General features: G+C 48.6%; 2 protein-coding genes across 3 annotated transcripts; one reads left to right on the forward strand and one right to left on the reverse strand.

Moving 5' to 3' along the window:
• The first annotated feature begins 2,475 nt into the window (after positions 1–2,475).
• LOC135260504 (phosphatidate phosphatase LPIN2-like) lies at positions 2,476–17,218 on the forward strand. Of its 2 annotated transcripts, XM_064345763.1 has the most exons (19): positions 2,481–2,778; positions 4,185–4,385; positions 5,383–5,478; positions 6,259–6,602; positions 6,947–7,024; positions 7,455–7,578; positions 7,667–7,940; positions 8,532–8,693; positions 9,080–9,173; positions 9,277–9,346; positions 9,448–9,540; positions 10,106–10,182; positions 10,603–10,744; positions 11,636–11,784; positions 12,603–12,689; positions 13,733–13,885; positions 14,573–14,687; positions 16,275–16,378; positions 16,586–17,218. In XM_064345763.1, exons 1-19 carry the CDS (start codon positions 2,527–2,529, stop codon positions 16,728–16,730), a joined length of 2,760 nt encoding a protein of 919 aa, XP_064201833.1. In that variant the 5' UTR covers positions 2,481–2,526; the 3' UTR covers positions 16,731–17,218. The 2 variants fall into 2 exon arrangements, with proteins under 2 accessions (XP_064201834.1, XP_064201833.1); XM_064345764.1 differs by lacking the exons at positions 13,733–13,885; positions 14,573–14,687; positions 16,275–16,378; positions 16,586–17,218 and adding an exon at positions 13,597–13,645 and having other exon boundaries at positions 2,476–2,778.
• A 427-nt stretch (positions 17,219–17,645) lies between these two features.
• LOC135260503 (EMILIN-2-like) lies at positions 17,646–35,118 on the reverse strand. The gene is made up of 9 exons (XM_064345762.1): positions 34,245–35,118; positions 33,578–33,703; positions 31,759–31,952; positions 29,494–31,344; positions 20,792–21,151; positions 20,598–20,645; positions 20,281–20,328; positions 19,600–19,740; positions 17,646–19,329 (listed from the first exon to the last, which is right to left on the reverse strand). Exons 1-9 carry the CDS (start codon positions 34,385–34,387, stop codon positions 19,010–19,012), a joined length of 3,231 nt encoding a protein of 1,076 aa, XP_064201832.1. The 5' UTR covers positions 34,388–35,118; the 3' UTR covers positions 17,646–19,009.
• Between the last annotated feature and the right edge of the window lie 36,144 nt (positions 35,119–71,262).

Below are 71,262 nucleotides of genomic sequence, written 5' to 3' on the forward strand. Positions count from 1 at the left end.
AAAAGCTAGAAAAAGGGAAATTCACTTATACAGTAGACAAATTAACACAATGTCAAATAAGAGTCATGTTTTGTATTTGGTTGCATATCATTCGCATGCCATGACCATCTGTGACCTATCAACATCATCAGAGTCTGGATATCTTATTTTCAGTTTGTCCTACAGGCGAAACTCAAAAAACTCTTTGCATTTGAATGGATCTCTATGGGAATTGGGGGGTGGGACTAGATTCAGCTGTAAATTATGCTGATAAAGTATGGAACACATTTGTTGGCTAAGTGGCTTTAAATCATCAAGGGTCCAAGGTATCAAATGAGCCTCAAACCACCGTGCTGCTGCCAGATATGCAGTAGATACTACACGCATTGTTTCTCCTGATTAATCTTCCTGTTGAACTCAATGGAAAAAATATTCAGGAGAAACAATGCTTGTAGTGTCTACTGCATATCTGGCAGCAGCACGGTGGTTTGAGGCTCATTTGAGTACACTGCTTAGTTTTTGCTTCATAGAACTTTAGTAGCTCTACATATCCACCCTTAGATTTTTTGAACTTGTGGTCAAGACGTTTTTGATCCAGGACATGTGTACGTTAACCTGCTGTATATATGCAATCTCCCAGTATTTCATTGCGAACTAAAAAAGAGCAAATTCATTTTAGATTTTTTGTCTAGACAATTGCATTTGTGGCACTTTACTTTATATTCATAATTTTGGAAGAAATAATCTAAGATAATATTGTAAATGGTACAAATGTCTTGCTTAATTTAAGCCATTTTTCAGGTCTTTGTGGTGTTCACATCTGGAGTTATAAAGCTTTAAATAGGGTACCCCCTAAATGGGTCAGGATTGGCCAGATTTGGCATGTACGCTACAGGTGCAGGGTACATTTTGCTGGCCTTTTATTTATCTGCTGCCTCAGTGCATTGTGGGAAACTGAACAGTTCATATGAGCACGATGATTCCAGGCTGTTTTGAACCCGGGATGTCAGACTCTCAGAATCAGAGGTCGTCTCCCCCCCCCCCCCCGCTGTGAATCCCACAGGCTCAGTCAGTATCACCACTTATCGTTTGATTAATTTAAGTCACTGATTGGCCAGAGTCTGCAGACCACACATCTGAGAGGTGAAAGGAAATTTAAAAAAAACCTTTGGCCACTATGGTCCTCCAGGACTGAGTTTCAGGCCCAGATATCTTTGCGTATTTTGCATTTTTGCTACAAGCCCCGCGCCCTCGCTGTGTATCCTGTGTCTCACAAAGTGCGCTGAAGTGGCCCATGAGCGGGATCTGAGGGATCTTCCGTATCTGAGGGAGGGGACGCGTAGCACCATAACAGTGGTCCGCTGGTTGCCCTTGTGGACTGAAGTTCCCCCCCCACCCCACCCCCGGGTTACTCATTTCTAGAAGTTTTCTGGTAATCTGCAAGATTGCAAAGGTTGTTTCTGCCCCGGGTAGCCTGCCGTAGTGTTAGGTACACACTGTTCTGATAGGGGGGGGTAGGGGGGGTTTGGTCAGCCTACTGTCGCATTGATCCGAACGTTTGGCTGTTTACCGCATCGCAGACACACACCAGCAGCCATTGCCCACCCATCCCTATATGCTATCCACACACACACACCCCACACACACCTGCACGCATGCAGCATGCACACATCACACACCTCGCCACAACGCCGTGCCGCATAGCACCATACACACACACACAACCTCTCTCTGACACACGCACACACACACACGCACGTGTGCACGCATACACGCACACATACACACACACACACACACACATGTAAGGAGCCCCTTGTCTGGAGGACTGTATCTGTTCATCTTTTGCTTCCACCAATTACCCAATTACTCAATTAGCTAATTAGCTGCAAATCACGGTCTCCTGGGGTTTATTTCCACATTAAAATCAGTGGCCGTTTCTGACCCAAAAATCCAGGTGTAAAGCAAATTAATAGTGTGGTATAAATGCTCAGTTCAGTGCTGCGTGACTCTGAAGAATGAACCCTACATTAAAATTTGTTTCAATTATACCATTGCAAATGAAAGCATCCTATTGGCTCTCGTGGTGATGCCACTCGTCCTATTGGCTGTCGCAGTGATGGCACTCGTTCTATTGGCTGTCACGATGATGGCACTCTTCCTATTGGCTGTCGCTGTGAAGCTACTTGCCCTATTGGCTATTGCAGTGATGTCATTCATTCTATTGGCTGTCACGGTGATGGCACTCTTCCTATTGGCTGTCGCTGTGATGCCACTCGTCCTATTGGCTGTCACAGTGCTACCGCAGGGCTGGTTTGTGTCTGAGGCAGAGCGGGGCGGGTGCAGGTCGAGGTTGCGTAAGAGACAACGAGCCGGGACCAAGTCTCACGCTCCGGGTTTGTTTGCGTAACGCGGGGTCAAAGTAACACGGGGAGGCCAGGAGGGGATTGTGCGCCTGGATCTGGAGAGACGCGACGGGAGTGAAGCTGTCCCTCAGTGCGGAGCTCTCCCCAGCGTCGAGCGGAGCGCTCCTGCCACACGACCCAGATGGAGAAAGCGGCGGGATTCAAACCGGCAGCCTCCGGCCCTGCGATGCGGCGGTTGGCTGATCTGAGGTCGGTGCGCTCCGTGCCGGAGATGCAGCGGTCGGCCGGGCTCAGGAAGGTCTCCTCCGTGCCCGAGGTGGGCGCCAGGGCAACCGGACTCAGATCAGCGCCCGCTGGTCGCCCCGGCAACCTCAACGAGGAGGACAGCAGCGGCCCCGACGACTCCTCCTCCGTCAAGTCGTCCTGGAGCCTGGTGAGTCCGGGAGAATTCGGGGAGAGGTCTGGGAGAATTCGGGGAGAGGTCCAGGAGAGGTCTGTGTGAGGTCTGGGAGAGGTCTGTGTGAGGTCTGGGAGAATTTGGGGAGAGGTCCAGGAGAGGTCTGTGTGAGGTCTGGGAGAATTTGGGGAGAGGTGCGGGAGAGGTCTGGGTCTGTGTGAGAGACGGTTCAGAGAAGGTGGGGAAGGTGTGTGTGTGTGTATAAGTGTGGAGCTGCAGTGTGTGTGGAGCAGGTTTTGCTGGTACAGGTGTGTGTGTGTGGTTGTGTAACAGGCGTTTAGCAGGCCTGAAATACATGTGTGGTGGTCTGTAACGACTGTGTAGCAGGTCTGTAACAGGAGAGTGTAGGTGTAGACCAGGTCTGGAATAGATTTGTGTAGGTGTGTAATGACTGTGTGTAGGTGTATAACAGGTGTGCAGCAGGTTTGGAACAGGTGTGTGTACTGTGTAGGTGTGTTACACGTATGTGTAGTTGTATTATGGGTGTGTAGCAGGTTTGGAACAGGTGTGTGTACTGTAGGTGTGTAGCAGGTGTGTGTAGGTGTATAACAGGTGAGTAACAGATGAGTAGCATGTGTATGTCCTCCTTAGACAGTGATGTTTGCTGTTTGTGTGGACTCTGGAAGAGAGACAGCAGGTAGGCTCTAGCTGATTAATGTGAAACTCAAACAGAAATTCAGCCTTTTAAAATCATACTGTGCAAAATCACGAGCAGAAAAATAATTGAGTTCATTGTGTATTACAGTATATTAATAATGGGAAAACAGTTTTAATGATTGTTTTATTATAAGGAGCGTTTAATTGTGAGTAATTTCAGTCTGTACAGGTCCAGTACTGCTTTTAAAAATATTTATACAAAAGTGTGTTGGATCGGTCATTTTATTGAGAAATCACAGGCAATGGGCCATTCAAAAGAGCCATAACACAACAGCTCAAAATGACCTAATCTTACTGGTGAGAAAAACCTCAATGTCTGACTGGGGACAAAATGATCTGAAATAGTACCAGGTGTCGCCACCTGGTGTGAAGATGTTTGAACTGCAGGGAGATTCTCGGCCAGGGTGGGACCCTTGGCCTGTAGGGCAGTTGTGTTGTAAAAAGCATTCAGGCTGGTAATGCCTTCAGTTTTAGAAAGTGCATGAAAAATGGTCAGACATGAAAAGTGCTTTCTCTTTCAAAGCGGGACAGGTTTGTAATGTGATTGTAAAATGGGTTTGTAATGTGGTTGTAAAATGGGTTTGTAATGTGATTGTAAAATGGGTTTGTAATGTAGTTGTTAAATGTGTTTGTAATGTGATTGTTAAATGGGTTTGTAATGTGGTTGTTAAATATGTTTGTGAAACATTTTAGAGTGCTGCTGCTCTCTGTGGCCCCCCCTGCAGGTGGACACCATGACCTACGTGGGCCAGCTGGCGGGCCAGGTCCTGGGGACGGTGCGGGACCTGTATAAGGGCATTAACCAGGCCACGCTCTCGGGGTGCATCGACGTGGTGGTGGTCCGGCAGCCCGATGGAACCTTCCACTGCTCCCCGTTCCACGTGCGCTTCGGCAAGCTGGGCGTGCTGCGCTCCCGAGAGAAAGTGGTGGGTGGGGACAGTGCTGTGATGTCATAATGGGGCGAGGAGGGGACAGTGCTGTGATGTCATAATGGGGCGAGGAGGGGACAGTGCTGTGATGTCATAATGGGGCGAGGAGGGGACCGTGCTGTGATGTCATAATGGGGCGAGGAGGGGACCGTGCTGTGATGTCATAATGGGGCGAGGAGGGGACAGTGCTGTGATGTCATAATGGGGCGAGGAGGGGACAGTGCTGTGATGTCATAATGGGGCGAGGAGGGGACCGTGCTGTGATGTCATAATGGGGCGAGGAGGGGACAGTGCTGTGATGTCATAATGGGGCGAGGAGGGGACCATGCTGTGATGTCATAATGGGGCAAAGTGCGACAGTGCTGTCATGTCACAATGAGACAGAGGGGAGGACTGTGCTGTGGTGTCATAATGGGGCAAAGGGTACAGTGCTGTGACATCATAATGGGGCAGAGCAGGGTGGGGAGAGGTTACAGACAGGTCTCAAAGAGAAAGCAGTGGGTGGGGGACATCAGTAGTGGGAACTCTGACATCATGAGGGGGCGGGACCAAGTGGACCCAGGGGCAGAGACATCCACTGAGTTGTGTGAGGGTCCCTTGAGGTTCTTACCATCTGTTGTTTCGTTAAAAACACACAAAAACAACCCTGCAAAAATGTGCAGGCACTCTGTGTCTTCGGAAACTGAACTTTGGTACAACGCTATGTTTGATGTACTTTTGATGCTGTATATGGTAAAGACTGCTGTCAACAGTCCAGAACAGCATAAGAGAATGTTCTGGTCACAAGCCCTGTTTTCATCCAAAGCACATTCCAATGTCTTGTTAAAGGTCAAAGGTCAGCAGGGATCTCATCTCAGTCAACATTGACAGCTGTCACGTTAAACATGGCACTGTTGACAGTGCACGTGCAGTTGTTCACAGAAAATGCATTTGACTCATGGACTCATTTTGGGGACCCCTGGCCTCGTTAACAGCCCCTCTCTGTGCTCTGCAGGTCGATATCGAGGTGAACGGGACTCCAGTGCACCTGCACATGAAGTTGGGGGACAACGGAGAGGCCTTCTTTGTTCAGGAGACCGAGCAGGAGAATGTGAGTGCTCGCCCGTGTGCTAGCACAGTAAACACCCTGAGCAAGGGCAACAAACAGCCGGGGGCAAATAACCACGGGGGGAAAATAGCCCAGGAGGTAAGAGCGGTAGTCTGGGAGTCGGAGGGTTGCCGGTTCGATCCCCCGCCCTGGGGCGTGTCGAAGTGTCCCTGAGCAAGACACCAATACCCCCTAATTGCTCCCAACGAGTTGACTGGTACCTTGCATGGCAGCCTTTCACCATTGGCGTGTGAGTGTGTGTGTGTGAGAATGGGTGAATGAGAGGTATCAATTGTAAAGCGCTTTGGATAAATGCGCTATATAAATGCAGTCCATTCACCATTTACCATAGTGGCAAACCAGCAATTTAAACTAACAGCTAATGGTAGACCGGAACTTCAAACAAACAGCTAATGGTAGACCAGAACTTCAAACTAACAGCTAATGGTAGACCAGAACTTCAAACAAACAACCAATGGTAAATCAGCATTTTAAACAAACAGCCAATGGCAGACCAGCACTTCAAACAAACAGCCACTGATTAAAACACTAAGGAACATACTTTCAATTTGAACACTAATAATGGGCCATCGGTTTTCCAATCTTCAGCCAGGAGGCAGAACTAATTAGTGAAATCAGCTTGGCTGAGATCATGGGTGGAAGAAACACCTGGCAGGACTTTTCCTTTCTGAACCCTGGAGGTTCCACCTCTGGTCAGCACTAACAGGAGTTATTTGTTACTGCGGCTGACTGTCCGTTTTGTTTTTGTTTTGGTTTATAAAGATTGTCCCAGCATACCTGGCCACCTCGCCCATCCCATCAGAGGATCAGCTGTCCTGGATCCAGGACTGGAAAGACGCAGTGCCTGGACCAGAGTGCATCCAGAACCAGAACCAGGTCGGCGAGGGCACGGAGGAGGACAGCCCCTCCAGCGTTGAGGAGGTGATGACGGTGAGGAAGAGGAGACTGAGGAGGAGGAGGAAGACCAGAGTGGGTGGAGATGGCGATCAGACGCCCCCTACTGATGCGGAGGAAGAGGATGATGAAGATGTGTCCAACGTCGAGGGAGAGGAGATGTTTGAAATGGATCTGAGCTCGGAAGAGGAGTGCGTGGAACACAGCTCCAGGTGACGATGAGGAGATCTTACCTGTGTCTAATATTTCAGTCTGTAAGCAATTAAGATGTACACATACTTTACTAACACCCAAGGGGTCAGGATCACAAACAATCACAGACAAATTTAATGACAATAAATACGTGGCTTAGAATTCAACTGATATTAAAGAAAACCATTTAGCCTGTCAGTGATTTAAATTAAACACTTGAGTACTTACACTGAAAACCAGCGGACACTGTGACCCGCCAGGACTGGAGTTTTAAATCCCTGGGTGAGGAAAAATGTCAGTGGTCTCAGATGCATCTTTTCATTATCAATGGCAGGTGATTAACTACATATCCCATGATCCCTAGGAAAGCTTCAGTTCCTGCAGTGCCGGACACAGAACGCAGACGCTCCCTCCTTTTCCCCGATTGGGCCCCTTCAGACAGGTGAAGCTCTTTCTATTTCTTTGAATAACAGTTACAGAATCATTCTGTCAGTGGACTCGTGAATCAGTTTCTCTGTCTGTGAGAGTTGTGTTACATACAGTATACTGTCATTAGCATTGAGTAGATACACTCTGTGATTATGATCTAAGACATTCCTGACCTCAGAAAGAAATTGGGGCCCTTTATTTTACATATTTTACTATCATCTCACATAAGAAACAACAAGTGTGTATACGCATTTGTGTGACTGTACATTTGTGTAGGCATGCCGATGTTTTTGTTTTAATGCATATGTGTTTTTGCGTGTGTGTGTGTGTCTGTGTGTGTGTGTGTACATGTGCGTGTGCGTGTGCTTGTGTTTGTGTGTGCATGTGCTTGTGTGTGTGTTTGTGTGTGCGTCTGTGTGTGCGTGTGTGTGTTTTCCCCTCAGCCCAACACACTCGCCGGTCTCTGTAAAAGATGATGTGGAGTTGGGGGAAGAGCCTGCTGACAGTGCGTTGTGGGCGGAGTCTTACCTGCAGTGGACATGGGACGAGCTCCCAGAATGCACTGCGGTAAGGGCTGTGGCATGGCTGAACATTCACACACACTCACACACACACACACACACACACGCTCACACACATACTGCTCTCCCCGCAGGCTGCAGTAAAAGACCAGCCCGAGCCCTCAGAGGAAACACACTTCCATGTCATCCTCAGTTCGGACGCCATGGTGACGTGTTCAGAAGGGGAGGAGGAGGAGTCTGCCCCCCCATGTGCCATCGTGAAGCCCAAAGCGCGAGTCCCCCTGGCTCCTCAGGCCCCGCCAGACCCCAGAGTGGCCCCCCCTGCTCCCCCCATGCCAGTCATGGGCCCTGCCCTGGATGAGACAGAGCCCCTCCCTCGAACCCTTTCCTCGTGCAGAGAATCCTCAGGTAGGCCTCTGTCGGGTCTGATTGCCTTTAATGCGTTTATTTATTTTATATGGACTCTGAATGCTGTCGATAGTACTTCACAAGTAACCCTCAGCTCTGTCTTAAATGTCGCTGATTTCTTGATCATTCAAAGGCATTTTATTCAGCTTACTTATATTATTTATATGTTTGAGCTAGCCTGCAGTCTGTGCAGCTTGTGTGGAGCAGCCTGACGAGGCCCTTGCGGCTGGTGAGCCCGCCCTGACGCAGTGATCCTGTGCAGAGCTGTGTGGGTGTGAGCCAGCTCCTGACGCAGTGACCCTGTGCAGAGCTGTGTGGGTGTGAGCCAGCTCCTGACGCAGTGACCCTGTGCAGAGCTGTGTGGGTGTGAGCCAGCTCCTGACGCAGTGACCCTGTGCAGAGCTGTGTGGGTGTGAGCCAGCTCCTGACTCAGTGACTCTGTGCAGAGCTGTGTGGGTGTGAGCCAGCTCCTGATGCAGTGACTCTGTGCAGAGCTGTGTGGGTGTGAGCCAGCTCCTGACGCAGTGACCCTGTGCAGTGCTGTGTGGGTGTGAGCCAGCTCCTGACGCAGTGACTCTGTGGTTCTCTCAGACAGGGATCAGCACCAGAGCCTGCTGACCTGGCTGGACGCGGCTCACTGGAACATCTCCCCCCAGTCTGTGAGCAGCGCTGACAGTGGAGCGGAGTGTGACCTTCCCAACGTCACTCTGTCCCTCTGCGGCGGGCTGGACCAGGACACACACATCTCTAAAGGTGATTACTGCTCTTACAGATAACACAAACATCTTATAGATAACACACATCTCTAAAGGTGAGTACTGCTCTTACAGATAACACACACATCTTACAGATAACACACATCTCTAAAGGTGAGTACTGCTCTTACAGATAACACGCACATCTTACGGATAACACACACACATCTCTAAAGGTGAGTACTGCTCTTACAGATAACACACACACACCTCTAAAGGTGAATGTAGAGTCAGTACACACATTTTTACAGGTCTCATTGGGAACACACACTCACATATCAATGATGATGATTGTGATTGTGATGATGATGATGATAATGATAGTGATGGTGATGATGATTGTGAGGATGGTAATGACAGTGACATTTTGATTCATTTCTACAGAAAGCTTTATGAAGCACATGATCACATACCAAGAATTTTCTGAAAACCCGGCTCTCATCGACGACCCGAATTTAGTGGTGAGGATTGCTGACAGGTGAGCTGAGATGGTTTTAAAGCGCCTCACAAATTCATTTTTATTTATGCTTTAAGACACATAAAACTCTTATCAGTTCCTAAAACACATTTCCGTTTTACAGATACTACAGCTGGGCGTTAGCTGCACCCCAGATACTGAGTTTAGGGGTGTTCCAGCAGACCTTACCCGAGGTACAGTAGAGCTTCCCTCTGAAACTGACCTTTAACAGTGACCTTTGCCCTCTGACCTCGTCGTTCATGGACGGCTGACCCTGTTGCTTCGCCTTCCTCAGAAAACAGAGGAGGCCTGGGTCAAAGAGAAGATGTCAAAGAAGTCCAACGGCTGGTGGTTCTGGCGCAAGACTGCGGACGACGCCACAGAGAAGGTTCGTTCTGTGTGAAACACTCCCTCTGTTATAACTCAGTGTGAAACACTCTCTGTGTTATAACTCAGTGTAGAATAGTGTAGTTATTAGAGCTCAGTGTGGGATAGTGTTGTTATTAGAGCTCAGTGTGGGATAGTGTTGTTATTAGAGCTCAGTGTGGGATAGTGTTGTTATTAGAGCTCAGTGTGGGATAGTGTTGTTATTAGAGCTCAGTGTGGGATAGTGTTGTTATTAGAGCTCAGTGTGGGATAGTGTTGTTATTAGAGCTCAGTGTGGGATAGTGTTGTTATTAGAGCTCAGTGTGGGATAGTGTTGTTATTAGAGCTCAGTGTGGGATAGTGTTGTTATTAGAGCTCAGTGTGGGATAGTGTTGTTATTAGAGCTAGTTGAGAGATATTCTCTGTGGTGAAAGGTAGCACAGGATTGTTTCTGTTCCAGCTGAGTGGTTGATGATCTTGCTAGTACAGCTCATGTTGAAACAGTCTCTGTTGTACACGGGGTAGTTTCTTCATTCCCCAGTCATCCTGTCTCATCTCTTTTTCTCTTTCCTACTCTGTGCGCACAGCCAGCGGCCAAACCAAAGATGCCTGAGCCACAAACTGGAGATAGCCCCGCCCCCTCCCTCCAAAGCCCCGCCCTACAGTGAGTACATAGCCCCGCCCCCTCCCTCAAAAGCCCCCCTACAGTGAGTACATAGCCCCGCCCCTCCCTCAAAAGCCCTGCCCTACAGTGAGTACATAGCCCCGCCCCCTCCCTCAAAAGCCCCCCCTACAGTGGTACATAGCCCCGCCGCCTCCCTCAAAAGCCCCCCTCATGAGTACATAGCCCCCCCCTCTAAAAGCCCCTACAGTGAGTACATAACCCCGCCCACATCTCCCAGCTTTGCTTTAGTTTGTAGAGTCACTGAATATTATATCATTTTTATCATTATGCTGTCCATTGAACCCGGAGAGATGTAGTGGATCTTGGGATCCCATGTCATAACAAGGGGACAGGCGTATCTAAGAACGTGACGTGTCATCAGAAGGGGACCCGATTATTAACTATCCTCTGTCCTTCCAGGATAACGATTGGAGGAGAGTCATCCAGCGATGGGGAATCTGAGATGGGCAGAGCAGCCATTCGATCTGAGCACGTGCAGACGGAGCCCGCTGGCCACACCCACTCATATAAGAAGACCCTGCGCCTCTCCTCAGACCAGATAGTGAGCCCCAAATATCGGCCTCTCTTAACAGCACTGTCCCCTTCCCGCAGAGCAGGGGTTGCCAGCTCCAATCCTGGAGGGCTGTTGTGCGTCTGATGTGTTCCTGCTCTTAAGCGCTTAATTTAAGTCACTGATTGGCTAAGGAGTCTGCGCACCTTGTTTCCGAGCCCCAAACTGGCTGCCGGTCGAAAGGAAATCACAAAAAACTGGCACGGAATACAGCCCTCCTGGACTGGAGTCTGAGGCTCTTCTCAAAACTCTTCTCTACGCTACTCCCGTGGTGGAAAGAGCTCCCCAGGACAGCTAGAACACAACACTGTTTGTCTTCAGCCATAAGCCGAATGAATCCTGTTTGCACAGTGCCTAGGCGCTTGGCTAACCCTGAGCCCTGGCCATTTATAATGGGGTAAACAGCCCCTGCTTATGCTACACCTAACACTCAATGTTAATATAACAACCGCAGACATATCTGCACCGCCTCCTAACTCTCCTAACTATTCCCTGATACATATTCGGTTTATGTAAGCACTCCTCCCATTGGTTTGACCATATGAGCAGGGAGACGTGTCACGCCCCAGTGTTTTCATGTGAACTAATCGCTAGACTCGCTAGTATGCTTGTGAGATGTGAGGTGTCTCTATGCAAGGCTAGATTGGGCCAGCAGTGCGTCTCCCGCCGAAGCAGAAATAGAACCTACGGCCTGTGGTTGTGACAGCGCTGACTCGTCAACTCTGCTTTTTACCTGACCTTTTTTCTCAGCACTTTTTTTAGTCGCACACCGTTTGTCACTCGGAAAAATGTGCTTCTGTGTGTGGGACGCACGCGTTGGTGGAACCTGTCCTCAACGCTTCCCTCCGGACTGCGACCTCACCCCGCTCTCTGTCCTCATAGGCCAGTCTGAACCTGAGGGAGGGGCCTAACAGCGTCATCTACAGCATCACCTCGCAGTACCAGGGCACCTGTCGCTGTGAGGGCACCATCCACCTGTGGAACTGGGACGACAAGGTCATCATCTCCGACATCGACGGCACCATCACCAGGTGGGCTTCAGTTCTGAGAGCAATATGATACTAATGCTAATGCTAAGACTAATGCTAATGCTAATATTAATTATCATGCTAATGCTAATACTAATGCTAATGCTAAAACTAAGACTAATGCTAATATTAATTATCATAGTAATGCTAATACTCATAGTACTAATGCTAATGCTAATGCTAATACTAATACTCATAGTACTAATGCTGATACCAATGCTAATACTAATACTCATAGTAATGCTAATGGTAATTAAAATGCTAATACTAATGCTGCTGCTACCACTACTACTGCTGCTACAAATAATAATAATAATAATAATAATAATATAACAGTACATACACGTGTCTGTGATGTGTTACACAGTGTAGGCTTATTCTTATCTGAGCTTATTTTAATAAATGAGGTCGTTTCAGTTTGAAAACAGTTTGATTTTTCTGTAATGATAAAAATAAAACCACAGCAAACAAGGGAACAATTCTTTGATGTGACCAGGGAGCTAATCAGAGTAATTAAGCAGCAAATGGCCAACCGTTATTTACAGACACGATCTGCACATCAGTAGTAATGGCTGTTGTAACTTTTACTCTCATGGTGTTCCATAGAGGAACCACAAACAAACAGCAGGGGGCAGCATTGGACACATTATCTTACTGCATGAAGTAACAGGCTATTTGGATGCACCCTAAAAATACAGATTTAACATTAGGAATAGATATATTCCAAGTACAGTATACTCAGTAATCTCTCTCTCGTTGTGTGTGTGTGTGTGTGTGTGTGTGCGCACCTGTGTGTGTGTGTGTGTGTGTGTGTGTTTCAGGTCAGACGTCTTTGGGCAGATCCTTCCCCAGCTTGGCAAGGACTGGACCCACAAGGGCATTGCACAGCTCTACCATTCCATAGACCAGTGAGTCATACACACACAAGCACACACACACACACATACACACACGCACACATATGCACACACACACACACACATGCACACACACCACACACACACATACACCACACACACTTAGTCACACACACACGCACACACATACACACACAGCACACCACACACACTTACAAACACACTCACATTACATTGATTTAGCAGAAGCTTTTATCCAAAGCGACGTACAAACACACACACAATGCACACACACACACACTCAACACACAGACACACAGACATACACACACAATTTTGTGTCCCTGTGCGATTCTCTGCTCCCGTTTGAATAGATTGAATAACACCAGAGGAACATGCAGGTCTGTGGTGAAGGTTTCTGCAGGACAGGAAGTAGTCACAGAGACGCCGACAGGGGAGACAGGAAGGAGTCGGGTCTCTGAAGAGCTCTGGCGTGTGCCAGTAGTGATTACTCACATGGGGTGACACACACACAGCCACGCACGCACACACGCACGCACGCACACGCACGCACACACACCTGCACGCACGCACACACACACCATGTCTGATCTCAGCTGCATCTCTGTGTGCATCTGTTTCTGCAGGAATGACACTTCCTGTGTCTGTAGGAACAGATATATGTTCCTGTACTGTAATGTGCACTTCCTGTGTCTGTAGGAACAGGTATAGGTTCTACTTCCTGTGTCTGCAGGAACAGGTATAGGTTCCACTTCCTGTGTCTGTAGGAACAGGTATAGGTTCTACTTCCTGTGTCTGCAGGAACAGGTATAGGTTCTACTTCCTGTGTCTGTAGGAACAGGTATAGGTTCCACTTCCTGTGTCTGCAGGAACAGGTATAGGTTCCACTTCCTGTGTCTGTAGGAACAGGTACAAGTTCTACTTCCTGTGTCTGTAGGAACAGGTACAGGTTCTACTTCCTGTGTCTGTAGGAACAGGTATAGGTTCCACTTCCTGTGTCTGTAGGAACAGGTATAGGTTCCACTTCCTGTGTCTGTAGGAACAGGTATAGGTTCTACTTCCTGTGTCTGTAGGAACAGGTACAGGTTCCTGTACTGCTCGGCTCGAGCCATCGGCATGGCGAACATGACGCGCAGGTACCTGCAGTGGGTGAGGGACGGCGAGGCCATCCTGCCCCAAGGGCCCCTCATCCTGTCTCCCAGCAGCCTCTTCTCCGCCTTCCACAGGTACGCGTGCTGCCTACACTCCCAGAATGCTCTGCTGTAACCCGCTGCTGCCTACACTCCCAGAATGCTCTGCTCTAACCTGCTGCTTTCTGCACTCCCAGAATTCTTTGCTCTAACATGCTGCTGCCTGCACTCCCAGAATGCTCTGCTTTAACCTGCTGCTTGCTGCACTCCCAAAATGCTCTGCTCTAACCTGCTGCTTCCTGTACTCCCAGAATGCTCTGCTTCAACATGCAAACACATCCAGCTATATCGCCTCTCAATTCATCATCATGATAAGTACCAGCGCATGAGTCCATAAAGGTGACTTGGGGAGGGAGGGGGGCACGGGGGGGCAAGACTAGATAGAATTCAGGAGGGTAACAGCTCTGGGAGAGAGACTGTACAGGTATTTAGTCTGTAGGTAATCAGAGCAGGAGGTCCAGTTTAGTTGGTAAAATGGGGAGCGTTGTTGGGCTGAATAGCCTGTTCTCGTCATCAGGTTACGTCATGTTATGATGCTATTTCTAAGCCTTAGATCACTGTCTGGCCGAAGAGGCCACGCGTCGTGTGTCCAAGGCCAGAACCGGCTCCTGACTGACAGGAAACCGCCCAAAAAAAGACAGACACTACGTCCCTCTGGGATTTCCTCCGCATGGAGGGCGAGCGAGTCTGAGTGTCTGTGCCTGTCCGCTCTCTCTCTCTCAGGGAGGTGATCGAGAAGAAGCCGGAGATTTTCAAGATCGAGTGCCTGACGGACATCAGGAACCTGTTCCACCCGAACGCCCGGCCGTTCTACGCTGCTTTCGGAAACCGGCCCAATGTAAGCGCCTGCTACCCTTACACACTTACACCCTTACACCCTTACACCCTTACACCTTTCCACACTTACACCCTTACACCCTTCCAGCCTTACAGCCCTACACCCTTCCAGCCTTACAGCCTCACACCCTTACACCCTTCCAGCCTTACAGCCCTACACCCTTACAGCCTTACAGCCGTACACCCTTACACCCTTACAGCCTTACAGCCTGCTACCCTTACACACTTACACCCTTACACCCTTACACACTTACACACTTACACCCTTACAGCCTTATAGCCTTACACCCTTACAGCCTTCCAGCCTTACAGCCTTACAGCCTTACACCCTTACACCTTTACACACTTACCCCCTTACACCCTTACACACTTACCCCCTTACACCCTTACACACTTACCCCCTTACACCCTTACACCCTTACAGCCTTACAGCCTTACACCCTTACAGCCTTCAGCCTTCCAGCCTTACACCCTTACACCCTTACACACTTACCCCCTTACACCCTTACACCCTTACACACTTACCCCCTGACACCCTTACACACTTACCCCCTTACACCCTTACACCCTTACAGCCTTACACCCTTACAGCCTTCAGCCTTCCAGCATTCCAGCTTTACAGCTCATCTCTCCTCCCAAACAACATAATCCAGCTTCAGTGACTGTACAGCGCGTCATTGATTTTTCTGTACAGTCATTTTCCTGTTTACGCAGAGCCAGCTCGCATCAAATGAGCTCCCCCCTCTGAGTCAGGTTTTGCTCAGGGTAAAAAGTTGCAATAACAATAAATAGAAATAATCAGCATAACATAAGAACAGTAACACAGTAACAGATGTATTTCTGTATTTTCATACGCATGTATGTGTGTGTGCGTGTGTAAATGTTTGTGTATAGGTAAATAGGTGTGGTGTTGTGGTTGTATTCCATCACTCACTGTCCCTCAGACTGTGGCAGGCAGCAAGAAACTGCGCTGCAAGTGTAGAGCACTCCGCTCTCTCTCTCCCTCCCCCACTCTCTTTCTCTCTCTCAGTGCAGTGTTAATGTCTCTCTCTCTCTCTCCCCCTCTCTCTCTCAGTGCAGTGTTAATGTCTCTCTCTCTCTCTGTGCAGTGTTAATGTCTCTCTCCCCCTCTCTCTCAGTGCAGTGTTAATGTCTCTCTCCCTCTCTCTCTCTCAGTGCAGTGTTAATGTCTCTCTCCCCCTCTCTCAGTGCAGTGTTAATGTCTCTCTCCCCTCTCTCAGTGCAGTGTTAATGTCTCTCTCCTCCTCTCTCAGTGCAGTGTTAATGTATCTCTCTCTGCCCTCTCTCTCTCAGTGCAGTGTTAATGTCTCTCTCTCTCTCTCTCTCTCTCTCTGTGCAGTGTTAATGTCTCTCTCCCCCTCTCTCTCAGTGCAGTGTTAATGTCTCTCTCCCCCTCTCTCTCAGTGCAGTGTTAATGTCTCTCTCCCCCTCTCTCTCAGTGCAGTGTTAATGTCTCTCTCCCCCTCTCTCTCAGTGCAGCGTTAATGTCTCTCTCTCGCTCTCCCCCTCTCCCTCCCTCTCTCAGTGCAGTGTTAATGTCTCTCTCTCTCGCTCTTTCTCTGTGCAGGATGCCTTTGCGTACAGGCAGGTGGGAGTGCCGGTGTGTCGCATTTTCACCGTGAACCCGAAGGGGGAGCTCACACAGGAGCAGAGCAGGGGCAACAAGTCATCGTGAGTAGAGCCAGCTTCTTACTAACCTGACCTACGTGTGTGTGTGTGTGCGTGTGAGTACAGCGTGTGTATGTGTGTGTACTGTGTACTGTGTGTGTGTGTGTATTGGTGCGTGTGTGTACAGTGTGTGTGTGTGTACTGTGTACTGTGTGTGTGTGTGTGTGTATTAATAATTATTTGACCCAGTCCTGTGCACCTCTCTCTCAGGTACAGCAGGCTGAGTGAGCTGGTGGAACACGTGTTCCCCTTGGCCAATAAGGAGCAGACCTCAGCCCTCACTTTCCCAGAATTCAGTTCGTTCTGTTTCTGGAGGCAACCAATCCCTGAGCCCTGCCACGAGGACCTGCTATGAGAGGCCACGCCCCTTTTCTTTAGGAGCGAACCAGTCACTTGAGTTCTGGCCCAATCACTCTAAGAGACCAAGCCTATTTGCCCATTAAATACAGTCTATTCAGTAAGTGTTATCAGGCCAAACAAATACATTGAAATGCCAGTATTGTTACCAATGGCTGATAATGTTGGGGTTAAGGTTACAGTCTGTGTAGTGCTTAAGAACTCATAGAAAGGCTAGTTAATGACATGATTGTGATTATATAAACCAGCTTCATCCCTTGTTCAATATTCAATATCATACTGTAATATTGTGTATTTTATAATGTAATATATGTAATTATGTTAATAATAGTGGTCCGGTTTGGAAGGGCCAGTGGGTATCACTCTGGGTACAGTATGCATGAGATTATGTTTTTACACAGTGATTTAGCTTTTTCAGCTTTACGTGTGAGTTTTGCCTTGTATTTAATGTGTATTTCCTGTGACATTAAAGTGTGTAGCGATCAATGTCTAGTGCTGTCATCCTACATAGCTTTGAAGCTATTGGTTATATTCTGTATTAAATATGCAGAACTGAACACATGTTTTCTGCATAATTATATGAAAATGACTTAAAGAAGCCCACACTACTGTGTAGGTGACTGAGAGGTACAAACATCAGCACTTCTCAACAAGGTTTTGAATTAGTTTTTTTGAAAAATAAAATCTTATCAGGAGTAAAGACTTGCAATATAATTTAGGCTAATGAACACTGTCATATTGCTAATGAGCCATTTTTATGAAATTCTAAAGGGGAAAGGGTCCTTCCTTTCCAAATTTAAGCCCTGACATAAACCCTGACTAAAACACAGAAAGTTCCCAGAAAGTTTGGGAACACCATGGTTTGATTCCAGCGTGGATGTGATGTAATGTTATGATATGAATATCCCCCAAACACTCTTAAAAAACTTTATTGAAAACTTCTTGGAAAAAAAGTTCTTGGAAAAAACATTTCATGTAAATAATGGTGCAGGGATACCCAGAAATATGGAAATATTTACATGTTGGGAATGTTGGGAATGTTGACTGCAACTTCACAGGAATTTCGTTTGGGAACCGAAATATGACAGCTGGGACAGTGTCCTTGTGTCTCCGAGGTTTGCACGTGTCAAAGCAAACTACAAAGTCCGCGTCCTCCAACACCAGCGTAGTCTGTTCCTCTGTTTGCCATGGCAATCGACGGGAGTTTCTGCTGCCAACAGAAGCAGAGTCCACTTCCCTAAATTTTGGTCTTTTTTGACCTGAAACGCCCTGGTGGGGGAAGGGGCGTGGGGGGGGGGGGGGTTTGGGGGGGGCTGGGTTTCCTTCCAGCAAATCTCCTGATTTAAGTTCCATAATTTTGAGCTGAAACAGATCTTAACGCTCGTCATTACCATTTGCGTTGTCTTTAGTTTTAATGGCCAGGTGTCGACACCTTCATACACGTTCATCCCCGCTAACACAAACAGTTCTCACAATGTTGCTGCCAAAACCTTCCAGCAACACTGTGAAAACATTTAGCATGGGAGACTAACTGTACTCCAAACTGTACATAATTCAGCTGTAGTTCCATCATTTAATCAACACAAAATTGAACCTCTTTGAAAAGTTGATTTTTGGCTTCACAGACAAAGACCTCGGAGACGATTTTTGAAGTTTAAATTTCATTGACTCAAGAATGGCTGTAAAAGCATCTAAAATTATCAGTATTTATATAGGTTCATAAACACAAAAATATGTAAACATGTCTTTACATTCAAAAAATATAAAATTCCGTTTTTTACATTTGGAAAATAAGTTGTTTTGTTTCTTCAAAAAGTAGACATATGCTGAGAGGAAATATAATGATCATATCTATATCCCAAAAATAGCTTCATTGCCACCTCACACAGTCGATGCTTTTAAAAAAGAGCAAAACAGATCATCGAAGGCAAGTTCTGCTTGGTGCCATAGCTTACACATCCTTTTTTTGAGCTTAAATAAATTAAATGCTGTCCCAAAAAAAGGAAGAAGAAGCAAAAACAACCCTTCAGAATCATTTTCAAGAACCGTTAAACCCTAAACCCCTGTGGGCTTTGACTGCAGTGTCCCCTTGAGCGCGGTTACCAGGCGAGTGGGCGGGGCAGGTGAGTGGGCGGGGGCTATCTGTTGCTGGGCGAGTGGGCGGGGCCAGGTAAGTGGGCGGGGGCTATCTGTTGCTGGGCGAGTGGGCGGGGCCAGGTAAGTGGGCGTGGCTATCTGCCGCCAGGTGAGTGGGTGGGGCCAGGCGAGTGGGCGGGGCTATCTGCTGCCGGGGGCGGAGTACAGGAAGAGGGCGCTGAAGGTGGAGAGGACCTCCTTGGGCTCGGAGACGGCCAGGCTTCCCGCCGTCCTGACGACCGCGACCCGGTCGCCGCGGTGCAGCTGGAGGATGAGGCTGACGGAGGCGGAGCCTCCACACGGGCAGGGGCGGGGCTCGCGGGGGCGGGGCTCGCGGGCGTACCCGCCGCTCGTCAGTCGCTGCACGCTGCGGTCGGACACGGAGAGCGCGCCCTCCACACGCTCACCCTGCAGGACCGCGCTGACCAGGTAACGACCGTCCTGCGGCACGGTGAAGATCCCTGTGGAGACACACACACACACACACACACCACACGCGCACACACACACACACACACACACAGTCACACGCGCACACGCACAAACACATTAACTCTGCACCAAGAGGCATTTACATTACACTGAGAGAGTGCGAGAGAGAGAGAGAGAAGTAGAGAGGGAGGGAGAGATTATGGCTTCTCAAAGTTATTTGGGTTGTAATGTACCTGTTCGGGGGCTGTAATGCACCTGTTTGGGAGTTGTAATGCACCTGTTTGGGGGTTATAACTCACCTGTTCGGGGGCTGTAATGTCCTCCGTCGTTCACCAGCACTTTGTCGAAGCGGATGACCCCCATGTGCCAGGGCAGAGGCACAGTGGTCAGGCCGGCTGAGAAGGAGAAGGGCTCTGAGACAACGCTGCCCCCTGCTGACACTGGGGGGAAATACAGCCCTTTAATTTCCTACAGGGATAATAACGTTATAGCTGCGTAAAGACCAGTCAGCTGTGTAGCAGAATTTGCTGTTGGCTTCAATACCAATTGGTTGTGCACATTAAACTTAGCACATTGATTATAAGTGGGCTTTCTATGCGCTCTTGGTGACATCACACCCCTGTATTTCTGAGTGTTCTCCACTTCGGTAAGACACCCTGGAGCTTTGAAGAGCATCGGCTCAATAACTGTAATGTAACGTAATGTGACCTTGTTACTTCATCCAGAGCCAGTCACTTTAATGCAGGAGTGGGGAGGGCCACGCCCGTTTCTGGATTTCATTACAACTCCTAATCTCGCTTATTTGATTAGCCCAATCATAGTTACAAGCTAAGTTCAGACACAGCACGGTGTTATTTTCACTTCTCATCTGGAACAGCTTGGCAAAAAATGACGTGTCGATTACATAACGGGAAGACAGTAACAGCATTCGCAGTAATTACTCTGTGAGAGTGTGAGGGACGTTTCTGGCTCATTCTTACCTGGCATCACAAGAGGCCTGTCGCCTTGCTTCCGAGGAACAAAGGCAACTGTCCAAGAACAAAGACCACCGTTAACCCTTTGAAGAGCAGGTTTTCACAAAAAAAAATTTTCCCTTTCAAAAATTCTAAGCCAGTGTTCTAGAACTCCGCTGCCTTCGGTTGCCAGTGGTGATTGTGACATCAGCATTGGAATGTTTCATTAAGAACATTCTAATCGCGTTTGTGACATCGCAACTTAAAGGGCTGACGCACTCAGCGCACTCACACGTTTCCAGGTCTTACCGTCCCACTCAGAAAATAACGCGATGGTGATTTACCTGGAATGATGTCGGGCCGAAACGATGCTGAACTAAGAGGTGGATAACCTGCGAACAGGAGAAATACACAAAGCACACGCTCAGGGCTCTATACCTGGTGCGAATCGACAATTCCAATATATAAAAATTATGAACAGCGATGTGTATTGGCTTAGCTTAGCTTTAGCTTAGCCGCCCGCGCCCCTCCACCTCACCTGGGGCTCCAGCGTACCCCTGCATGGGCTCGCTCCGCTCTTCCGGTGTGTAGGACACCCTCCTGACCGCCAGCCTGGGGGCGGTGCCGGGGGGCCCCGCCTCGCCCGTCTCCACAACGGGGCGTTGGGGGGTGGAGGGCTGCATGGGTCTGGAGGGATGGTGGGGGGTGGAGGGCTGCATGGGTCTGGTGGGATGGTGGGGGGCAGGGAGGGGCACATGGGACACCGGGGGGGTCCTGTGGGGGATGATCAGCGGGATTCGAATGTGAGGCATGAGGGGGCTCCCTGGTCTGGGGGCTGCTGGGGGGGGCGGCCTGGTTTCCACTGCTGGGACTGAGGGTTCCTTTACTCCATGGACAACTGGGAAAGGAGGAAAGAGAGGGGAGAGGGGGAGAGAGAGGGTGTGAGGGAAAGAGGAAGAGAGGGAAAAGAGGAGGGGAGGAAGAGTGAAGGAAAGAGGGAGAGAGGAGGAGAGGTGAGGGAGGTAAAGGGAGAGAACGAATGAAAGATAGATAGGATAGAGTAGAAGAGTAACAGAGAGAAAAGGAGAGCATGAGACAGTGTGGTGAGAGCAAAAGAGAAGAAGAGAGAGAGGGAGAGAGAGAGAGAGAGAAAGAAAGAAAGAGGGAGAGAGAGAGAGAGAGAGAGAGGGAGAGAGAGACCGTTAGAACACACTGTACACTGCTGCTCCTGTGTTGGCCCTTTTCTCCTCCAGTGTTGCTCACAGTTAGCAGGCGTGACTCAGTGCTGTGTATTGTGGGATTGTTTGTGCAGTATATTCGGCCATGTCATGTGATCTCTGTTTACCCCTCTGGCTTCCCCTGACTTTAAGAGACATGTGTGGGGCACCACTGCACTGTTCCCCAAATTCAGCGCAGAGCACAACTCCATCTGTCAGTACCCTGCTCCCGCCCAGCCCCATTGCGTTCACAGTGCTGTGGCTCCGCCCACTATCCAGAATCAGCCCCATTGCATTCACAGTGCTGTGACTCCACCCACTATCCAGAATCAGCCCCATTGCGTTCACAGTGCTGTGACTCCGCCCACTATCCAGAATCAGCCCCATTGCGTTCACAGTGCTGTGGCTCCACCCACTATCCAGAATCAGCCCCATTGCGTTCACAGTGCTGTGGCTCCGCCCACTATCCAGAATCAGCCCCATTGCATTCACAGTGCTGTGACTCCACCCACTATCCAGAATCAGACCCATCCCGTGTCCAAGAGCCTTATTTTAGCAGACGCTCTTATCCAGAGTCATTTCATGAATTCATTTAATTTATAATTAGTTCATTAAATTTGTTTATTACGAAATGTTTTGGGCTCACATGTTCCTGAGTAGACTAATGAGCAGCATGTGAGCTCATGACCGTCACGGTTTAGTGCCAGGCAGCATTTTGCAGTGTGCAGATTATTTTTCTCTTTTTTCTATTTCTGAATTAATGTCTTTTTAACTTTGTGATGTGCGTGGGTTTAAAAAAAAATAAAAAATCAATGCACATTAATAACATTCCTGTAAAGGTGCCAGAGTTAGCCAGGGGTGTTCATTTTAATCTGCAGTCCCTGGGCTACACATCTGTGGACTGGGTGACTTAGATAGAGGGACTGACGCAGGAGAGACTTACGTAAAGGGCTTAACCAGCGACCCATCAGCTGACAGGAGCTCTCAGCGTACAAACTCTCAGCGTAACCTTAGTCACGAAGGGGTTTCCGTATCCATAGCGCCATTACGTTTTTATTTTGGCAGGCCGTATAAAATGATGCGTTCTGTTCCGATTCAACATCGCCTGTTATTTTCCACCCAGAGAGAACTGGCTGAGTTCAGCCGCCAGTACATCACAGGCTGGGGAACGGTCCTGCACTCCTACGGGCGTTCAGTGAAACATAAAAAAGGGCGTATGCCGCGGGACAGCGGGAATGTAAGTTTTTACTTTTCTACCTGATGAGGCCGTCCACACATGACTCAGCCTCTCTTAGAGGGGACAACGGCTCACTGTAGCTAGTGCTTATTTTAGCACGGTGTTGACTATATCAGCAAGAATAATCTTCGCCAGTTATAAATATCTTTATATTTGGATCGAGAGTGAAGTGTTTTCCTGCCTCTTTACTGCAAGACAATGGTGGATTTATTTATTTAATTTAACAGGTCTAGCAGCTCTGGATCTATCCTGCTCCAATAATAAGCGAGTGCACAGATGTGCAGATCTATTTGTGCTGGATCTGAGCTGCCAGAGCCTGAGGAAGAAGATGAAGCCTTTCTTCCCGTTTTGCTGTTGTCTTTTTTTTTTAAGGTGGGGTGGGGTGGCCTCTTCTTCATCTTCAGGAAACTGCTGGGAGGTGTGGGGGGGTTGGTTGGGGGTTGGGGGAGGAACTCTTCTTCATCTCCAGGAAGCTGCCAGGAGGTGGTGGTGGGGGGGGGCTTTCTTCATCTTCTGGAAACTGCTGGGGGGTGCGGAGGCTGATAGGAGATGCACGGTGAGGCTATCGCATCGGCAGACGCTCAGGAGGAAAAGCCAGCTGTCAATCACTCACTGCACAGAGCCCTTCATGTATGGTGGAGGCGGAGCCGGCTATGGGAGTTTGGCGGTGAATGGTGGTGGGGGGGCGGGGGGGGGGGGCTGTCGTCACCGATTGCGGACCGAGCAACTGGCGCAAGAACAATAGCATCTGAAAAATTTTGCATCCCGTGAATTCAAATGTGTTTTTTTTTTGTTTTACTTTTAGAACCTGATTTGTGTGGCCCATGGATGGTTGTGGTCCTAAAATAGAGCATAGAGCGTTTGTGCCAGCTCCGTAATAAAGAACACAAGGTCAGTGAGTTGAAAAGAATTGTGGGGAGGGGGGAGGGTTAGAGTATTCTTGTTAAATATTCAGTTGATAGAAATCATAATTCTGTACACTGTGCGCATCTACGGAGCAAGGCCAACATTCAACTCTTCCAAACCGTGTTTGTTTTGTAGCACTTTATTGCACAAGTTTGTACAGCCATCCCCCCGGGCTCCTCCAGAATGGTCTGTGTCTGTTCTTCTTTTTATTTTCTGTCTAATTGATCAACAGTTGCCAAAATAAAAACATTTTCTTTGGCCTTTCAGTCAGGACATGCGTCTTATCCGCTGCCCGATCTCAGACAGGGCCTGATTTCAAACCGAGGTCCTGTCTCGCTGTGGCCTTTTGGACGTCCCGTGGAAACTGCTGCAATAGTGTAGAGGGTTCCCGCTGTCCCGAAAAAACCTCCCATCTGAAGCTGTCCCACACTGGAACCGCCATGGTGTCCCAGTACGGCTGACTAATAAATAAGCTCCTTCTGCACTGTAACTTTGTTGGAAATGAAGATTAAATAAAATATATTGAGAATGTTTATGGGAATGCCCCCTCCCCCTACCCCCCCAATCCCCCCTCTTCTGTGGAACCTCAGCTGGATAAATTGTTTCCAGAACTCGCCCTTCCCACAGAAAGGAGCCAAGCTGATGAATAACATGAGAACAGCTCTGATCAGATCTTTTGCACAGTTACACACCCCCATCTGTTCCCACAGATTTACCCCAGGTTAACCAGAAAGAGTTGCTCTGACTGCAGCTGTGGTCTCTCTCAATTTAGACTCAACCCTAAATGGCTTGCAGAAGGAAGACAAGGGGTGTGACCTTCGGTAAAATTACTGCAATTGGTTTATCAGGTTAACCTTCGTAGGTTTTTTTAAATTCTTTTTTAATTACTTGGATCTGCAGGAAAATGCTGCCGCTGTTGGCCCTTGCGGAAAACTGAAACGATGACATCACTTCAGAGTAACGATGAGGTCGTTTTTTTGGGGTCCGGGGGGGGGGGGGGTGGCTTGAGCGCCCCGATGACATCAGAACGCACATCTGCGACGGGACGATCGTGCTCTGTTTGGCCGAGAGGCGCAGGGTGTGAAAATTCAAAGCCGAAACGAGGCTTCTCATTATTGGTATTACTTGCTCGGGACAAGCACAGAAAGCGCTGAGAGTCGCAGTTGCCCCGTTCGATGTGCTGTGCACGTGTTTCTGGCCAAAGCTAATTCACAGCGCCGGTCCCCTTTGGTGCGGCAGCCCTGACACCCTGAAGGGAGGGGCCGTTCCCTGCTTTTGAACTCGAGGCAGGCTGCCTGCCACGCCCAGACAGAGCCTGGCTGCGGTGAGCACTGAGAATCGAGGCACAGAGGCCCCAGTGAAGCGGTGCCTTCCAGACTGCCGTTGCACAATCGCTACGGGCCCAGCGGACTGGAGCAGGCAGGCTGCAGTACACTAGCGGCAGGCAGAACTGGACTGGAGCAGGCAGGCTGCAGTACACTAGCGGCAGGCAGAGCTGGACTGGAGCAGACAGGCTGCAGTACACTAGCTACGGGCCCAGGGCACTGGAGCAGGCAGGCTGCAGTACACCAGCGGCAGGCAGAGCCGGACTGGAGCAGGCAGGCTGCAGTACACTAGTGGCAGGCAGAGCCGGACTGGAGCAGACAGGCTGCAGTACACTAGCGGCAGGTAGAGCCGGACTGGAGCAGGCAGGCTGCAGTACACTAGCGGCAGGCAGAGCCGGACTGGGAGCTAAGTTTAGTGCCCCCTTCCAACCCCCCAGCCCCCCAGCCCCCCAGCCCTACACACAAAGAGGAGAGTGCGACTGTGAACCAGGGGGACGGGGGGTTGGGGGGGGGCTGCAATTACAGACTCTGGGGGGATGGGGGGGTTGTGATCGCGGACTGTGGTTGGGGGGGGGGGTTGGGGGTTGTAAACGAGGTCCAAAAGAGCAGCTCATCTGGCATCTGCTCGTATTTTCATACGGCCAGGCTGACCACAGTGAGGTAGGACAGGTCACCAGATAACTTCTCTTCTCTTAACTGCTGATCCTCATCTCAACTGGATCGACCCTGACAGCTGCTCCCGCAGCAGGCCGCTAGCAGGTCGCTAACTCTGCTGGTACGCTGGGGAGGCTGTTCTCAAAATTTTAACTCACAACAGATGAAAGCCCATTAAAAGCAGGGTCTGGGCAGATAGCGATATGTCCTCTTAATGGTGCCAAACAAGACGTAAACCAGCACTGCAAACATACAGAGATCTACTTTGGTTCCAGTTTTGCATATCCATATAAGTAACAGTTTGCCTTCACTTGATTTGAAAGTGAAGGAAAAGAGTCCAGCTGTTCTGAGCAGTGATTTTTAGGCCTGAGGCAGAGAGAGAGAGAGAGAGAGAGAGACTGATCCAATGACTCAGCTCATTAATGAAAAACAGACCCTAGTATCAACCTGTTTACTTTCCTTTCAGCGCAAACGTGCGCGTGGAAGCGGGACCAGACGAGGACTCCGAGAGGAGGAAGCACAAGAGGAAGCTAATGTTTACCTTAGGAAAACCGAACACACCGATATATATAAAATAGTAGTCACTTAGCAGACGCTGTTATACAGATGAGCTGACATAGATGAAATTCTTTTACATATATTTATATGGCAGGATATTTCACCGAAAACATTTTGGTAAAGTCAAACCTGCACCGAGTTAGAGTAAAAAGACCAGTTCTCCAGACCCCAGCAGAACAGCTACACTTCCGTCTGTGCAATGTCATCGCGTTTAAAAACGACATTGCCACATTTCACAATATATGGGCAATGGCTAATTCCGCTTTTCAGTATTTATTTTTAAATGTCTTACTGTGAATCATATGTATTGGGATATTTCCCATAAATGATTAGGCCTACGGATTTCGAAAGATGAGGCGTTGACATGGGCGGTGTGTTTACCCTGACCGAGGCCGTTGCTAAGGTCGGAAAGCTCCGTTAGTTACGATTTCTTAAATCCGATAAACAGAAACGTTTTTGTCAGAGAGAAAAGAAGAACACACGACTTTTTTCCTCATCGAAATTATTTTCCGTTTGTCTGCACCTCGTCAAACCGGGAGGATTTATCCTCTCGTGCTGCCCAAGAAAAATACATTTTTGTCAGATTTTTTAAAAAACGTCATATAATATAGTACGACATACCTACACATTTAAATAATTAAGCGGATTCAACAGTCTCTAGAGTATAACGTCACATCAGTGCCTGTTTTCATACGGGGATTACGGAGCCCCTCAGAGCTGATGTAAAATCGCGACGTACTGCTGGCAGTTAGGAATGTGAAACACTGACCCTTTCCCTCCCGGTAACACCCCAAATTTAAGAGCAGTGCAATTATCCCATATCCTGTTACCACGTGACTCAGATCTAGAGTTGGGCAATTCTCATACATTCTCATAGCCAGCATTTCACTGCGAAAGAATTCTGTCTTGCCAAGTGTGTTTTTTCAGTCGCGTAATGAGACTTAAAATCTTACTTTCGCCTCTCAAGTAGAATATATTAGCTTGTTTTATTAAGTTACTGTTTGTTTGACAAGTGACATTTTTTTAACCCCACTGGCAAATCTTGAAAAGATTCAAACTGTCTTGCCACATTTTTTGTCCTATTTAGCAAAAACACAGAAATAATATTTTCAAAGTCTGAATTTAATACCAATATACTTGTTGAGATTTCTTTTTTTGCTGTGTTCTATAAATCCCTTTGGCAGTTTTTGCTCTAGCACATCCCAAACTTTCTGACTGCTCCCAATTAAAGAATAGCTTTTCTCTGGGTCACTCCGTGTGTCTTCCCATCTGTCACGGATTTTTTCCTTGCCACTGTTGCCTTAGGCTTGCTCCTGTGCAGGTTTAGGCCAGGGTTGTCTGTAAAGCGTATTGTGACAACTGCTGTAAAATACGCTATACAAATAAACTGTGATTGACTGATTGATTAAAATGTGAACGTGCCTAAATGCCACCAAATGTCACGTCACCAAGCTATTTGTGCCTCATGCCTTATGAAAAATCAAGTTTATCGCTAGCCTACTTGTACCATACCAGTTAAAAACAAACTCTATCAGGGGGCAAGTATATAGGCTACTCAAATGTGCATTACAGCAAGGTTTCTCTGAAAAAGCGAAGAAAGGCCACAGAAATTAAACACAGATGCTGGGTTTCAGTTGGGGTAATCCTCTCCTTATACTACCCTCCCCCCCCCCCCCCCCAACAGAGAGACCTCGGAGCTCACCAAACGACCGCAGGCCTTTTGGCTCGGACGCTTTTTGCATGAATTGCGTATGCTCCCTAAATACTTTTATTTTTTTTTACTGTGTTGTTCAGGTATTCAGATACAGGCTACATACTTTTAAAAGTACACCCTGTTAGAACAGGACAAGACTCGGTAATTAGGTTGCATTCATCTAGCAGGCCACAGTCCACCTTCCATGATGCACGTCGTTTGATGGCCGCACTGAATTCCGGACTTGGGAGGGGGGAAAAAACTAGCTTCAATTTGGAAAAACTGATTTGAGTGGTCATCCATCCAACTCGTTGGCTAAATTCAAAGTCGGAAACTCTGGCGTCAGCTCAGACTTCTTGGACCTGAAGGCCACTGGCGTTCGGTCAACTTATAAACAAAACAACCTGCGTAGTTCCGTTGGAAAACAAATTAGAGAAAGAAGATCTTTTGAGACTTTTTAACACATCGCCGTGTGTGTCTGTAACTTCATATTCGTTAATACTGTTTTGTATTCATAATTATATGCTTAGTTTGGCAAAGCTGTTATTAAATCAATTAGCTCGAAGCAGTGAGGAAAGCTAGATTTGAGACGAAATTCCCAGCGGGTTTGTTTCTGACTGCGTTGCCAGATAAACCGATCCATTATAAACACGGATATCAGATCGGAACTCGGGAGATTTTTCAACGGTAATCTCCGAGTTCCGCCTTGCCATGAATGGAGCGTAAGTGCTGAAAAGGAAGTGATGTGCAAACAAGAGGAGATTTGAAAGAGGGTCTCAACAAATGGCTTCCGGGTAAGTCTGGAATGGACACTTCGGCTGCTACTTTTCCCAATTCTGGTTTTCGCTTATCAGTTTCACTCTGCAACTACGTGTTTTCTTTTTGTTTATCTCTTATTTTAACAGCACTTTGAACGTATATCAGCGGACTAGCTTGGCATCGCCGGTAAGCGCTCTACAGCAAGTCTCTTCCCACCAAAAACACAGCACAGCTTTGAACATTGCTATTTTCACGCTTTGCATTAACTTAGGTTACAGGGAGGCCACCGAGGTTAATGTGTCCCTAGGCAGCGATATGAAATAATTTGGTTCTTGTATTCTGAACAGTCAACTGGAAGTCAGCTGCATATGCACATCTGCCCAGGAAAAATCATGAATAATGTTTTTGGTTAAAAATATTTGGTGTGTGTGTCTGGCTGATTGAGTAGTTCAGCACTGCAGTACCAGGGGTAAGGATTGGGACTTGTCTTGATTTGATTCCCAAAAAAGGAATTTGTTGCTGTCTTGTGTGAGAAACCCACTTTGCCTGCCAGTGAGCAAAGGCCAGAATCTAGAGAGCGGTGGAAATCTAGGGATGTTTTGACATAAGTTAACCCCAATATATAGCCCAGGTTTTACCTGGATATAGCACAGCCTGGCTACATCCTAGCTGGCTAGAAAACGTTCACTTTTCCACTAAATGCAGCCGGGTTTTCACCTGAATGTTCACAGACGGCATTTCACCAACTTTTCAGCGCAAAAACGTTTGCTGGGCTCAGTATATATACACAGCTATATAATAGTGAATTGACTGAAAGTTGGGCTAAAATAGACCTGAGCCTCCTCTAAATGCTCGGGTCTAATGGTGATGTAATAAATCAGCAGGACTCACCCGGTTGGTCGGGAGAGGCTGCGGCCGAGCCGGGATTGGTCCGGGCGGCCCCGCTGACCCGCGCCTGCAGGTGGTGGAGGGAGGTGGCCAGGGTCCTGAGGTCCTGGGCCTGGGTGCGCTGGGCGGCCTGCAGCTGCTGGACCCGGGCCCAGACGCTGGCGGCGTGGCGGTTCAGCGTCTCCGCCACGCGGTGGAGGCTGTCGGACACGTCGCCGTCGCCCCCGACGACGCCCGCGTTACCGCCGCCGGGCGCCGTGGCGTCGGCCCGCCGCCGGGCCAGCTCCGCGCGCACCTCCTGGCTCAGCCGGTCCAGCCGCACCCTCAGCTCCTCCACCTGGCTGCCGTTGGTGGGCGGAGCCTCCCGCTCGCCCGGCGGGCAGGCCCCGCCCGCCTGGCCGCAGGTGCAGTTGAGGTGCTGGAGCTCCTCCGCCTGCTTGGTCAGGGACTCCCCCAAACTGTCCAGGGAGCCCCTCAGCGCCCCGACGTCGCCCCGCAGGGCCAGCAGCCCCGCCTGCTGGTCGGCCAGGTTCCTGCTGTTGTGCTGGCCAATCAGGAGCTGCCGCTGCACCAGGCTCTCCAGCTCGCGCAGCTTCTCGCCGTCCCCGTTGATGTCGGCGCGCACCGTGTCCAGCTCGCCCCCCAGGAGCCGCACCTCCCTCAGGACGTCATCGGACCCGCCCGGGCCGCCCGCGCCGCACCCCGCCGAGCACTGCCGCCCCAGGGCGTTGAGCTTCTCCTCCAGGCCCTGGATCTGCCGGCCGTGGGACCGCGCCTCCCGCAGCGCCTCCTCGCCGCCCTCGGCGGGGAAGGAGCCGTTGCCGTTGGCGATCTCCACCAGCATGGTGGTGAACTGGTCCTCGCTGGCGCCCAGCCGCTCCTCCAGCAGCGTGCGCAGCACGTCCGTCTCGTTGGCGATGCGGCGGCTCAGCTTCTCGTCCACGTAGAAGCAGAGCGTCTCGGCGTTGCGCTCGGTCACGTTCATGCGCCCCTCCAGCTCCTCCAGGCGGGGGCCGAACACCTCCTCGATGCTCAGCGCCGACACGTGCGCCAGCTCGTTGTCCACGCGGGCGTTGAGGGCGCGGTGGGCGTCGGCCAGGCGCCCCACCTCCCGCCGCAGGTCGGCCACGTCGTCGGCCCCCCGCAGCGTCCGCACCGCCCCGTCCGCCGGCTCCAGGTGGAGGCGGAGCTCGCGGATCTCGTCCCTAAGCCCCGCCTCCTTGCGGTCCAGCTGCTGGGCCAGGCTCTGGAAGCCCACGCCCTGCTGCTCGCACTCCTCCCGCAGCGACCGCAGCCCCACGTCGCACGACTCCGCCAGCGCCGCCATCTTGGCCTCCATCTTGGCCTCCATGCTCCCCACAAGCTCCGCCCTCAGGTCCTGGAACCGGCTGTCAATGTAGGAATGCAAGGGGTCCACAGAGGAAAGGGCGGGGCCCTGAGAGGAAGAGGCGTGTCCACCTGACGATGAGGCGCGGTCATTTGATAATGGGGTGTGGCCTTGAGAAGAATGGGCGTGTCCCTGCGACGGGTGGGCGTGGCTGTCAGATGAAGGGGCGTGTCCCTGCGGCGGGTGGGCGTGTCCCTGTGGCGGGTGGGCGTGGCTGACCAGCTGCACGCTCTCTGTGGGCCCGGCGGTGAGGTCGCTGACGGGCAGGTGCAGGGTGTTGAGCAGCGTCAGCAGCGTCCTGCTGGTGTCCTCCTGGAGGTCCAGCCGCAGGTTCTCGTTCATGCCTGTAATGGCCGCCTGCAGGTCCCGCACGGTCTGGGACAGCCGGTCCATCTCCCCCTCCAGCCTCTGCATCCTGTCCCCTCCCTGCCCCCACTCCAGGGGCGCAGTCTCTCTCACGCTGGGCCCTGTGGTGGGGGTAAACCAGAGGTCATCACACGCCCGGTCACATGACCACTGAGCTCAGTTTCAATACAATTCCCAGTATTAGTCCAGGGCTGTACGTAAGCGCCCAGCGTCTCATAGGGAATGACTGCTGGAGAATGGCATCTATGTTCCTCATAGCACCTGCTTTTTATTTAATACTGTGATGTTTTTGTGTGTCTGTAAGTTAGCTGGCTAGCTACTGTTAGCCCAAATTGGCGTTTTACTAGTATGGGAAAGTGACAAACTGCATGCCTGTTACCATGGCAATGTATTCGAGGGCTATTATCAGAGAACCAGCTTAAATTTTCACGTTTTTTTTTTTTGGTTTTTGTTCCTTGGCTATTAATAGGGACCAGCTTGTGTTAGAAGACTTTCCATTTAATAGGGTGACTTACTCAGTCTGTGGTGGACCTGTCCCGGGATTGGCTGAGGCTGGGGGTGGGGGCGTGGCCTGTGCCCTGCCTGCCCGGTCGTGGTGCCTTTTGGCTCGGCACAGTCTGGTCCCTGGAACCCGGGGCAGCACCTCCACTCCAGCTGAGTGACCGTCTTATACGCGATCCTGTACGTGGGGCGGAACTGGGTCCGGTACCTGAGCAGGGGACCTGAACCGTTAGCCACGACCTCTGAACTATGAACCGTTAGCCATGACCTCTGAACTATGAACCGTTAGCCACGACCTCTGAACTATGAACCGTTAGCCATGACCTCTGAACTATGAACCGTTAGCCATGACCTCTGAACTATGAACCGTTAGCCATGACCTCTGAACTATTAACAGTTAGCCATGACCTCTGAACTATGAACCATTAGCCACGACCGCTGAACTATGAACCATTAGCCACGACTGCTGAACTATGAACCGTTAGCCATGACTCCTGAACTATGAACCGTTAGCCATGACCCCTGAACTATGAACCGTTAGCCCTGACCTCTGAACTATTAACAGTTAGCCATGACCTCTGAACTATGAACCGTTAGCCATGGCCTCTGAACTATTAACAGTTAGCCATGACCTCTGAACTATGAACTGTAAACTGTGACCTCTGAACTATGAACCGTTAGTCATGACCTCTGATCTATGAACCGAGAATTTTACTGTGTACCTTATACCATTTCTTGGTTACATTTTCAACTCTGATTAGTCGGGTGTGCTGTCGATTATCTTCCTGTAACCTTCACAGAGAAACGGTGGACTGCACAGCTATAAAAGTTGTTCCAGGATTATAAAAATTACTTTTTAAAAGGTGTCACAAAAAAGGAAGAAGATAAATACCCTTAATTTAGTATCTATGGAATACTAAAAATTCACCTGCATCTTGGTTCAAAAAACCTTAAACTCTGAGCACGAATTCTGGGTTTGAATAACTCTATAACATATCCCTTTGTTTCTTAAAGTTCTGCTTCCTCAGTCTTGGTATCAATGTACCGCGTTGTTTTCACCCTTGAATTCATTGTGTATAAGAGCACCTACTATGAAACTAAAAGCCTAAATGTGAACGTAATTCATTATATGAAATAGTTTAGCCAGGAACTCCCTGGTGACGGGCACTGTCTCTAACTTGTTAACCCCTTCTTAGCTCCTCTCCTGGCCTTAAAAGTTAAGTATTGTTCTCAGAGCCACTTCAGCTGGCACACAGGGAGCCTCCTCATTGGTGGGGGCCCTGTGTGTGACGTACGTCACTACTGAGCCTCGCGAGTTTCAGTCTGGTGCCTTCCCGTCTTTGTTCTGTTTTGCCACACTCATTTTACCCTGCAGCTCTTATTTTAACGTGTGAAAGGTGTTATAGAAATAAAATATTACTTTTTCACTGACAAAGCGTGCAACGTTTCCACGGATCACACCAAATCGGATATGGATTCTAGCTTCATTCTAATCTTCATTCTCTGCTCCCGCAAATGGCTTCCTCTCTGCCTCAAACACATTTTGCATGAGCCACATAAGACAACTGGGGGCATTCTTCTTAAATCGAAATGGGTTTTGATTCATTGTGGAATGCGACACATGTTTTGAACTCGACAGCAGCATTTTGAACTCAAGTCAGACAAGCAAGCCCCATAGCTTTGGTTATTATTTTTTCCCCTTTCATGTGCAAACATGTGTTTATTGTTTCCTGCGACTCGCGGCTGCATGGGATGGGCCCCACAGCTGCGCGCTGTTATTCGGGACAGTGTGCACACAGGTCGTCTACCCACCCAATCTCTCGGGACACTTACGTCATGCGTTGCGCGCAGTCCGGCTCATGCGGTGGACAGGGCGCGAGGTCCGGCTCCAGATAGCTCTCCGCGCTTCCCAGGACCGAGCAGGTCACGTTCTTGTACACAACACGCGCGCACCAATTCCTGCAATGGACGCGTATTTTGAAATGTGCGTATGTAAATTTGAAGAAAACAAAAAGCACTCTCCGTTCATATGGAAAATGCTACAAGAACTTTAGCGCCGCACCGCAGTGTCTCTTTTGTTAATCAAATTGACCAAACTGTCCTCTTTCAGCGCTACAATAAGTTAATTGGACGCTGCTCCGCGTGACCTCTCCCACTGCAACATTCCATGGAGATAAATAGCTAGGGTAGTCCTAAAAGAGACAATCCCATTGTTCTGGGTGTGTTGGAATTGCAGCAATAAAATTAACCAAATATAAAACAATGATTACACCCCGTGCGCTGGCATCCCACCCACGAAGTCAAAAGACACATGCAAGCGCACGGTGATAAGAAGTCGTCTCCGTCAGGTCAGGAGGAGAGTCTAGCCTCATTAACCTTATTCTGAAACGAGAAATAACGGCATTTCGAGCGCTCCGCCACTGATAAACTACTAACAGAACGGGGTTTGGGACCAGAAATATCAGCACTTGAACAAGAGAAAAACGGGCAGGTTACTCACTTATTCCGGTGCCTCTGACCTCCGGCGTACGCGGATCCCTGGAACAAATCATAGCTTTGCGGAGTTGCCTGGATGAGCAAGCCGGTGAGCAGGAGCGAGAGGACCGAACATCTCACGATTGACTCAATTTGATAGCGCTTCATTTTTTTAAAACATAAAAACTCTTCCCGCGTTAACTGCACGCGGCGCAAATAAAACCGTTTAAACAGGCACGGCGCCTTCCTAGCCACCACCTAACAACTGACTAACTTCGAGGAAGTCCGGAGATGTTTAGGCAATCCAGACATTACGTTTGTGATCCTCTGGGAGGGGTATTGGACACCCCTCCTCCCACTTCTGCAACCCAAAAGTACGGCACTTTTCACTGGATGCTAGATTGCGAATCGCCTACTCATACTGACTGATTTAATGCTCTTATCAAGGGTACCTTTTCACTGTAAGAAATAGTTCACTGATCTGAATGACTTCTAAATAATGTTGCCGATAATTATATTTATTTATTGGTTCCAATAAATATGTATTAATTGAAATTACTGCACAGTAAAATAAATCAAAGCGCTTTATAGTATTATACAAAGAAGCCTCCTTTTGAGATTAAATATTATTTATCTATTTCATATAGACGATAAGCAATAAAGGTGTTTCACATATTCCGAAGAAAAAACTTTCAAAATGGTCTCGTTTCAGAACTGAATGCTAAACCTTTCTGAAGGTAGTTCATATTTCTTGCATGGAAAACCGTAAGTCAGACGGTATGTGAGTGTATACGCAGACTCATTCTGTAGAGTCCAAGCAAAGTGACATGCGAGTATAACTGTTTTTACACTTTGGACGTTATAAAGCCTTAAGCCTTAACTTCCTCAGCGTTCCAGTTCCGTGCGTCACACCCCGCTATGACGTCATTGACTCTGTGCCAGGTAGAAGCGTAGAAGCGCATTAGCGATGCTGGCCTTTTCCGCCTGACGGGCTGTCGGCGAACCTTCTCCTGGGTGGGAGACCTCGTGCCTTCGGGTAATGTACGTACGTAATGCCTCGTTTTGCCAACCGAAGTTTGCGCTTCGTCTCGAAGGGGGGCGAAGCGCAGCAGACAGCGGGAAATTATTACTGCACACCGGGAGCGGCGAACGCGCGTGACTTCTCTATTTCTAAAAATACGGTTGTGTTCACGGAACAACTCGTCCGCGGGAGTGTGCGGACACATGTCAAAAATTATGAAGTAATAAATGGTTCCACATTTGCGGCTGGCTGCGGTTTGCACCCCACCCGTGTCCTAATGAAGGGGTGATTGTCACCTGTGTCACCACCCAGGCCATGAGACACTGACCCTGTCTGAACTGGCGCACTCGCCTGCTATTGAGTATACAATTCATATACAACCTGTATACGACTTGTATACTTAATAGTAGGAAAGTATTCAATTAAATTCAATTTTATTTGTATAGCACTTTTTACAGAGAACTGTCACAAAGACACTTGGCAAGGCAAGAGACCGAGCGAAAAGAACAAACATATGCTGGCCACTATGAAAATCTGCGTACTTGCCAACTATTGTGTATGCAACTTGTATACTCAGTAGTAGGCAAGTATGCTGGTTTTGACATGGCCACCATAAAAAATCAGCATACTTGCCTACTATTGTGTTTGTGACTTTTATACTCAGTAGTAGGCGAGTATGCTGATTGTGACAGGGCTTGTGCTGAAGGGTGGGGTTTGTGCCTCAGGCCTACTCCCTTCACGGCAGCAGATAGCATCAGGGCGTCTGGCTGTCTAATGGGGCTCCACTCATTCAGTGCAGTGTTGTAAATGAATCTGAGCGCATTTGCTCTCTAAAGTTGGTTCATTTGACTGGTAGATTTTTCCAACACGAGAGGCGCAGCTGGATTTGCTAGCGGAGTGTGCACAGTGGGTAGAACTGCTTGTACGAAGTTGCAGGTCACCCGTAAGACACTGCCGTGTACCTTGAGCAGGTACTAACCTGCATGCTCGAAACCACGTATAAAGGATACAAGTAAGTGATGTAAAGTGTGTAGTCGCTGATAAAGCGCAAGCCGTATGTAGTAGTTTGTCAAGGTTCAAGTTGGTGGTGAATTGACTTTTCGTCTGCTGCATAGCTGATTAGAAAGCCAACTGCTCTCTGCTTGGCTCTAACTCCAGGAAGCAAGATGTTGGACAGAGGCACAAAGATCGCATATGCAAAGATATTTGCTGTGCATAACATGGTGGTTGTGGTGAAGTGATAATATACTGGACAAATGTATTGTGGTTTCAGCCGAACTTTACAGTATGGAACCAAACTTTGTTCATGAAAAAAATGCACTACGGTTTGTACTCCAGCAATTGAAGTAGATGTGAAGACCACCTTACTGCTAAGATAATTCGAGTGATGTTCGATGTTGCACCAATGCTCTCTCCGAGAATTCTGCTTTGGTGAGTTGGGCATGCCAATTCCTCCTGTCTCTTCAGCCAGTGACTCCGCCCCTTCCTCACTGCCTAGCCAAGCTCGCTCTTAGCTCAGGACCCACTTAATGAGTGAATATATATAATTATACTGGACCAAGCTCCTCTCCTGGTCACTAGTGCTCGCCTGCCTGGCCTGTTTAAACCCAACTCCTGGCCTGATCTCTGTCATTCTCCTGCCTGTTCGTCTGTCGCTCTTCTTCTTCTTCTGTGCGGCTCCATCTCTCTGCCCAAAGGCATCTGCAGCTCACCCAGAAGCCTTTTGTCTCTTCAACAATCTCTCCAGATTCTCCCACATCACCCCGAGTCTCTCTTTCCTGCCTGTGACAGCTTGCATCCAGTTTACCGCCCTGGAGCTAGCCTACGGGGCTCGAGTGGGGATGGCTCTTCCAGATCTTCACAGAAAAAAAAAAAAAAATCTACAGACAATACCAGAGGTGGAATGTCCAGGAGGTCAAAAAGTAAAAGTCCTGCCAGGTGTTTCTTCCACCCATGAACTCAGCCAGCTGATTTCACCGATTAGTTCTGTCTCCTCGCTGAAGAATTGTGCTAATTAGCAAGTCCAGGTGCCTGGAACAAAATACTGGGGAGGACTTCTACTTTCTGATCCTGGATGTTCCACCTCTGGGCAATCCTAGAGCACAGTGTGTGTAATTCCCTTATTTACACGATGGCGCTCGTGAAAGTCTGGTAAATCCCCCCTGATGTCTTGCCGGGGATTAATTCTGTTTCTGTTTAATACATTTTTAAAAAGTCTATGCACTTCAGCTTTCATGCTTTGTCTGTGCTATGTGAATGTATGTGCGGATATTAGTGAAGCTGGGTGTGACGGTACGATGTTCCTGTTTTTAATATTTTATGGTAAAAGAGAGTGCACGTAACCAGTTCCACATTTCCTTTCATCAGACTCCCATAGTTCACAGCAAAGTCTTTATCTATGATGTCTGTGAGATGCCGGTGAAATACTAGATGGCGATTGTATCACAATACCAAATCTGAATGTGAGTTTTGCTGAGCTTGACAGAATTATAAAACTACTTGACCATACTTGACCATGCATCATCAGAGCACACAAAAACCACCCACACTTTCAAGTCGGGAACGTAGTTGGACCTGAGAAATCAGGATTACTGCGTGAGCTGGATAAGCAAAACCCAGAACCCTCCCAAATCTGGGACGTGGACTGAAGTGGAAAGGGCTGCTTCGGGTTTTACTCAGCGCGGTTATCCAGCTAGCGCCGGAGTCCTGCTATGCGCTACACCCCCCAGGTGGTCTGAGTTAAATGTGTGCCACTTCATTACAGTCTCTCTCTAAGCAAGCCCCAGTTTAGGGGGCCCCCCTGCGTCAGACCAATCCATTCTGAAACCTCCAGGGGGGTGAGAGGAGGTGTGGCCTAGTAATCCCTCGCCTGTGTTACTGCACCTACTGCGGTCGTTCTGTTCTGGCGCCCTCTGGTGGTGGAATAAGCTTCCTACTCAGAGGACCACACCTGTGCGGTCCAATGAGCTGCTTCTACAGACCCCTCCCAGTCTTCCCCAGTCCCGCCCTCTGACCTCTGCAGACCCGCCCCTCCTGTCCCTGGTGCTGGGGAGCCACAAGCTCTGCTGCGTTTTTGTTTTCACCTTAAAATCAGCACCCAGTTCAGACCTGAGTTGCTGGATGAAGTGAGTTGACTGTAATCAGGTGCTGTAATTGAGAGAATGAATGAAGTGCAGAGTAACAAACAAAAGCCAGCTGAGTCTGTGGCTCTCCAGGACCGGGGTCACAGAACCTCACGCTGGGCAGATCAGTCACTGCGCCTTAGGCCCCGCCTTCTTGCCCAGGGCCCCGCCTTCCCGCATTGGTTTCCAAGCAGAAGAATCAGAAGGTTCCAAATTTTTTTGCCTTGGGCCCTGAAAAATTTAGGGACGGCTCTGGCCCTCTGACCCCAAATGACACCATTTCACCATTCAGGATGTTTACTACACAGTGTATATTGTGAGGTCACAGTAGTTATGAGGCTGTTCCAGACACGGCCCTGGATATACTGGATGGGAGACTTGACTCTGATTGGCTGGATCCGTGATTATGCTAATGATGTAATTGATCTTCACACTTCCAGTCACACTGCTGTCTGTTAGTTCCTCCAAGGGGGTTTTTCCTTGCCACTGTTGCCCTGGGGTTGCTTTTGTGTGCGTGTGTGCTTGTGTGCATGCATGCGTGTGTGCGTGCGCGTGTGTGTGTGTGTGAGGGGGGGTTAGTATGCATTCAGCTGAACCATGGTGAATGCTTTGTGGAATGCTCAGTAGAATTGCATTTGTTTTGATTTGATATCGCCTCTGAGGGTGCATTTTGTGTTGTGCTGCTGTTACTGCTGCGCTTGCGGACTTAAATGATACATAGTGCTGTAAATGCAAAAGATAAAGTCAGGAAATATATTTTGAGAATCAATGAGGATCCTGAAGAATGATGTCAGTAGGGAGGCAAAACCATTGGCTACAGATGCATATGGACGAAAACCATTCCACTGATGATGATATTATTATTGTTATTGTTGTTATTATTGTTGTTGTTATTGTTATTATTATTATCAATTAGCATAACATATATAAATACTGTAGATCTGTTGATGAATTGTCTAACTGAATTTACAGAATAAATGCACACAGCACGTAGATCTCTTGGTCCACCAGCAGAGGGCAGCACAGTAACACGAAAGTGAGCCTGTGCAGCTTGTGCACAGCGGTGTTCTGCTGAGAGGTCAGAGAGCAATTCAGCACAGGCCCAGGGGATGCAGAGAACAGATGTGCCCCCCCCCCTCGTTTGGACACCTCTCTGTAAATAATAGCCACATCCTGCTGTGGTCTCAATCTGCGTTTCCCAAACCTGCATGGCACACTCGTTTCTCTCAGTCAGAGGATCCGCTACACAGTTATAACACAAACGCAGGCGTTTAAAACCAGCCCTAGAGGGCCTCTGTGTCTGCAGATGTGTGTGGTCTCCTTTCAGCAAGCACCCACTGCAGTCTTTGGCTACAGAGTGACTGGGGACTCACTCTGTCCAGTGACTTAAATGAACCCTTTACAGTGTGAGGTCACAAGGACGTGATCGGAATGTTCTTAATGGAACATTCCAATGCTGATGTCACAGTCGCTGCTGGTAACTGAAAGCAGCGGAGTTCTAGAACACCAAAGGCCAGCAGACAGGTTTCCCATGAATCCCTGCTGCAGCAGATGGTGCACACGGACACATTCTGTCCCTGCCCCCCCCCCCACGGTAGTTGGTAGTTGAGGAGGGAAAGTGCATAAGCAAGAGGCATTATATAGCACTTACATAGCACCTTTCAGAAGAGTTACAAAGTGCTGACGAATCACATAAAAACATATTTAAACAAAACACATAAAAGCAGTTAAAAAAGCAAATACACTGATAAAAACACATTAAAATACACAGACACATAAACTCAGCCACAGCTCCCTGACTGGGCCACAGCTCCCTGACTGCGCCACAGCTCCCTGACCGAGCCACAACTCCCTGACCGAGGCACAGCTCCCTGACCGAGCCACAGCTCCCTGACCGGGCCACAGCTCAGAACTACTGTAGCTCAGCCCTGATGACACGGAAGCCTGAATAATTTCTTTATGTGTCCTGAAAGGACGGCACACACAACATTTCTGTTGATGTTTCTTAGATAGAAAAAGCAGGGTTGGACAAGTTTTTTTTTGTTCATATGTACGGATAAATTTAAACAAGGATCAAAAAGAACATGTAGATTTCTAAATGAAGGAAGTCAGAGGACACAAAGGTTGCCACACCTCCACAGAAACACCATCAGGACCAATAATAATTACTTCGATTTTGTCTTCATTAAGCCTAAAGAAGTTGTGAGACATCCAGTCTTGAACTGCTTCAAGGAAGTCAGCTGGATTTAATAAACTACTGAAATCCCTGCATTTAAAAGACAAATACAAATGAAAAGAGAAGTTAAAATGTCCTATTAAAAGACCCAGGGGAAGTGTATGTACTGAAAACGCAATAGGGCCCAGGACAGACCCCTGAGGCACCCCACATTCAAATGCAGAAACCGAGGACATCCTACCCCCATTATACACAGAAAACTTTCCATCAGTCAAGTAGGAAACTAACCAGATAAGAGCAGTCCTTGATATGCCGACCTATTGACTTCACCTTTTAATCAGGATATTGTGATCAATAGTATCAAACACTGCGCAGAAATCTAGCAAAACTAAAATGGAGCCCTCACCAGAGACAGCCTGTATTAGTCTGCCATTACTTACTTTAAGAAGGGCAGCCTCTGTGCTATGCCGTCAATGGAACCCTAACTGAAACTTTTCAAACGTGTTTTTGGCCCCCAGTATGCCCAGCTGACAATGTGAGACCACTTTCTCCAAAATCTTTGAAATAAAGGGCGAAATTATTACAAACCGTTCCGATCCTGGCCGGGATTCTTGAGCAGCGCTTGAACACCCGCCAGCTTAAATGAGTCATTATCACATCCTGATGTGAGGGATTCATTAATAATAGCAAGCAGACAGGGGCCAACGCTTCCCATGACCTCTTTAAGGAAACTGGCAGGCAGAAACATCACAGGGACCAGAAGATGGTCGCAGGTGACAAAGTGTTTCAGTTAAGTTCTTTAAGAAAAATAGGTGCAAAATGAGTCACGATATCAGGATCACAGCGAGGAGGAAGTAAATCCTTACAAGTAAGAGGAGGTGTAATCTTGGCTCTGATATCTCTGATCTTTTTGGAAAAAAGAAAATGTTAAGAAAAATGTTCTGTCAATGCTGGAAACAGAGGGAGCTCTGTTAACCAGGCAATCAGTGGTACAGAATACGAATCTGGGGTTATGCTTATTGGCAGTAATTAGCTTATTAAAATAAGCAGCTCTGGCTTCCTTAACTCTTTAATTATAAGAAACTAGCAGCTCCTTCGTGTGCACGTAATGAACCTGAAGTTGGGACTGCATCCACCTACGCTCCGCTCTCCCACGCTCTCTGTTCAGAGCTGAGATTCCCTCATTCAGCCAGGCAGAAAGATTCACTAACACTTTAGACCTAGTCCTGTCCTTCAGCCAGGCAGAAAGATTCACTAACACTTTAGACCTAGTCCTGCGAGGAGCAAGGTTGCTGAACATGACCGATTAAGGCAATTAACAAAATTCTTTACTTGAGTAGGCAGAGTCGTCGTTAACATTCAGACTGGTGAAAGCGGAGGAGATAATTTTAATAGCTGAAATCTTGTATTTTTAACAATATAATTACTATAAATACAGGCTCTAATGGACTTGGGTTTTGACAATAATGCCTTTGTGATCGGAAATAAAAGTGTCGTTCAGACACAAAGAGTTAAGACTCAGACTCGAGGCGAAGACCAAATCCGACGCATGACCGCGGTCACACGTGGGGAGCGGAGACATGCTGCATGAAATGAAAAGACTCTGCGGTATTTAAAAGCTCAGAAGCGTGAGCGTTAGAAGCGTCATCTACGTGAATGCCGCTCAGGAGCCGGTTGTCAAACATACGCTGATGACACAGCTATACCTGCAGAGACACCTCCGCTCAGCTCTGCTATACCTGCGGCCGCAGAGACACCTCCGCTCAGCTCTGCTATACCTGCAGAGACACCTCCGCTCAGCTCTGCTATACCTGCGGCCGCAGAGACACCTCCGCTCAGCTCTGCTATACCTGCGGCCGCAGAGACACCTCCGCTCAGCTCTGCTATACCTGCAGCCGCAGAGACACCTCCGCTCAGCTCTGCTATACCTGCGGCCGCAGAGACACCTCCGCTCAGCTCTGCTATACCTGCGGCCGCAGAGACACCTCCGCTCAGCTCTGCTATACCTGCGGCCGCAGAGACACCTCCGCTCAGCTCTGCTATACCTGCGGCCGCAGAGACACCTCCGCTCAGCTCTGCTATACCTGCAGAGACACCTCCGCTCAGCTCTGCTATACCTGCGGCCGCAGAGACACCTCCGCTCAGCTCTGCTATACCTGCGGCCGCAGAGACACCTCCGCTCAGCTCTGCTATACCTGCGGCCGCAGAGACACCTCCGCTCAGCTCTGCTATACCTACGGCCGCAGAGACACCTCCGCTCAGCTCTGCTATACCTGCAGAGACACCTCCGCTCAGCTCTGCTATACCTGCGGCCGCAGAGACACCTCCGCTCAGCTCTGCTATATCTGCGGCCGCAGAGACACCTCCGCTCAGCTCTGCTATACCTGCAGAGACACTCCGCTCAGCTCTGCTATACCTGCAGAGACACCTCCGCTCAGCTCTGCTATACCTGCGGCCGCAGAGACACCTCCGCTCAGCTCTGCTATACCTGCAGAGACACCTCCGCTCAGCTCTGCTATACCTGCGGCCGCAGAGACACCTCCGCTCAGCTCTGCTATACCTGCAGAGACACCTCCGCTCAGCTCTGCTATACCTGCGGCCGCAGAGACACCTCCGCTCAGCTCTGCTATACCTGCAGAGACACCTCCGCTCAGCTCTGCTATACCTGCGGCCGCAGAGACACCTCCGCTCAGCTCTGCTATACCTGCGGCCGCAGAGACACCTCCGCTCAGCTCTGCTATACCTACGGCGCAGAGACACTCGTCAGCTCTGCAACTGCAGACACCTCCGCTCAGCTCTGCTATACCTGCGGCCGCAGAGACACCTCCGCTCAGCTCTGCTATACCTGCAGCCGCAGAGACACCTCCGCTCAGCTCTGCTATACCTGCAGAGACACCTCCGCTCAGCTCTGCTATACCTGCAGAGACACCTCCGCTCAGCTCTGCTATACCTGCAGAGACACCTCCGCTCAGCTCTGCTATACCTGCGGCCGCAGAGACACCTCCGCTCAGCTCTGCTATACCTGCAGAGACACCTCCGCTCAGCTCTGCTATACCTGCGGCCGCAGAGACACCTCCGCTCAGCTCTGCTATACCTGCAGAGACACCTCCGCTCAGCTCTGCTATACCTGCAGAGACACCTCCGCTCAGCTCTGCTATACCTGCAGAGACACCTCCGCTCAGCTCTGCTATACCTGCGGCCGCAGAGACACCTCCGCTCAGCTCTGCTATACCTGCGGCCGCAGAGACACCTCCGCTCAGCTCTGCTATACCTGGGCGCAAGAACCTCCGCTCAGCTCTGCTATACCTGCAGAGACCCTCCGCTCAGCTCTGCTATACCTCGCGAGAGACACCTCCGCTCAGCTCTGCTATACCTGCAGAGACACCTCCGCTCAGCTCTGCTATACCTGCGCCGCAGAGACACCTCCGCTCAGCTCTGCTATACCTGCGGCGCAAGACACCTCCGCTCAGCTCTGCTATACCTGCAGAGACACTCCGCTCAGCTTGCTATACCTGCAGAGACACCTCCGCTCAGCTCTGCTATACCTCGGCCGCAGAGACACCTCCGCTCAGCTCTGCTATACCTGCAGCCGCAGAGACACCTCCGCTCAGCTCTGCTATACCTGCGGCCGCAGAGACACCTCCGCTCAGCCCTGCTATACCTGCGACCGCAGAGACACCTCCGCTCAGCTCTGCTATACCTGCGGCCGCAGAGACAACTCCGCTCAGCTCTGCTATACCTGCGGCCGCAGAGACACCTCCGCTCAGCTCTGCTATACCTGCGGCCGCAGAGACACCTCCGCTCAGCTCTGCTATACCTGCAGAGACACCTCCGCTCAGCTCTGCTATACCTGCGGCCGCAGAGACACCTCCGCTCAGCCCTGCTATACCTGCGGCCGCAGAGACACCTCCGCTCACAGCAGAGACAGCAACTGGGCAAACGGATGCCGCATCTCCGTGGCTTAACAGCAACTCTCTGACCCTAAATCTAAAAAGAAACACACAGACTCAATGTGCCTCTCAATAAGAAGAGCAAAACAAAACCTTACAATTAAAATTAACAAAGAGGAAATGGAGGGGGCGTTTTATTTTTATTTTCTCTGTTTATCTTTCTGGATCCCCAATTAAAATTCGACAAACATGTAAAAAAAAAAAGAAGCTGAGTAAGTCAATTAAGACGAAATCCAAATTGCTGTAGGATGGTAAGACATTACATACAGTACCACTCAAGGCAGGACAGCAGTATATACATGCAGTGGTCTTTTCACATTTATCATGCTGTGTGACAGTATGGAGGCAGGCCTCCTACTGAACTACTCCATCCTATCACTATACAAGCAAGCTTCGGAAATAATGGACAAGAAATCAATTACATGGCATCATTGCACAATTTCAAAAAAGTATAACTTTCTCTATTATTATATCTGTCAGATATAATCACCGCAATGGTAGAGAGTTCACGTAAGGAGACAGAACAGCCGTCAGATTTACTCTTTAAAACCACCACAAGGCCTCATTCTCACCCACTCCTTACCTGTGACCTGGGTCGAGAGTTTTTGGGTGAGACCCTTAGCTGTGACCCAGTCCGGGTGTTTTGGGCCGGACTCTTAGCTTGACCAGCGGGTGTTTGTGGACCTTAGTCTGACCCGGGCTGAGTGTTTTTTGGGTGGACCCTTAGTTTCAGCGCGTGGTCGACCACCGGGGGGCGGGCTCTTGCCTGAAAGGGCCCTAGTCCTTTCTCCTGAAACGGCCTCAGCCAGCATACCCTGCCCAGCACCTCCGCACACGGACGCCTGTCCTTAAAACCCTCCTCCTCATTTCGGGGAAGACCCTTCCACACGGCGGACATGCTTCTGGAAGGAGCTTCTCTGGGATATGCTGGAAACCCTCACAGCGGTCGTTTCGCCAGAGCCAGTTTCGCGGTCGTTTTCCTGGATACCGGACACCGGACACCGGCTCTGTTTTGGAGAGCACCGCGGGGTCGTCAGTGACCACAGTGAGTCATAAAACACATTCAATACCAGTATTTCATTTCAAGTCTGGGTCTCCGGGGACAAGATCACACCTGGATACTGGAAGAGCTTGTCGATGCCCCCCGTTTGGATGTCAGTTACATCAGCACAGCAGGCAAATTAAAGTAAATGCAGTATGTAATGCAGGTGACGATGGACGCTATAAACAGAAGAAGAGGAAGAGGATGGTGTGCGGCTGTTCACACGTACAGGGAAAATTAGCCTAGCGGGTTCGTGTGATCATGCAGTACGATTAAAGGGAAGGTGAATGATAAAAACAACAAGTGATTTATAAACATGTAATACAGCGGTTGTAACACATGATAATAAATGATTAATAAGTAGTGCAGTGTGTGTGATGGTCTTTGGGTGGTCCTGCTCTGTGTGCCCCCCCCCCCCCCCCACAGCCCCCATGTACACACACACACACTGGAACAGAGCCTTCAGTGCAGCCGTCCCAGTAAAGCTGTTTTAGCGCCCGGCCAGCTAACGCACTTCCTGCTTCCTGTGGAAGGCCTGTGGAGTAATGCCTCTGATATTACAGCAGAGCCACGGCCGGTCCCCAGTATGATCTGCGCAAACACTGCCTCAGAGCTGGGGCTGTGTGCCACCAGCACTGCTGACGTCACAGCCATCACTACAGCTCTCCCAAACTCACATACAACACTGCAGCTCTCCCAAACCCACATACAACACTGCAGCTCTCCCAAACCCACATACAACACTGCAGCTCTCCCAAACCCACATACAACACTGCAGCTCTCCCAAACCCACATCCAACACTGCAGCTCTCCCAAACCCACATCCAACACTGCAGCTCTCCCAAACCCACATCCAACACTGCAGCTCTCCCAAACTCACATCGAACACTGCAGCTCTCCCAGACTCACATCCAACACTGCAGCTCTCCCAAACCCACATCCAACACTGCAGCTCTCCCAAACTCACATCGAACACTGCAGCTCTCCCAAACCCACATCCAACACTGCAGCTCTCCCAAACTCACATCGAACACTGCAGCTCTCCCAAACCCACATACAACACTGCAGCTCTCCCAAACCCACATCCAACACTGCAGCTCTCCCAAACCCACATACAACACTGCAGCTCTCCCAAACCCACATCCAACCCCATTTTTTAGGGGTTTTCTCCCCAATAGGAGACGCGTTGGCCCGTTGCGCGTCGCCCTGTGGAGCTAACCGGCGCGGTCCAGATTCGACTCCAGCCCGTCAGGCTCACTCGCGTATCACAACGCTTCGCCTTAACCGAATGAGCCACTCAGCAGCACATCACGTTCAGGCAACGCTGCCTGGTGAAGTGTGTGTGTGTGTGTGTGTGTGTATGTGTGTGTGTGTGTGTGTGTGTGTGGGTATATGTGCGCACGTGCGTGTGCGTGTGTGTCCATGCCTGATCAAACATAAAGACTCGGAGTCTGAAGTCCTGAGATACGAGCCCACTCAACACCGACGTGGAGCGACTTATCGAACGTTAGCGCTCTGCTAACGAGCTTCGCTCATTAAGCCCGCGCGGAGCGGCACAGATCTCCCCACCTGGAGCGCTAACGAGGGGAGGGGGGGCTGGAGGTGGGGAGGGGGGGCTGGAGGAGGGGAAAGCGGTCGGTGACGGAGAGAGAGAGAGCCGTGTCCTCTCTGCACAAAGCCTTTCAGACTGCCTCTGCAGAGCGGGGGAGACGCGTACGAGCATCAGGAGGCTGCAGGGGGATGTGAGACGCGTACGAGCATCAGGAGGCTGCAGGGGGATGTGAAGTGACTTAACTGTGAAGAGTGTGACTCTTTATTACAGACCCTGGGCCTGATTCAGCTTCAGCTCAGTCAGACTATCTGTCTGTGAGTGAGTGCGTGAGTGAGTGAGTGAGTGAGTGAGTGAGTGAGTGAGTGAGTGAGTGAGTGAGTGAGTGAGTGAGTGAGTGAGTGAGTGAGTGAGTGAGTGAGCGAGCTAGCTAGCTAGCTAGCTAGCTGTTTTTTAGGTGCATGTGTTTGTGTAGGTGTGTGTGTTGTTTTTTAGGTGCACGTGTTTGTGTAGGTGTGTGTGTGTGTGTGTAGGCTTGCGTGTAGGTGCGTGTAGGCGTGTGTGTAGGCGTATCAGTAAAGAGAAAGTTGTGTGGGAGGATTCGTTTCTGGGTGTATAAATGAGACTGATCTCTCAGGGACAGCAGTATTATGTAGCGATGCAAGGCCACTCACACCTCCCTCCTGTCTCAGTTAAACAGGACACACACACTCACACACTCACATGCACACACATGCACACACACACTCACACACTCACACTCACACACACACACATGCACACACACTTACACACACACGTGTGCACACACACACACACACACACATTCTTTCTTTCACTACTTCTGTGCTGCGCTAAGATTTTTTAAAAAACAAAATACTCGCTTTTATGTTTTGATATGATAAAAATACTAACCTTGGCCGTGTATTGATTAGAATTTCTCCCTTCTGAGCGGGAGAGAAAGAGATGAGCTTGAGCACCCAAGCTATTGGGCTACGCTGCTGAGAAAATGAGGACAGACTGCTTCGCCCAAACAGCTACCGGGAAAAAAAGAGTATTTTATTCCTTAGTGCATGACTGCGAGACACGGGGACAGCAGCCTGAATAATCACACTGATCGGCTCTCATATCAACACCAGGGAGGAACTAACCTTAACCAGAGCTCACACGCATGCATGCACACACACACACACCACACACACACACACGCAGGTTGAGAGAGCAAGGCTGAGAATTAAGCCAGGATACCTGGGAACCCTCTACTCTTTGTGATGAGTGTCATGGGGTCTTGAATGACCACAGTGAGTCAGGACATCAGTTTAACTTTTCATCTGAAAGATGGCGTCTCCTACAGTATAGTGTCCCCATCGCTGCGCTGGGGAAATGGGGATTATTCAACCTGAGCGAAGATCGCCCCCTACTGGCCCAATAACATCACGTCCTGCAGCCACTTAGCATTCCCAGGAGGCCTCCCATCCAAGTAGTGACCACGCCCACACCTGCATAGCTTCAGCCAATCGGCTTTTTTCTCTCCATTTTTCTAACGGTCTGAGACTTTTTTTAGCGGTAGGGGATGGGAAGGTAAAATGAATCTCTATTTTAGAGCCCCCATCCATCATGAGCGTTTGTCTTGCAGGGGTGGAGGAGGCTCTTTAAATAGCCATGTGCTGCAGCGTTCGGGTGCTGCTCCATCTTTAAAAGGCCAAACTCCCCCCCGCCCCCGCACCTCTCCTCTCCGCTCCTCTCCTCTCCTCATTCATATTAAAGGGTCATTTGTAAAAGCAGCAGGCCGGGATTAGAAAGACCGCATTAATAATACATGCTGTGAGGAGGCTAATCTAACATGGAGACAGAAATCTCTCTCTCTGTTACACCCCCGTCTGGGTTTGTTCTTTCATTAATTAAATAAATATACATCTGTAGAGAGAGACAGAAACTGACAGATAGACAGAGAGACAGAAACAGACAAACGGACAAACGGACGGTCAGACAGACAGACGCTACACCACAGAACTAAATCCCATGAGGGGAAAGCATCAGGGGCTCAAACTGAAAAATAAGCTGTAAATTCAAAGCGCGTCTGATTTTTAGGGTGAGGGAGAAGGTGAGTGGCTGAGGCATTGGCTCAGGTTCTGTTACTTGATCAGGATCCTTCTGTTCCCTCCTAATCAAACAGCCAGACTGACACTGACCCAGGGGCCCATGGGATAGCTTTCACCTCCACAGAAAGCAGAGGAGGAAAAAAGAGCCTTCTCACAGCCTCTCTCTCGCTCTCTCTCTCTCTGTATCCCTCTGTCTCTCTCTCTGTCACTCTCCACCCCATCATTCTCTCTCTCTCTCTTGCTCTCTATTTCTCTCTCTCTCTCTCTGTCACTGTATCGCTCTGTCTCTCTCTCTGTCACTCTCTCCCCTGTTCTCTCTCTCTCTCCCGCTCCTTCTCTCTGTCACTCTCTTGCTCTCTATCTCTCTTGCTCCCTCTCTCACTGTATCGCTCTGTCTCTTTCTCTGTCGCACTCTCCCCTGTTCTTTCTCCCTCCCTCCCTCTCTCTCTCTCTCTCTCTCTCTCTTTCTCTGTCTCTCACTGTATCGCCCTGTCTCTCTGTCTCTCTCCCTCTCTCTCTCTATGAGGAGTGTTGCCAAAACATACAAACCACATAGAAATATGACATATACCTTAAAGCACACAATGCTCTGTGACAAACATCATTATTATATTATGATTAGAGTATAATGTTTCTCGCTCTCGCTTTCAGAAGGTGTGCCGCTCTCCTGCTGCTGTAATGGTCTCAGAATCGATGCGAGCCGAACGGGCCTGGGACGCGATGACAGCGAGCCCTTCCTGAAACTGCCCCCGTGTCCCGCGGGGCCGATGCGCCTCCCCGCTGGGCCGGGGCCAGATAATGCGCCGCCCGCATTAGCGCGGCTCTGAGCGCCGGGGTAATGCAGGAAGGAGGGCTGCTGATCTCATTACGCGGTGACTGGACTAACCGTCTGTTTCCTCCGCTTACCCCCATACGTCTCACTTCCAGGACAGCACCGACCATTACCAGCAATCCACAACGCAGAAAAACACGCAACGTTCATCATAACCCTCCCGTCACTATGATCAGATCACATCCCTCCCGTCACTACGATCAGATCACATCCCTATCTCACTACGATCAGATCACATCCCTCCCGACACTACGATCAGATCACATCCCTCCCGTCACCACGATCAGATCACATCCCTCGACACTACGATCAGATCACATCCCTATCTCACTACGATCAGATCACATCCCTCCCGTCACTACAATCAGATCACATCCCTATCTCACTACGATCAGATCACATCCCTCCCGTCACTACGATCAGATCACATCCCTCCAGTCACTAGGATCAGATCACATCCCTCCCGTCACTAGGATCAGATCACACCCCTCCCGTCACTAGGACCAGATCACATCCCTATCTCACTACGATCAGATCACACCCCTCCCGTCACTACGATCAGATCATATCCCTCCCGTCACTACAGTAAGATCATAACCCTGCACCACTACAGTCAGATCAAATCCCTGCATCACTACAGTCAGATCATATCCCTCCCGTCACTACGATCAGATCACATCCCTCCTGTCACTACGATCAGCGATCAGATCACATCCCTCCCGTCACTACGATCAGATCACATCCTGTCTGTCAGATTATATTATAACCCTGCACCACTACAGTCAGATCATATCCCTGCACCACTACAGTCAGATCATATCCCTGCACCACTACAGTCAGATCAAATCCCTGCATCTCTACAGTCAGATCAAATCCCTGCATCACTACAGTCAGATCACAACCCTGCATCACTACAGTCAGATCAAATCCCTGCATCACTACAGTCAGATCAAATCCCTGCACCACTACAGTCAGATCAAATCCCTGCACCACTACAGTCAGATCAAATACCTGCACCACTACAGTCAGATCATATCCCTGCACCACTACAGTCAGATCAAATCCCTGCACCACTACAGTCAGATCAAATCCCTGCATCTCTACAGTCAGATCATATCCCTGCATCACTACAGTCAGATCATATCCCTGCACCACTACAGTCAGATCAAATCCCTGCATCTCTACAGTCAGATCAAATCCCTGCATCACTACAGTCAGATCACAACCCTGCATCACTACAGTCAGATCAAATCCCTGCATCACTACAGTCAGATCAAATCCCTGCACCACTACAGTCAGATCAAATCCCTGCACCACTACAGTCAGATCAAATACCTGCACCACTACAGTCAGATCATATCCCTGCACCACTACAGTCAGATCAAATCCCTGCACCACTACAGTCAGATCAAATCCCTGCATCTCTACAGTCAGATCATATCCCTGCATCACTACAGTCAGATCATATCCCTGCACCACTACAGTCAGATCATATCCCTGCATCACTACAGTCAGATCATAACCCTGCATCACTACAGTCAGATCAAATCCCTGCACTACTACAGTCAGATCAAATCTCTGCATCTCTACAGTCAGATCATAATACTGCTGTCTTTTCAGTCAGAGGTCAACCCGTCCACGCAGGTTTAAGAAACAGCTTTGTTAAATGGCTGATGGTGAAGCATGAAACATTTCAAAGGTTTTGCGTCATAGCCTGACTTTTGTGGTCAAGGTTTTCCTCAATTCTGGGTTTGATATATTCATCTGTCGGGTTTGTGAAAATCGTCAGTGTTCAGACAGTGACCTTTGACCTTCCCTACAATGACGCTGATGTAAATGCTATGAACCAATCCTGTGCCAGTGCACAAAGAATGCATTCTCCACAGACGAGTCTTCCGCTGTCACTCAAACCTGTGGTCTGCAGCATTCAAGCGCCACAGTTATGTCCTCCACACATGCCCACCTCGCGCCCCTAATTCAGCCCACCTCGCGCCCCTAATTCAGCCCACCTGGCGTCCCTAATTCAGCCCACCTCACATCCCTAATTCAGCCCTAATTCAGCCCACCTCGCATTCCTAATTCAGCCCTAATTCAGCCCTAATTCAGCCCACCTCACGTCCCTAATTCAGCCCTAATTCAGCCCACCTCGCGTCCCTAATTCAGCCCTAATTCAGCCCACCTCACATCCCTAATTCAGCCCTAATTCAGCCCACCTCGCATTCCTAATTCAGCCCTAATTCAGCCCTAATTCAGCCCACCTCGCGTCCCTAATTCACCCCTAATTCAGCCCACCTCGCGTCCCTAATTCAGCCCACCTCGCGTCCCTAATTCAGCGCACCTCACGTCCCTAATTCAGCCCTAATTCAGCCCACCTCGTGTCCCTAATTCACCCCTAATTCAGCCCACCTCGCGTCCCTAATTCAGCCCACCTCGCGTCCCTAATTCAGCCCACCTCGCGCCCCTAATTCAGCCCACCTCGCGCCCCTAATTCAGCCCACCTGGCGTCCCTAATTCAGCCCACCTCACATCCCTAATTCAGCCCTAATTCAGCCCACCTCGCATTCCTAATTCAGCCCTAATTCAGCCCTAATTCAGCCCACCTCACATCCCTAATTCAGCCCTAATTCAGCCCACCTCGCGTCCCTAATTCACCCCTAATTCAGCCCACCTCATGTCCCTAATTCAGCCCTAATTCAGCCCACCTCGCGTCCCTAATTCAGCCCACCTCGTGTCCCTAATTCAGCCCTAATTCAGCCCACCTCGCGTCCCTAATTCAGCCTAATTCAGCCCTAATTCAGCCCACCTCACATCCTAATTCAGCCCTAATTCAGCCCACCTCGCGTCCCTAATTCACCCTAATTCAGCCCACCTCATGTCCCTAATTCAGCCCTAATTCAGCCCACCTCGGTCCCTAATTCAGCCCACCTCGCGCCCTAATTCAGCCCACCTGGCTCCCTAATTCAGCCCACCTCACTCCCTAATTCAGCCCTAATTCAGCCACTCGCATCCTAATCAGCCCTAATTCAGCCCTAATTCAGCCCACCTCGGGTCCCTAATTCAGCCCTAATTCAGCCCACCTCTCGTCCCTAATTCAGCCCTAATTCAGCCCACCTCTCGTCCCTAATTCAGCCCTAATTCAGCCCACCTCGCGTCCCTAATTCAGCCCACCTCGCGCCCCTAATTCAGCGCACCTCACGTCCCTAATTCAGCCCTAATTCAGCGCACCTCACGTCCCTAATTCAGCCCTAATTCAGCCCACCTCGTGTCCCTAATTCAGCCCTAATTCAGCCCACCTCATGTCCCTAATTCAGCCCTAATTCAGCCCACCTCGCGTCCCTAATTCAGCCCACCTCGTGTCCCTAATTCAGCCCTAATTCAGCCCACCTCACATCCCTAATTCAGCCCTAATTCAGCCCACCTCGCATTCCTAATTCAGCCCTAATTCAGCCCTAATTCAGCCCACCTCACATCCCTAATTCAGCCCTAATTCAGCCCACCTCATGTCCCTAATTCAGCCCTAATTCAGCACACCTCGCGTCCCTAATTCAGCCCTAATTCAGCCCTAATTCAGCCCTAATTCAGCCCACCTCGCGTCCCTAATTCAGCCCACCTCGTGTCCCTAATTGAGCCAGTAATAGGCGGGGCTTTAGTGCGCACAGTGTGGAGCTTGTTCATGGCGGCCGCGCGCCAGTGCATGCTTTTACGACCTTCTCCGATGAAAAGACAACATTTCAGATTCTGAAGAGCTTGGAAAACGTACTGTACCGTCGCACAACGACAAAAGCAATCAAGGACTTTTCACCGCAAGGCACGACGATTAATTGTACAGGCTGATGTAGGGAGGTGGAGGGGGGGAAGAAAAATGAAGAAAAAAAAAGATGTTCCCACGGATATGCAGGTAAGGTGAGAACAAAGGGAGAAAAGGCTCCTGGCTGCTGAGCCTTGAGGTTTTCAGAAGTCAGAGCGGAGAGAAACACTCGAGTGAGTCACACCTCTTTTTCGCCAAAATACAAAACCCTGTGAGTCAGGCCCGCAGACGGCAAACTCCGCGGCTTCGCCACTTTCGCAACGAACCGGCTCCACGGAGCGCGGAGAAGCAGAGTTTTTATTCGCCGCCTTGTTTTTCACACATTTTCCTTTTTTCGCTGAGAGAGCTGGAGCGTGTAGGCAATCATATGAAAATCCTTTTTTAAAAATTAAAGCCAGTGCAAGACTGACATGGTGTAGAGGTACCTGCCCTCTAATGATGGACACAAAAGGCTTCATATAATCAGATAATCAATTAGTGGACCTGCCGTGTGGTATACCTGACTGACGTCTAATTAGCAATCAACGGCCTTTGCTCCCCGTGACAGAAGGTCTGAGCAACGTGCACCATTTACTGCGGATTGTTGAAATGCTTTCACTACATTGTAAAATCCTCAGTGCGAATTCAGCTCTGACAGGGTTTATGACAGCACGTACTCTGTTAGAGTAAAATGCACTCTGTGAGAGTTGATTTAACACTGTACATTTTGCTGTGCGTTGTCTTTGGGACACTTGGAAGCGTTTGATCTCAGGCGTGGAGTTTGGAGGGGGGTGGAGGGGGGGTGGAGGTTAGGGTAGTTGTCTCTGTGACAAACACGCCTGCCACAGGCCACCGAAGTGGCTTTCTTTGAGGCCCTCCAGCACAGAGACACAGGGAGAAGATGTTCAAATAGTCCACATTTTATTGTACGAGGGTTTGGCAAGATGGTAACGCCAAATGAGCAGATATAAAAACCCTGTCATGACAGAGAGCTCTTGATGTGGGTGGGGATGGCAGATTTAACCTGTGCGCAGTGATTACCTCACTACGCACAGGTGCAGCCACTCCTGTTCCTGGGTCTAATTAGCCTGGCCAATTATCAAATTCTTAACCAATTATCCCATTGGCCAGGTCTAATTAGCTTGACCCAGGGCAGGTGTGGCTGCTTAAACCAGCCATCCCCACACCACAGTCTCCCTCTCTAGCATCTTGTGTTTTACTAATTATACGCTGCCATTCACAGTTTAAGGGCCAAGTTAACTAAGAGAGACGTTAGAAAAATTAAACCTTATTATGCATGTAATGACTGATTGTGTGTTCCCTTAAAATTACATATTATTAATAATGATCGCACTTTGCTTGGACTATATGCTATAATGCCTAGGTAACACTGTCATTAGCATGACATAACGTATCATAAACAGACATGACTACCTATTACAGCTTTATAACCAACGTCATAACACTGTTACAATTCATGGAAATTTTCCAAAACAATTCCAGTCAGTTTTTTCAAAACAACTGCTGCATGCTATAGGACAGTGTTATGACACTAGTCATAAGCTGCAATATGCTGTCATAACTGGTAATGGCAGGTGTTATGTCATGCTTACGACAGCCTTATGTAGGCCTTGTTCCAGTGAGCATTGAGTACTGTACCTTATTGGACCTGTGGTCTGTAGTTGTTCCAATGACCTTTGGCATGCACTTATTGTACGTCGCTTTGGACAAAAGCGTCTGCCAAAGGAAAGTAATGTAATGTAAATGACCAATAACTCCATAATAAGGGTAGGTCGTGATCCTCTGGGGATCATACAGAGCTTCAGGACTGCAGTTTGAAGCCCTCCTTCTCATCCTCTCTGGGTGTGGATGTGAATTTCAGACATTCTCACCTGAGAGGTTACTGCCTTCTGGAACTTTCCCTTGCAGCCGTTTTCAATGCAACACGTATAAATAATCAGGAGGTGGACAAAACCAGATGTAGCCGAGCAGCTTCCATAACAAGACGTCTAAATAACTATACTGGCGGAAACATAGTTCGCCCGTTGCCAGGGATACGGTATTGGTCGTTAGTGATTTTTCTAATTAAAAAATAATAATTATAACGGGGTCACAAAAACTGCATGAGGACGCAAGAAAGGGATTGATGGACACAGTGCCTGTGGACGGAGGAGGAACCTGGGGAAGGGCCGTGGTGGGAGAGAGGGAGAGAGGGGGAGAGAGAAGGAGAGAGCGGGGGAGAGAGAGAGAGGAGAGAGGGGAGAGAGAGAGAGAGCGAGGGAGAGGGGAGAGAGAGAGGAGGTGAGGACGAGCGCAGTGGGAAACAGACGTGCCTGGAAAGCGAGCGGGAGAGGGGGAGAGAGAGAGAGGCGAGGGAGAGAGGGGGAGAGAGAGAGAGAGCGAGGGAGAGAGGGGGAGAGAGAGAGAGCGAGGGAGAGAGGGGGAGAGAGAGAGAGAGCGAGGGAGAGAGGGGGAGAGAGAGAGAGAGCGAGGGAGAGAGGGGGAGAGAGAGAGAGAGCGAGGGAGAGGGGGAGAGAGAGACCGAGGGTGTGAACGGATCGAAGCGCAGTTGGGTAAACAGATCTGTTGCCCTGGAAACGGCGTGCGAGGGGGGAGGGAGCTGCCGGGAGTTTATTTCCCAGAGGAGGCGGGGATTAGATAAAGGTGAAGTGATTAGATCCCTCCATCTCTCCTCCGTCTCTCCTCCATCACTCCTCCGTCTTCTCTCCATCTTCCGCTCAACATCGCTCCACAGCCCTGTCTGTGTCTCAGTCACTGTACCGGCAGAGTGGCACAAACACCAGGCATGGAGCTGTGTGTGTGTGTCTGTGTGTGTGTGTGTGTGTGTGTGTGTGTGTACGTATGCACGTATGTGTGTGTCTGTGTGTGTGTGTGAGTGTGTGTGTACGTATGCACGTATGTGTGAGTGTGTGTGTACGTGTGTGAGTGTGTGTGTGCGGGTGAGTGGTGCGAGTGTAAGTGTGCTGGATTGTAGGTGAGTGTTGTCTCATCTCTCTGTTCTGTAGTTTGTTTCTTCACTTGTCAAGTCGTGTTGTGTGCAGTCCCGTCGGCAGAGTGGTCACAACAGGCTGTGGTGTGTGTGTGTCGTGTGCATGTGTTGTGTGGTGTGTTGTGTGTGTGGTGTGTGTATCTGTGTGTGTGTGTCTGTGTGTTTGTGTGTGTGTGTGTTGTGTGTGTTGTGAGTGTGTGTACGTATGCATATTGTGTGTGTGTGGTGTGTATCGTGTGTGGTGTTGCGTGTGTGATCTGTGTGTGTGTATCGTGTGGTGTGTGTACGTGTGCATGTGTGTGTGTGTGTGTGAGTGTGTGTATCTGTGTGTGTGTGTATATCTGTGTGTGAGTGTAGGTTTGTGTGTGAGTGTAAGTGTGTGTGTGTGCGTGCGTGCGTGAGTGTGTGTACATGTACGTGTGTGTGTGTGTGTACGTGTGCATGTGTATGTGTGTGTGTGTAGGTGTGTGTGTGTGTGTGTATCTGTGTGTGTGTGTCTGTGTGTATCTATGTGTGTGTGTGTATGTGTGTGTGTGAGTGCGTGTACGTGTGCATTTGTGTGTGTGTGAGTGTGTGTACGTGTATGTGTACGTGTGTGTGTGTGTGTGTGTGTGTGTGTCCGTGCATGCGTGTGTATGTGTGTGCATGTGTGTGTCTGTGTGTGTGTATCTGTGTGTGCGTGTCTGTGTGTATCTATGTGCGTGTGTGTATGTGTGTGTGTGAGTGTGTGTACGTGTATGTGTGTGTGTGTGTGTGTACGTGTGCATTTGTGTGTGTGTGTGAGTGTGTGTACGTGTGTGTGTGTGTGTGTGAGTGTGTGTGTGTGTGCATGCGTGTGTATGTGTGTGCATGTGTGTGTCTGTGTGTGTGAGTGTGTGTGCATGTGCCTGTGTGTGTGTGCGCGTGTGTGTGTATGCATGTGCATGGGTGTTTGTGTGTGTGTGTGCATGTGTGTGTGCACGTGCCTGTGTGTGTGTGTGTACTTGCGGGTGTGTGTGGGTGGGCGTGTGACAGTTTGTGTGGGTATGTATGTGGGTGTGTATGTGTTTGTATCTGCATGTGTGTGGGTGGGCACCTGTACAGTAATCTATGTGTGGGTGTATTTGGCTGGGTTTGCCTGCATATATGGGTGTGCGTGTGTACGTGTGTGTATACATATGTACATATATATATATTTGTCTATGGAGATTGCATGGCTGTATGCTTGATTTTATGCACCTGTTAGCAATGGGTGTGGCTGAAGTAGCTGCACCCACTAATCAGAAGGGGTGTCCACATATTTTTGGCCATATAGTGTGTGTGTGTACATGTATATCAGTGCACATATGTTCTTCTATATCTGTCACGGTGTGTTGACGTGAATGTGTGCGCCTGTGTGGGTGGTATGTGTGTGTGTGTGTGTGTGTATGTGTGGGTGGTAGGTGTAATGCGTGTGTATGTGTGCGTGTGTATGTTTGCGTGTGTGTGTGTGTGTGTGTAGGTTTGTGTGTGTGTGTGTGTGTTGGGGGGGGGGGGGTTGTATGCAATTGTGCTGGTGCGTAAAAAACAAAGCCAGATGGAGAGAGAGTAATGTTAATTTGAAATCAGCTTTCTGAGTCTGGCCGATATTGCTGTACATTTGCATCATTTTGGGCCCAACCCATGAGGTCCAAAGTTGAATCTCTGACAGTGGCTGAAGTAGGTTAATGTTAAGACAAGTGCTTGTTCAATTCAAGTCGAATCTGGCAATACACACCATTGTCTTTCATACAGTACACCTTTCATGCAATAAACGTTTCATTCAATACACTTTTCATACAATACGCCTTTCATGCAATACCTGTCTTCAGGCTGGCACGGAAACAGACCATTGTTACCAGCTTCTGCTTTTTCAACCAATATGGCTGAATGGTAATTTTATTCATTTTATTTTGCACTTCTGCGATTGAAATTTCAATGTCCTTTCAGGCTAAATAGTCTGCTTTTTCCCTCGTCACCTTCATGAAAACTTGTGGTTGGTGTTAACACAGCCAGATGGACTCCTGAGAATAATGGGTGTTCTTTTTTAATTTCTTTAGTGACTATCTGGCAATGCTATTCACCGCAATATATTGTAAATCATGTTTGGACTTTTTGGAAAATATGACAAATATATGTCACAGCAAGCCATGTTGCAATATCCATAAATGACAAAATGTGGTTTATTTTTTTATCTATTGTGAAGTTTTGCAATACAATGTCTTGCATTGATTTTATATATATATATAAAGCGGGTATGGATAATGGATGGACCCTGCCCAGGATAAGCAAGTATAGATAATGGATGGATGGATGGATGGATGAATATATACGATTGTTTCAGTGTATTGCGGTATATTCCATTTGCCATTTTATGGGCTGATGGTTTCTTTTTTTTGCCTTTTTACTTTTCTTTTGTTGTAGTTTCTGTCTCTCAGGCAGAGCGATTAGTCACGTTGACTGGGGGGATTTTGAAATGACCTTTACAACCCTGGTGAGTGACACTGCAGTAAGACACTCCCCTGGCACAGGAGAGGGACAGCCAATCAGGTTGAAGATCAGCAGCCGGGCTAAGTCGTGCAGTCAGAAGCCCTGTTTCCCTGGGAGAGTGCGTACTGTGGACTGGGTGAACTTGTCCAGCAGCAACATTTTACAGTTTGTCAAAACTGAAACGCTTCGCCCTTCACCAACCAATCAGATCAGCGCAATGCTCAATCTTTCCCTTCACCAACCAATCAGATCAGCGCAATGCTCAATCTTTCCCTTCACCAACCAATCAGGTCAGCACAATGCTCAATCTTTCCGGACATGTGATACGTACGCACTGGATGTGGGTTGAGTGAAATCCCCCCCCCCCAAAAAAAAAAAATCGTTTTGGACATGAGAAATGATGGTGACACTCGAAGCACGAACATTGGAGCTGCCTCCCTCTCCCACCCCTCCTCCCTCCCTCCCTCCCCCCTCCCTCTCCCACCCCTCCTCCCTCCCTCCCTCCCTCTCCCCCCCTCCTCCTCCCCCCCCCCCCCCCCTCACTCCACCGCGCGGCTGAGCGCTAGGCTTAGCCTCGGAGATCACTGTGCAATAAAAGAAGATGAACGCCGCCGCGGCGCAGGAAACGCCGTCCGGCCACCGGGGCTCACAGGAAATCGATACGCCGGTCCGACGCGCGCCGTCGCGGCTAGGGAGGATGAGGAGGATGAGGATGAGGAGGTGGGGGAGGGGGAGGAGAGCAAACGGCACTTTAACGGAACACCGTTCGGCCAAGAGGCCGCCGAGAGGCTCGGCAGCTCGCCTCCGTTCTGAAAACTCCTGAGGAAGCGGGGATCAGAGCAGAGCGTTGGGTCTGCTCCAAAGGGGGGGCTGCTCCTGTTCCACTCCCCGGGACGGCCCCTGTACCTGTCCACCTCTGACCCACAGGCCCAGAACTCACCTGTTCAGCCTGGAGCACTACACCCTTCACCTCTATCCTTACTCCAGCTACATCTAACACTGTCCTGTCAAACCCACTCTGTTACTCAGAACACTACACCCTTCACCACTATCCTTACTCCAGCTACATCTAACACTGTCCTGTCAAACCCACTCTGTTACTCAGAACACTACACCCTTCACCTCTGTCCTTACTCCAGCTACATCTAACACTGTCCTGTCAAACCCACCCTGTTACTCAGAACACTACACCCTTCACCTCTGTCCTTACTCCAGCTACATCTAACACTGTCCTGTCAAACCCACCCTGTTACTCAGAGCACTACACCCTTCACCTCTGTCCTTACTCCAGCTACATCTAACACTGTCCTGTCAAACCCACTCTGTTACTCAGAGCACTACACCCTTCACCTCTATCCTTACTCCAGCTACATCTAACACTGTCCTGTCAAACCCACTCTGTTACTCAGAGCACTACACCCTTCACCTCTATCCTTACTCCAGCTACATCTAACACTGTCCTGTCAAACCCACTCTGTTACTCAGAACACTACACCCTTCACCTCTATCCTTACTCCAGCTACATCTAACACTGTCCTGTCAAACCCACTCTGTTACTCAGAGCACTACACCCTTCACCTCTATCCTTACTCCAGCTACATCTAACACTGTCCTGTCAAACCCACTCTGTTACTCAGAGCACTACACCCTTCACCTCTATCCTTACTCCAGCTTCATCTAACACTGTCCTGTCAAACCAACCCTGTTACTCAGAGCACTACACCCTTCACCTCTATCCTTACTCCAGCTACATCTAACACTGTCCTGTCAAACCCACCCTGTTACTCAGAGCACTACACCCTTCACCTCTATCCTTACTCCAGCTTCATCTAACACTGTCCTGTCAAACCAACCCTGTTACTCAGAGCACTACACCCTTCACCTCTGTCCTTACTCCAGCTACATCTAACACTGTCCTGTCAAACCCACTCTGTTACTCAGAGCACTACACCCTTCACCTCTGTCCTTACTCCAGCTACAGTGGCAGTTAACTGTATGTCGTAGGTTTATGTACAACTGCTACAGTCCGTACTGTTGCTGATGATTGGTCTCATCTTTGCTCCCAGCCGAACTTTAGGCATCTGCTTTTGTGACCTGCTTTGGATAAGAGCATCTTGGGTAATTAGGAGATGTTCCACTTCTGCTGTTCCTTAAGCTCTGTATCCATTACTGAGCAGCACTGCAAGTAGCAGATGCATTTCTTTCCTGAAATAAGACGTTCATTAACTTTGTAAGAAACTATATCATGATCTGTATGTTCATGTACGCATCTAAATATATCTACATCCGGCAGAAAGTCTATTAATGTTTATGACAGATACCACAGAAGTGTTTCGAGTCAAAGACTGGATTTATATGTCAATCAATCAATCAATCAATCTATCTATTTATCTATCTGTCTTCCTGTCTGTCTGTCTGTCTGTCTACACTAGAAAATGTATCATTATAATAGTGCTCACAGAGTAAATTTATTATTGGAGTTAATCAACTCAGTTAACAGTTGAATTAATGCAAGCATCTTGCTGTTTACCTGTTGGTTGCTTTTCTTCCAGTCTACATATCAGACTGTATATCTTTATTAGTACGTTTTTCTGTCAGTCACTCTCTTCATCTTTTATCATAAGCGGTATTTTCGGTGATGGCTGCTTGATGAAATGTTTGCCGTTTTATTTTAAAATTCCGAAGGCGATAAGTCAGCCAGTATGAGCCTGGCGCGGGGCGGGCGCATGCCGTTTCTGTCCCCGCTAATAAAATGAGAGAAAGAGTGAGCGAGCGAGCTACGGAGAAAGAGAGACGATCCGTCTAATTTCATCTAATACAGCGCCCTTAACAGTGGGGCTGTCGGAGACACAGGGAGATATGGAAGCGTAAGTCAGAGGCGGGGAAAGGGCAATAGTGTTTTCCCCACTAAAGAATAAATCACACAGGAGAGAGACGCATTTTGCATTTGGGGGGGGGGGGGGGGGGGGGGGGTTTGGGCATAAATGAAACTGTCGTTGTGCACAATATTACCCCAGCTAATATCGGGGGTGGCTGGTGAGCTGGAAATAAACCTTTGAACCAACCGTTATCTCAATTCTTTTTTTTAATCAGTTAATTTACTGAATGATCGATGACGATGTGTAACCTGTGGCCATGTTCGTTTTGCAGTCGCGTTGTCGCTTTGTGTCACGAGCTTGTGTGGCCCTAATGGTAGCTACAGAAACACTTTAAGACCGAATCCATTTGGTTAGATTTGGTAGATTGTAAAATTGAGCTAATTATGTTTTTTTTGTTTTTTAAAAAAAATCTTAAAGCAACAATAAACAAGCGCTATGAAGGGTTTTTTTTTTTTTTTTTTAATGCTGAGAACAGGCCATTCAGCCCACCTAGAGCCATCGTGCTACACATACATGCTGGAGTTGAGATCACAGCAGGAGGTCCGCAAAACTGTGGCAAGAGTATCTGGGGCTGTAGCTTCACACGAAAGAGTGGTGTACTTCAACAGTACAGCAAGAGAGACGTGTTACAGAGGAGGAAGCAAGCTCTGGCTCAGTGAGTCAAGTTTCGCACAGAGTTGCAGACAAAAGGACAGCAAGAAGAGGTGGTGTGGCTTTAATAGACAGGGAGCTGGACTGAAACTCAGAGGTTGCAGGTTCGGTTCCGAGGTGCAGACACGGCCGTTCATGCCTGTGGGCACAGGCACTTGAGCTGAATTGCTTGGGCAAATATATCCAGCTGCGTAAATTGATTGTATGTTCTAGAATGCAAGCTGTGTGAATTGATTGTATGTTCCAGAATGCAAGCTGTGTGAATACCTGCTCAGAGATCTCTGAAGTCTGCTTCCAGGGTGTTTCTGTGGAATTCAGCAATTTCAACATCCCCCACAATGCACTTGCATTACTCCCAAGCATCATGATCCACCATAGAGCTTGCGCTGCCAAAAATGGAGCCTTTAACTGTGTGTATGCGTACCCATTCCAATTGTGTATTCAGTGATCTTGTCTATAATTTTGCTCATTTTGCTCAGCAATCAAAGCTGAATATGAGGGTGTGTAAGTCCCTCCCTGCAGCTTCTAGCTGGACTCTGGGGAACACGCTTTCTTGAGCTGAAGCCTCCTCAGTCCCTTCTTTCATTACATCGTCTGTTTGCCTCGAGGATTAAGTGTTCCCGCCTTTTTTCCCTCAGCTCGTCTCACCCTCAGGGAAGTGGCGTGGGTGTGGAGTATCTTTGATTATTCTGTCTGTTTTGTGCGCCTGTCTTTGCCCCTCGTTTGAGCAGCTGGTCTGAGACACGCAGGTATATGTTTTAATCATCATCTGGATGTACTTGTTCATTTACTGCCACAAAAAAGCTCCAGTGTATGGAACTTTGTCAGTTGGGTCTACCGTAGACTATACTCCATATTATGCTATGGAGTACAAGGGTCACAGTCACATGAAATAGTTTTTTCCACATGGGAAGTCTGGTCTGAAAATGGGCTGGTCAGTGTATTTTTGTCCCAGTCCAGCCCGGATCACAGGGGTACAAATCCACCAGTTCGTTTTGGCTTCAGTTATTCGTTTAAATCGTTTATTGGTTGAAGAATCCATGCACCTTGTTGTCAGGGCTTTAAGCTGCTGCTGCTCCAGAAGAGACTGCAGCTTCCCGCAGACATTTGGGTCCCGTAAGATGTGCGTCTACAGCTTCCTTTCCTGGTTTGAATGTACATTAAAGCGAATGGGAAAAAACGGTTTAAAATGCGAACAGTAATCCAGCCGCACCATGGCCGGTTCACGTCACCGTTGATCTCAGGACACGAGGCCGGCTCGAATCATATTACACAGCGATCGCCCCTCCCCCGAGACCAGCAGCACCGAGACGAGCTGTGCGCAAATGTCCGCAGTCGCTTTTCAGCACGAGCATAATCGATCGCGTAAAGAGTTCCTCCCAGAGCGATCGGGTCGCGCGTTCTGAAGAAAAACGTGACTCAGCTGCACTCGCGTGCGTTTTTCAAGAGCCTAGCCTTGAAAGACTTCCCAGAAGTCTGTGCAGCCTTTCAAAGAGCACGTCTCTAAACACGTCTCATAAGGCAAAAAAGAAAATGCTTCTGACGGAGATGCTTGAAACACTGAAAATGTTTAGAAAAAGGAATTAAAATTATTATGGACTCTTGTGCGACAATGTTTTTGCTGAGATCTCTTTGGCAAACAAGCCACCGTCCTCTCCTGTAAGATTCAAGCCGTTACATCCACACCTCCGGTCGCCTAGCAGAAAATAATTTATCTCACCAGTAGGCGTTAAATGACTTTTCTTTCGCCGGGCATAGAAACGCTCAGACAATGACATCGTTCGGATGCTGGAAAATGACCTTCAGGCAAAGCAAGCGTCCATTGAGCACGTTATTCAGAGGCTGAAGCTCATTCGGCACAAAGCTTGGGGGCGGAGGGGGGAGAGAAAGTTGAATTACGCTGTCATGTGTTGCGGCGAAACTTGCCGAATCCTTGAGGAAAACAGTACAAATTGCAAGTGAGGCAGGAGCCGGGCCAAAGCTCTTGAGTCTGATCGCCGGTCGTTGAACATCAAGAAAAATATATGACTACAGTTTTCTGGAACTTTTTTTTGGTTATGGTAGAGGCCGTTATTTATTTATTTATTTAATAGTCTTTAAATCTCCTGAATGCTCTAAAATGGAGTTTGGGGGATGGCAGTTTAGTATAGTGTTTTAGAGAATTGTGCATGTACAGTAACAGAGAGGTTGAAGGTTCACAAACAGAGTGAGGCATTATTGTTGTACAATTAAGTACCTTGCCATTGAGCAAGATACATAACCATAACTCTCTCTCACACACACTCCCTCCCTATCTCTCTCTCACACACACACACACACTCCCACTCTCTCTCTCTCTCTCTCTCACACACACACACACTCCCACTCTCTCTCTCTCTCACACACACACACACTCCCACTCTCTCTCTCTCTCTCTCGCTGTATCTCTCTCTCACACACACACACACACACACATATTAAATTAGCATATGGACCTCACACCTTTTGTTCTGCTCATTTCTCTCGGGCAGAAATACCATGCAGATGTTGATCTGGCAGATCGAATTCCCGTCTGCTGTCTGATTGGCTGTTAATCCTGTCCCAGAGGCATAATGGCTTTCATCTCATTAGTCTGAATGAGAAAATTTGTTTAATTAGCATAAGAAGGCACTCAGGTGTCTGCAGGTAACTCCTGGCTGGTTATGAGTTTGGACAGGTATTCCACTTTTAGTGCCCGGTAAAGGTGTGACCATTCAGATGACCGTTAGCCTGGGGTTTGCCAAATTGTTTTTATTCAGGTGTATTTTTTTTTTATTTAATCAGAAACACACAGCAATAACACGTCTCTGTGTCAAATCTATTGCAACGATGAGGTCTTTGTCATTATTAAATGTTTATATTGTTCAAAATATGGATACTCTGGTTTCCTCCTGCAGTCCAAAGACATGCAAGACTATAAATTTCCCATAGGTATGAGTGTATGAGTGTGTTAGTGAATGGTGAGCCCTGCGATAGATTTGTGACCTGTCCAGGGTGTAGTCCTGTCTCTCACCCAATGCATGCTGGGATAGGCTCCGGCACCCCCCACGACCCTCCCCAGGATAAGTGGGTATAGATAATGGATGGATGGATAGATAATGGAAAAGTTGTGACTGTTAGTGTTATTTGCAACATCACAAGACTGTGTATGTATCTATACTACTGCTATAATACTGCGATGATCAAATGCGCCCCCCCCCCCCCCCCCCCCCCAAAATGTGCCAAAGAACATGTTGTTGCTCTGAACAAGAGTGGAGTGTTTGTTAAGTGGCAGTAATGTAATGCTGGCATTTTAATTAGCCTCTGTGCAGCCGCCTGCGGTGGCTGTTGGATGAAAGTATCAGAAGGTGGCTGTTTTGTTGAAGTTTGGGGATTGTCAGTGAGTGTTTGGTTTGGGACTGTGGGTCCCATTAAAGGACGGGTAGCACAGGGGAAATGACCGTACTGCGGTATTCCTCTGTTCTTTTCAAGGATTCTCCAGTCTGCAGGACGCTGGGACGCTCGTCTATGACAGCTCCTCAAACCGAGGAGTTCATTTCTTTTATTTTCTTTTAAATTATTCAGCCCTTACCTGCCCGTCATTTTCCCAATATTTCTTTATTCAATTCGCCTTTTTTTAAAAAAAATTCCAGGTACATTCCAGGTTCGTTAGACCTCTCTGAAAATCTGAATTTAAAAAAATCTCATTTTTTAAGAACAGTTTTTCTTTTCAACTCATTTCCTTGATAACTATTTTCCTGTTATCATTTTACTGTATACAAGGTCTTGTTGAATGGTTCACTGCTGCACTTGTTTTAACTCTGAGGGACTCTTGAATTCTTCTCATGTGTGTCATGAGTGGCTGAAATATATGAATGTAAATACCCTAATGCCAGATGGGATCAGTGTGGAGCTCACACTGTTTGCTGTACAGTATATTGCCTCATGGATTGGACAGGAAACGTCGAAGCAGGGCTTTGGTGGGTTTTGCTGCAGCTAACTAAATCCAGGTTCTGAAATATTTAAACCACCCGTTTGCACGCAAATAAGACATTTGCTTTCCAGACACACACTGGTCCCAGCACTGTTTGTGTTCCCTCCCTCCACAGACAAAACTACAATCTGTGAATAACAATGATAAACTACATCTCAGCCGCTGCCAACATGTAACACTCACCAGCAGCCATGTTGTACCGTGAAGCTGATAGAAGAAGAAATGGAAAGAGAGAGAACTACTGATCTGTTAAGGCTCTGCTCCATTGTGTGGATGGGCCCCATGGTCTGGTATCTGTTAGGGCTCTGCTCCAGTGTGTGGATGGGCCCCATGGTCTGGTATCTGTTAAGGCACTGCTCCAGTGTGTGGATGGGCCCCATGGTCTGGTATCTGTTAAGGCTCTGCTCCAGTATGTGGATGGGCCCCATGGTCTGGTATCTGTGAAGGCTCTGTCGTGTGTGGATGGGCCCCATGGTCTGGTATCTGTTAAGGCTCTGTCTCCAGTGTGTGGATGGGCCCCATGGTCTGGTATCTGTAAGGCCTGTCCAGTGTGTGGATGGGCCCCATGGTCTGGTATCTGTTAAGGCTCTGCTCCAGTGATGTGGATGGGCCCCATGGTCCTTGGCATATCTGTAAAGGCCTGCTGTTCCGTGAGTGTGGTGAATGCGGGCCCCCATGGTCTGGTATCTGTTAAGGCTCTGTTCCAGTGTGTGGATGGGCCCCATTGAGGTCTGTATGCAGTCTGATGAAGGCTCTCTCAGTTGGGCCTTACAAGTGTGTGTGGATGGGCCCCATGGTCTGGTATCTGTTAAGGCTCTGTTCCAGTGTGTGGATGGGCCCCATGGTCTGGTATCTGTTAAGGCTCTGTTCCAGTGTGTGGATGGGCCCCATGGTCTGGTATCTGTTAAGGCTCTGTTCCAGTGTGTGGATGGGCCCCATGGTCTGGTATCAGCAGTATGTGATGTCATCAACCTGCTCCAGCCAATGCCTGAGCTATGCCGTACCTGAAGGTCGATGTTTGCCAGTGAGTAGTTCGATTCACACTCTTTTTTCTTTCTTTTTTTTTTTTTTTGCTGCTGTACAACTTTTTAATAAGCCCAAGCAGAGCTCTGTTTGACAGATTTGTTTTTAATAATAGAACATTGGACATGTCAGGGAGTTCAGAGAAGGGTAGCCAGGGATCCTACTTTAACAACTCAATTAATGACTGAGGGCACAGGAAAGGGCACGTTTACTCTTTTCCAACAACGGAACATCACCTTTAATTCCAGTAGCCGAAAGGAAGACAGTTCTGATCTCACATTGATGACGCCATCTCCAAAGGGAGTTTTAGGTTTGATGGCCAGTGTAGCCGCAGATAAAATGTCTCCTCTGTTTCGAGAGTAGAGATGGGGAATGGGTGTGTGATTCAGGCAGCCTATGCAGGTATAGAGACTGCAGTTATACAGAAAGGATGGTGAACTGACGAACACCCCGTTCAGCACGAAGCATCCCGTCCTGGGAGATCCACTCCTGAAAGATCTGTTTGGAGGTTTCACCCGTCCATGCTCTGTAAATCAGGGGTAGGAAGGATGAGACTTTCCCATATTTTTTGGAAACAGCCCAGAGTAGATCTTGTGTTCTAGACCCTGGGTTTTCAACAGGGAGTCTGAGGACCCCTGGAGGTCTGTGCATGTACTGCAGACGGTCCCGGGCCAGACTTGGTATGCAATGAATGTGCAGTATATAGATTTTCAAGATATGAAATTGATTTTTAAATATAATCATTTTTAACTTAGGGGATGGTGGTTCCTTGGATGCTTTTGAGCAGGGTTGGGAGTCCCTGGGTTGGAGAAGGTTGAATAACCCATTCTAGACAATAAGAAACAGCGTTCTGATTCTTCAGCACAACAATTCTTAAGTGTAATCTTTTGATGCATTCTTAAATATGTAGGGGGGGTGTTCAAAAGTGGGAATTAAGTGGTGTGCAAAAGTAGGAATAAATTGAAAATTAGCGCTGTATGAAGTGTGAACATCCTAATTAGGCTTGCATGCATATTAGTCTGGGGGAGGCGGATTTGGGTTGGGTTGTAACTGGTGTCCCTGGGGAAGTGCAGGCAACAGGTGGAGTTATGGGCGTGTGAGCATGAGAGGCTCTCCAGCAGAGCACAGAGAGAGGGGAGGAGCTACAAACCCTCCATGCTATTAAAATATGTCACATTTATATATTGTGAGGCAGTCTGTGGAAACATAAATTTACAGAAACTGATTGACCCATATGCGTCATTTTTTAGAAGAATCTGGACCCCGTGTCGGTCTGCCAGTGGTTTAGCTAAGTGGCATGTTCAGCGGTCCAATAGTGGATGGTCGAGGTGAGGCAACTCTCAGCTGTTAACGCTTTAAGGTGCAAGGTCACAAATGTGTGATTAGACTGTTCTTAACTGGACATTCTAATGCTGATGTCACAATCACTGCTGGTAACTGAAAGCAGTGGAGTTCTAGAACACTGACTTCTATAAACATTTAAAAGGACTACTCTTCGAAGGGATAACAGAATAATAATAATAATAATATAATAATAATAATAATAATACATTTATTTTATATAGTGCTTTTCATAGTCTCAAAGACGCTTAGAATGCAAAACAGTCGGTGAATATCCCCGCTGCCGGTGAACTCCTCTAGTGCCAGTTTGCAGAAACGTTGGCATGCCAACAGCTGGTGCTTGCTTGCTAGGACGCATTCTTTTTTTCATAATTTCTACGCGTAACAGATGCGCGTTTGCACGCACAAACACACACCCTTCTGTGTCATCAACACTTAGGATGTTTTTTTGCTCTTTTTCTTCATTTTATGATAGGCCTCATTCTGTAGCCTGTCCTTTCATTCACTGATTTCATTTCTCTCCTTCATGTGGACACACACACACGCACCTATACACACACACAAACATGCAATCACATTTGCAGACACAATACCCCCTTTGATCGGCTGGCCGTGCACGCGCACACACGCACATTGGAAGCGCCTTTGATCGCTTGTTTGAAGTGAACCGCCTTTGATCAGAACTGCCTGTGAGACTCACCTGTCACCTGTCTCGAAAAGACAAGAGATCACGCGGAGGACCCAAGATCCACAAAGTAAACCCATCGCAACTCCAGGCGGACAAAATGCGCACAAACGCAATTTCCTGTCTCGAGCGAGGAATGGCGCGGGCGATCCATGTTTGTCACCCGAGACCAGTCGTGTTCATATCCCGCCCCCCCCCCACAATAGCCACACACCAACGCACAGGATAACCACGTGCAATTAACTATGTTAATTAGTTTAATTACAAATGTTCGTTTAAAATCGTTTTGGTATCTTACTTGGCCCACTGCATACCAAAACATGATGGGAATCAATATATTTTTTTCTGAAAATAATTCTGAAATGAAATTAAAACATTATCCCGACAAACCTTTTCTATGTTCGTCCATATTTGATTGATGACGTGTATCCGATTCGGACTGCTGTAGTTATTTGCATGCTCTAACTAGTTAGATAGTTGTTTAGGTAAAATGTTTTTAAAAATAAAACGTAATCTAAAATGTAACCAGAGTAGAAATCGGTGCGGTAAAACAAAGAGCAAAATAACGGGAGAAGTTTAATTGTACCCTGAGTACCAACTGCAGCTCATTTCTCCCGGTCGTTCTCCTTGCACGTGACAGCATGGAAAATATAACCGTTTCTAGCGGTAGCTCCGCTAGCCTGTAGCGCTAGCACAGAAACTAGTTCGTTCGTCTGTTTGGATTGGTGTTTTGTTCGATGGATTATGATGGAATTAACTCATGGACTAGCCTACACCGGACTACATGGACATGGTTACGTCACCTGAGCAACGACAACAACTTGGTGAGTGAAACATCCATAACTGGCCTTTATGTGTAGATCCGGTTTGAATGCAGACCTAAGTGTTGTGCGCCATCTGCGAATGGGCCCTTTGTATTGTAGCCCGCGGTGTCTTCGAATATGGTTACTGTACTGCAGACTGCCGAGTTTACGTTATGTTTGAAAAAGCTTATGGCGTCGTATAACCCGTGTCTATTGTATCTTTGAATGACGGCATTATCTTTTGTGTATGGGCCTTGAATCGTTCACCTGTGGATTCACATAGAAGCGACCTGTGCTGTCCTTGAAATTGAAATGTATAGCCTACTAACTAGCAACCTGTTGTCTGTGTTTCTGTACTTCATGTTTCATGTTCTGTATTTCTAAAGGCTCGCTGCTTGTTATATTTGACACATGTAGGCTTGCTTGGCTCAATATGTGGTGAAACCTAGCTTGTGTTTGTATTCAGATATAAGCTATTTCACCGTGAATTTTTTTAACAATTTTGTCAGGACCCTGAACCAAAACAACCACACACAACTGCACGCTATAACCGTACACAACTGCACAGAATGGCGTCATACAACACGAGCAG

This window comes from Anguilla rostrata, chromosome 8 (genome assembly GCF_018555375.3).
Source record: "Anguilla rostrata isolate EN2019 chromosome 8, ASM1855537v3, whole genome shotgun sequence".
NCBI lineage: Eukaryota > Metazoa > Chordata > Actinopteri > Anguilliformes > Anguillidae > Anguilla > Anguilla rostrata.

What these genes read in the sequence shown, in the direction of transcription:
- LOC135260504 (XM_064345763.1), top strand. Translation starts at nt 2,527, where the DNA reads ATGGAGAAAGCGGCGGGATTCAAACCGGCAGCCTCCGGCCCTGCGATG. An exon ending in GGACACACACATCTCTAAAG is followed by an intron (nt 8,694 to 9,079) that starts GTGATTACTGCT and finishes TCATTTCTACAG; the next exon opens with AAAGCTTTATGAAGCACATG. An exon ending in GCCTCTCCTCAGACCAGATA is followed by an intron (nt 10,745 to 11,635) that starts GTGAGCCCCAAA and finishes CTGTCCTCATAG; the next exon opens with GCCAGTCTGAACCTGAGGGA.
- LOC135260503 (XM_064345762.1), bottom strand. Translation starts at nt 34,387, where the DNA reads ATGAAGCGCTATCAAATTGAGTCAATCGTGAGATGTTCGGTCCTCTCG. An exon ending in TCGGCCCGACATCATTCCAG is followed by an intron (nt 20,329 to 20,597) that starts GTAAATCACCAT and finishes GTTCTTGGACAG; the next exon opens with TTGCCTTTGTTCCTCGGAAG. An exon ending in ACATTACAGCCCCCGAACAG is followed by an intron (nt 19,330 to 19,599) that starts GTGAGTTATAAC and finishes GTGTCTCCACAG; the next exon opens with GGATCTTCACCGTGCCGCAG.